At 42.3% G+C, this 72,089-nt stretch overlaps 3 protein-coding genes across 7 annotated transcripts; 1 reads left to right on the forward strand and 2 right to left on the reverse strand.

Annotated features, from left to right (window-relative positions):
* Positions 1-10,397: 10,397 nt before the first annotated feature.
* Positions 10,398-12,821, reverse strand: LOC147905702 (uncharacterized). Its single transcript, XM_087374167.1, has 6 exons — positions 12,269-12,821; positions 12,131-12,174; positions 11,865-12,028; positions 11,671-11,773; positions 11,420-11,589; positions 10,398-11,321 (listed from the first exon to the last, which is right to left on the reverse strand). Exons 1-6 carry the CDS (start codon positions 12,694-12,696, stop codon positions 10,902-10,904), a joined length of 1,329 nt encoding a protein of 442 aa, XP_087230293.1. The 5' UTR covers positions 12,697-12,821; the 3' UTR covers positions 10,398-10,901.
* Positions 12,822-22,647: 9,826 nt separating this feature from the next.
* Positions 22,648-53,728, reverse strand: LOC147905703 (F-box protein SKP2B-like). 5 transcript variants are annotated; one of them, XM_087374187.1, is made up of 6 exons: positions 53,565-53,728; positions 36,949-37,008; positions 36,612-36,858; positions 24,011-24,362; positions 23,784-23,925; positions 22,648-23,686 (listed from the first exon to the last, which is right to left on the reverse strand). In XM_087374187.1, exons 1-6 carry the CDS (start codon positions 53,578-53,580, stop codon positions 23,181-23,183), a joined length of 1,323 nt encoding a protein of 440 aa, XP_087230313.1. In that variant the 5' UTR covers positions 53,581-53,728; the 3' UTR covers positions 22,648-23,180. The 5 variants fall into 5 exon arrangements, with proteins under 5 accessions (XP_087230313.1, XP_087230304.1, XP_087230321.1 ...); XM_087374213.1 differs by having other exon boundaries at positions 22,650-23,686; positions 36,612-36,866; XM_087374204.1 differs by lacking the exon at positions 53,565-53,728 and adding an exon at positions 53,464-53,533 and having other exon boundaries at positions 22,650-23,686; positions 36,612-36,866.
* Positions 53,729-59,205: 5,477 nt separating this feature from the next.
* Positions 59,206-62,455, forward strand: LOC147905704 (pentatricopeptide repeat-containing protein At3g16610-like). The gene has a single exon (XM_087381321.1). It carries the CDS (start codon positions 59,224-59,226, stop codon positions 61,783-61,785), a length of 2,562 nt encoding a protein of 853 aa, XP_087237447.1. The 5' UTR covers positions 59,206-59,223; the 3' UTR covers positions 61,786-62,455.
* The last annotated feature ends 9,634 nt before the right edge of the window (positions 62,456-72,089 follow it).

Raw genomic sequence — 72,089 nt, forward strand, 5'->3', positions numbered from 1 at the left:
CTTCCATGACTATCTAGTTAGTCAAATTGTAAGTTCAAGTCATCCAATGCATTTTTCGTGTTCTAAAACACACTAGAGCTCACAACATTGTCAATTTCTATCACTTTCTTCCTGATCGTGCGTCTAGAACACACTAGAGCTCACAATATTGCCAGATTTGATCACTTTGTTCCTGAACATGCCTCTACAGCACACTGGAGCTCATAATATTGCCATCTTGTGTCACTTTCTTCCTGATTATGCCTCCAAAACACACTAGAGCTCACAACATTGCCACCTTGTGTCACTATGTTCCAAACCATGTCTGTTGGGAAAACAATAGTTGTAGGAGAGGAAAGAGCAGTTGTATCCTATATGAGAGGGAAACGCAAGAGGAAAAAAGCACTTGTAAGAGGGCAAAGAGTTGCTGTAGTAGAGGGAAAAGTGCCTGTAGGAGGGCAAAGAGCACATGTACCAGAAGGAGAAGCGCCTTGAAAAGGGAAAGAGCACCTGTAGGATAGGGTAGCTAAGCAAGAGTCCATAGAGCAAGAGAGGGCAGATCAAGAGAGGAAAGAGAAGGCAGAGTAGAGCATGAGGGGATAGAGCAAGAGGAGGCACAAAAACAATGAGAAGATCAGGAGAGAGAAGACCAGTTGTAGGAGGTGCTGCAACCCAAATTTTGAAAAATGGAGGGAGAGAGCAACTGAACCAAAGCAAAAGAGAAGAGAGAGGGGGGGCAGGTCTACAGTAGGCTAGAGGACAAAAGAAATTCGTCCAAAAGGTCCCACAATGGAGGGAGAGGGCTGTTGGACCAAAGCAGCAGAGGAGCAGAGAAAGAGGACACACCTGCAGTAGGCTAGAGGACAAAAGAAGTTCATTCAAAAGGTCCCACAATGGAGGGAGAGGGCAGTTGGACCAGAGCAAAGGAGCAGAGAAAGAGGGGACTGAATTGCAACACACCTAAGGAGAGGAGAAATTTGCCCACAAGGGCCCACAAAAACTTAAATGAGATTTGGGGATGATCTAGGGGGGGTGCACATGGGAGGGTGGTCAAGCATGGGTTAAGGGGGGAGAGGATGGTTTAGGTGGTCCCCAATGTAAGAGGAATAGCCAATAGGGGATCTCTGCATGCCTGCCATCCCTCCACCTCAACATACCATTGCCCCACACAAAGGAGCACTCTCATTGGTACACCTCAAATCCCTCTCTAATCCCTTGAAATTAGGAAACACTTATTGGAGGCCCTTTTGAGACCCCAATTCTCCCCTAATGGTTGTCTTTTCCAATATTCCAAAGGCCGAAGATAAATTCTTGCAATTTTGTTTGTAATATATCAAACTGATAATCCAAGTTTTTGAGCCCTTAAGATTGCCTCCACATCACTCATTGAATCCACATTGCGCATTAATTGTAATATCGTAGCAGACAATTTCCTTAGTGGTGTTGGTTTTCCTTAGTGGTGTTGGTTTTCCCATTAATTGCTTCATTTGTTTTGTTCATCATGCTTCAAAAAATTTGATGGTTTCTTCTCCTTGTCTGAGGAAGAGTAACTTTCTTCCCAAAATATTTTTGGAGGAATACAACTCCATAAGTTTTGAAAATGCTTGATAACACTCTAAAGTATCCATACAAGGGATGACCTAGTATCATTGGACATTGACCAAAGGGATCTGCTATGATCATTGATCAGACATCTGAAACATGTCTTAATTCAAGGAGATAAGGCAATAATTTTTCTATAAGTTCATCATTGCCTTGACTATGAAGGGTAAATGGCTTTGGAAACAAACAAGTTCCAAGAGGATTTACACAACCCTTACATGGACTATCACCAATCAAGATAGTGTTTGTCTGATCATATTGTCGTTTCCATGATTCCCACATGCTATAAAGTGGCTTGAATAAAAACTTCTACATTCTCCTTGTTCGGTCTAAACAATGGAGGATTTTGCCTTTTATAGCATTCCTCTTGTCCCCATACCATGAAGAAAGGCAACTTTTTATTTGTTATTTCTTCTAGTAATTCAATTCTCCGCTTCATATTTTGCCTCAAGGCACAAGACCATATGCCCACATTAAAGTGTTCTACAAGAATGTGGAGAAACTCTATGCATCCATTCCGTAGCAATATCTCCTCTCTCCCAATGTTATAACATCTATTATCAAAGAAGCTCTTATCAACCTTAGCAATAATCCATTTAAGTCTAGAATGATGGCTCATTTATGAATTCTATTAGTCTCTTTTGTATGCGATGAACCTTGTGTTTCAATTGAATACATTCACTTAGTGTGCAATGTCCTACACTATGGGATTCTTATAATGTGGAATGAGCCACAATCCTATGCCAGATTGTTAATATCTAAGTTTTCATGTACATGAACACTTCTATAAGGATCTTGTATATCTTTATCTTCTTGAATATTTTTCTTGACAATAGTTATTAGTTGAGAAGCGCATGTCAAGTACCCATATGAAAAACAATTTAAGTTGTGCCATTTATATATTTAAAAAACTTTCAAATAAATTGTGTCAATCAAAATAAAGAAATCTAGGGGTGCAAGGATTATGTGTCTTCCTTAGTGCTCTTCATATCATTGCAAATTGCATTTAGATATATTTTGAACACATAAGAAAAGTTTAACATTTGACATAAAAAGGCTATGCTAACAATAACAACTAATATCAAACTAATAAAGAGAAAATAAAGATCATTAGATGTACCAAAAATAATTGTCAAATATTTCATATATCATCATTGTCTTGTATCATTACCTCTATGCTCTTCATCATCTGAACTCCTTGGAGATGTTGGATAAGGTTTCTTCACTTTGTTGTATATTTGTTTTAGAAGCTCAACACTTGTTATTGGAGTTGCCTCGATGGATGCCTTGCCTTTAGGAATGTCTATTCCCATCCACACCTTCAAAGACTCATCAACCTCAATAAGGTGTGCACACATTGCCTCCAAATCCCCCACATTACCTTCTCATTTTGTGAGGGCTAGACATTTTCTTTTCTTCAAGAGACCTGCTCAAGTGACAACCACATCTGTGAATACATCTACAACATGGTGTTCATCATGATAGTATGAATCAATTAAACGGTCAACATATTTTGAATTCCATCTTTCTTCTACATTCTCTGTTTCTATCTAGGAGAGATTAGGTTTGCAATCTGATGGCATGAGTTGGCCACGATTATAATCATCTCCTTTGTAAAAGCAGATGCAAAGCACCATGTATTGGTCTAATGTTCAATTGGCACTTCTATCGTATGAACCCCATGCTAAGACGGTTTTCCAATTTTGTTGCTTTGCACATTCAATTAACTTACCGATGACTTCCAAGTCCTTGACAAATGTAATAAGGACAAATTGATAATGCTTATTAATAGAATCCAAGACTGAATAAGTGACAAAAATCCTCTTAACTCCACTGGTGTGATTCTTCTTCAGACACCCTGTTGAGGACAGCAAGGCCCAAAAAAATATCGCATGGCAACTTATTCAAAACATCCATGCTTTCAAAATGTGCTCCTACTGTAGATACTATCCATAGCATCTTTTTATCTAATGGTCCTTTAAATTCAATGGCGCTAATAGCGTGAGGTGATCATATTTGTCACTAGAATAAGCAATGGTGTAGGTCTCTTCATCTTGCTTAATGCATTTTTAATCCACTCTTCAGACCATCTACTTATTTTGTTAGATTTGTTTTCTGTAATTACATAAGCAGATATGACAACATCCAAAATTTGCTTGTTATTACCCCCAACAACTGTACTAAAATGTGCTGCAACTGCTCCTTGGAGAAGAACCTGGTCTACTTTGATCTTCCTTGTAGCATCTTCCATATCTATCAATTGCTCTGCCTTCTTTGACTTTCTTCATTATCTTATCTTGTAATTCTTGAATGTTGTCATCAGATAGTCCCTCCAAACAACAGAACAAGGTTCCACAAATAGGAGCTGTATGTGTGCTTGCCTGACCTTTGCAAAGTCCTCTCCCTCTTTGATCACATCTTTTTCTTTTTTGTCTTCTTTCAGTGGTTTAATTTTCCCCAATGTGTTAGGGAGTTGGCTAGCTATGTACATTTTGGATATTGTCATCCACTTTTCGAAGATATCGTCTAAGGACATGATCATGTGGATGTCATGTTCAAATGTGAACTTGTCAAGGCTCATCTTTGTCATCTCAATGAAATTCTATCATCATCACATGACAAAATTATTGAGAATTCTTGATGCATTAGATTATTTAAGATAAAAGCAAGCCATAAACATATATATCTTAACAAATTATAAATAATCACATCCCATAGATCACTATGATCACATTCTTTTGTTGGCCTGGTTGGCTTTGCGAAAGCTTCCCATTATTTCCTAGCATGTGCCAGCTGATCCAAGCACGGGGACCTTTTCATAGTTTTAGCATGTACAATGTTTGTTGTCCACTGCGAGCATTGAACTAGCTCCATATTTGAATAGTTCATTATTATTCTAGCTCATTGAAACCTATTAACATTGATTAAAAAATGAATAGTGCATTTCACAGGAACATATCGAACATTTCAACCAAGGAAATAATATTCAAAAAAATGAAAGATTATTAGTGTACATGTACAAAGCTTTTATAGCTTCAGGGACTGACTTAATGTCTTGAAGTCTTTTAACCGCTTCGGATAGAAATCTTTCCACCGCATTCAGGCTTTTGCACCTACCATGAATTCCATCTCATCCTTTCCCAAGGTCTTAGTATTTGGTGGCATCGTGTCAAGGGGCTCTATCAATGGTGGACCAAGAGGCAAGTCCTCTTTATCTTACTCTTCTTTCGCTTTGGCACTTTTCAATCTGTTTTTATCTTTTGATTCTCTATGTTTTGCTGCACAGCTTTGAACCCTGTTATTATGTCTACCATGCAATTGATTCCACAATCACCTCCCATCCAAGATTTTTCACAAGTTTTAGTTTTCAAAAGTATGGAAATAGATTTCAAACATCAATTTTAAATTGAAATTTTCATTTTTAAATTTCACTCTCATATTTCAAACTTTACTTTTACATCTTAAATCGACCTAAGGTCGATTTACAAGTTTTATATTTCAAAATTTGAATTTGGATTTCAAACTTTAATTTAAATTAATTTTCAAATTCGATTTTCATATTTCAAACCTTCTTTCATATCCCATATTTCAAATTTATGAGGGAGAGAGAGGTTCATACTTCAAACTTCACTTCCACAGTTCAAATTTCAAATGTGACTTTGACATCTCGAGAGGAACATAGAGCTTACTTGGAGGATATTGGAACACTGGTAAAACTTTAGTTTCAAGATGTCTTCAAGGTAAGCTTGCAAGCCTTCTCTTTGTCGTAGATCTTGGTAGGTTCTACACTTGCAAAAATTGGATCATACATGTTTAATCACCAAAAACTTGATGTTTATATCTATCTGATATGCACAGGGAGAGATGAAGAAGCGAATGGAAAATTGAGAAAGAAGGAGAGATCATGAAAGATGAGCACAAGTAATCCTTTTCTGACAAGAAAATGGTTTTTCTTTGTTTTGAGAGGGAAATTCTTGAATACCGTTGTTGAGAGATTTCAATCTAGCCTTAGGGAGAGAGAGAATGAAAGACTTCATTTTGAAACTTAGTCTTCATTGATTGGCTACACCGGATCATGCATTGACCCTCGTGAGGAAAAAGAAAAAAACGGATGATCATGGCTAATCAATGGCCCCAATTGTTGAAAAGATGGAGAAGCACTCTAAAGTTTTAGCAGCAAAACAAGTTTTTTGCTTTTGAAGCTTGGGATAAGCTTGGCCCAAAGGAGTTGCCAAAGGTTCAAATGTTTCAATGGTGTGACACTATCATTTTCAATCAAATTAGAAGGAAGAATATGCATTCTGAACTAAAGTCAATCAAGCTAAGTACTTGCTTAGTACAAGGACCTATATGGACTTGTATCCAAATAATAGATAGATTCCTTCACAGGGAAGCCACAAGAATGCAAGTCAAAAGAATGAGGAGGTCCCCCGGGAAGAAGTAGAGGTTATTGAGAAAAAGGCCCTAAAAGGCCAAAAAAGTGATGCCTCGAGAAAACAAGGAGAAGAAAGTGAGATTTCAAGGCAAAGGGGTAAATAACAGCAACACCTTTGAGGTTCTTAGAGACGCTCAAAAGACTCGAAAGAGGAAGACATGGAAGAGTTTATCCCCAACTCAATAGTTTTTTGAAGAGCACCTCCATAAGGCCGACAAGACTAACATGGAGAATGAAGGTCCACAAATTATTTTGGTAAAGAGCAAAAGGAGTAGTCAAGTAGAGAAGAAGGCCATTCAATAGGGTTAAAACACACCAAAGCATAGGGTGGGATTAAAGGCGGTGACCAACCTCCAGACTCGAGAAAAGAGAAGACTTTCAAAAGGTTTTGTGGTAAAAAACAAATCCTGGTTTATTTCAAGAAGAAGAGAAATAAGAACAATTATAGATATTAAGGATAATTTTTTCTTTCTTGAGCATAAATGTGCAAGGGTTATAAAATGATACTTTTGAAGAGATGGTTGAAGGGGTTAGACATCAAAACCAATTTCTTAGCCTTGCAAAAACTGGAAGTACGGGGTGAGAAATTCAGGTTTGCAATTGAAGAAGGAAGAGCACGCCACCTAGAAAGCTACATTGGCGTGCCTTAAGTACAAATGGGATAGGAATAGAGTTTCTGCATGTTGAACTATCCTGTGAGATCTTCTTGATTTATTATGGGATGCTTCCCCTTTCAAACACAAACATTCTCAATGGGGATTTTAATATGGTAGAGAATGTAGGAAAGATAGATGGCATGGACTTGGGAATGTCTTAAGAGGGAGTGAACTAACCGTGTGAACGCCCAAATTTTTCTCTCTATCGTGATTGAATAGAGAATTAGCGAATTCATTTAGAGTTGTATTGGGAGGTGAAATGTTCTAGCTCTACTAAGCCAAGCGGAGGATGTTTCAAACAGTAAGCATATGAGACCTCCAATGCGGGTAGCGAGGCAGAGAGTTTGCCACATGGAGTGCAGTCTCACCTGTGATATGAGAGCAGATAAGTGGATAGCCAAGAAGAGGGAGGAGCCACAGGCTCCTCCAGAAGCGCAGTGAGATGCTACAGAGCCCCCAATTAGCTGGGTATATGCCAACAAATTGTAGTAAGCCCATCAGCTTCCCCAGAGAGGCTTGTTTTTCTAGAGATCGTCGCTGAAGCTGGGTACAATCCCCGAAGGATTCAGGAATGGATCCTATCAAGATCGGGAAGATTGGCAAGGGCTTTCGAAATTGCCCCCACTAGTGAGTTGAAGGCGAGGGATAGGTCTTGAGGCAAAGGAACCTTCGACGTCTCCTTCGACATCATGCTCTTGGGCTCCAATCCCTTCCGTCTATCCATCTTCTACTCCAGTATCCAATCCCGCATCCGAACAGACCTGGCACGATAATACCACAATGAGCATTGTAGGAATGATGAGGGGGCAATCCCTCTATTCCCAATGCGATCTCTCTCCTGCCAAACCTTGTTGCATGGATGACCTTAGTGCAGAGGAGGAGGTAATGCGTGATGGATTCGTCATCACAGGAGCGCATGAGGCGATCACATAATTCTCCGTGCAAATTCTCTCGACTCGACCTTGCAGGGTCCATAGCAAGAGGACGAGAGGATTGCGAAATGGCCTCTTGATCAAGAGTCCAAGCGGGAATCCTTCGGAGGTACACCCTTGTGGATCGCTGCTCTGCCTCTGCCTCCAAGCAAGCGACGGATTCTTAAACCAACTAACAACACTAACAATAGCATGCCTCCAAGCAAGCGACCGATTCTTAAACGGACTAACAACACACAGTAGCAGGAGATTCACAGGAAATTACAGATTACTCTGCAAGAAGTTTCTTTAGCACGAATCACAAGCATTCCCCTGGAAAAGCTTACCCAGACAATTTGATTAAGAGGAGGTGAGTATTGGCCTTAGGAGGAGATTGACAGAAAGCCCTACACGACTCTGCTCTGCATCCCTTTCCTCACCCTCACCCTCGTACTTACTAAAAATCTTTCCTACGACCCAAATCACAATCTTGCCACCAACCACCCCATATTCAGTGTGGCGCATGCTAAGGGTCTATTTTTGCCTACAAGCAGCCTAATCCTCATTCCCTCCTGAAATGAAATCTATGCTAGTGTTCACGTTGTTGACGACATCTTCCCAATCCTTCGTCCTCACATAACCGCACCCAACATAACATTTCTGAGTATAGCTATCCAACAAAATTCGGGAAAGAACAAAAAAAGCAATGGAAAGGACAAAAAAGAGACGTACCTAGGCCTTTGGTCTTGGGATTTCTGAGACAAAGCCTTTGGTTTTGAAATTTCTAAGCATCTGGAGTTTGGAGCGACACTTTCTTGTTGCTGCACTTTCTCCCACAAATTCTTCTTACACTATTCTTCACAATGCATGAATCACAACGAGTTGCGCTCTAGCTTAAAAGTTGGAACGTTTACATAGATTTTTCATCAAAAGCACATGTATGCTTTTTGTTTTTCATATGATTTTACCCGAGAGTTTTTACGCAAAAAGCAAACGGCTCCTCATACACTCATTTAAATCAAAAAGCAAAGCTTTCCCAATCCACACCATTAGATCTTCAGAAAATCAACGTATGAAATCGATTTTACCCAAGAGTTTTTATGCAAAAAGCAAACGGCTCCTCATACACTCATTTAAATCAAAAAGCAAAGCTGTCCCAATCCACACCATTAGATCTTGAGAAAATCAAAGTACAGCTTTCCCAATCCACACCATTAGATCTTGAGAAAATCAACGTATGAAATTGAGACAAGTGGCTTCGTGAGAGCTCTTGAAAGCCAAACATCCCTTTAGGCTGCCTGCCGTAAAAAGGAAACAAATCATACAAAAAAGCATAAAGAACAAAAAGTCAATAATTCAGATGAAGCACATCAAGTTATCGCAATCAGGATACTATAACCAATTCCATACTCTAAACCAAGAGCAGGGAAATAACCAAGAGCAGGGATATAACGATCAGGACAACAAACAATTGGTAGTTGATCCTCTGAGACAGTCTACAACTCACAGCTACACCGAATATAAACAAGTGCTCCCCTACATGATAGCCTTCAAGAACCACAGCAACTAACAAGCCAACTACATTCTGGTTTATCTTGCCTGCTATTAAAGCACCAAACAACCACACCAACCCGAAGGCATTCAACCACCAATTGTAATGCAGCAAAAATACCATCCGAACACATTCAGCCTAACCAATGCCTCGATTTCTTTCTTCCCATCCAAATAACATCTTCCCAAACAAATGGAAGCACACGGACATCCTTTTCAAAACCCAAAAAGGTTCTTACTAGCTCACCCGATGAGCAGCTGGAGGATTAAAAGAGAGAGAAACCAATCACAGAAGCAGACACCCAAGATGCTTTCATAATCAAAACAAGATTAGTCGGGTCTTCAAACTTTCAAAATAAAACATGCTACAGAGAAATTTTGCTTCCCGATTTTAAATACTCATATCAGAGATATTCCAATAATGGTAACTCAATTGTTTTAAGTAACATGCAGAGAAAAGGTACTATGCTCCTCGCCCTACAAATTAGGTTGAGAACAAATTTCCACTGATACCTTTGACATGTTACCCAGATATAGATTTGGTAACTGCTGGTCAGCATTTTGTAGCTGCTCCAAAATAAAGTTTCTGCCCAACAACTCATACAAGAGTAGAATGAATTTACTTTCCCAAATTCACTTCAGTGAGGTGCCGAGATCATACAGAGATGCCAAGAGGATATGTATCTGAACCTGCTAACAATCAATATAAGGGAAACTGCATTATGCAAGGTAAAGGTCTTCATGGATTATACACTGACATCAGAGAAGAATTTAACAGTTGAAACGTATTCTAACAAGATATCAGGTCTGACACTGATTAGGGACCCACTTTTGCTTTAGACAAGGCCTGTACATACATAATTAAGGGGACCAAAGCTTCCTCAGAACAATCAATTCTTGACCTGTTTTTGATTGAAATACAGAAATGGGGACACATTCTTTCCAGAAACAAAAAATGGTAGTGCGAGGGGTGTAGAAGCTTGGAGGGATCGAAAGAGAGGAGGAAAGGGGAATTTGCGGGGGGAAGGGGGAGGGGGGGGGGGATACACAACCTGCAGCACTTTCTTCACATGGGATGCCTTAATTCATCCTCAAATTTTAAAATAGATGCTCAGAACTCAAATTGTATGCCCAGAAGAACGAAAGACTACTTGCACAAACATGCCAAAAATTTTGCATGAGTATCCTTTTCTATTCTTCTCAAACAGCCTTTTCTCTGGATAAGTTATACCTTCTTTATCTAACACGCAAGACTAGTCAAAGGGAAAAATTCGCAAGACATTTGATTCTGAGTAAGTCTCATAAAAACATTAAGATACCCAAAGAAAGAGAGAGCTAAAGACAACCACCTCCATGCACATTGTTCACATACAAAAGTAAGAAAAATAGATTACGTTCTAGAGCAGCAGAATCCGATAAATATAAGACCAAGAAAATCCAATGGTGGAAATCCTCCACGCATTGAACTTGCCCTTGTGAAGAGTCAGATTACATCCAAAGCACAGTGGGTCCATTTGCACAAATATCAGAAAGGATCCCCATGCGAAATTTGAAAACTTCCAATGGAGCTGAAACATTGTGTCAGAGCATACCTCAGGAAAACAAAGCCAATTTAAGACTAGGAGGGATAGGAAACATGTAAGAAAGCCTAAGCCTTGATTAGGGGATTCTTGCCACCCGCATGTCTAAAGAGGCTATGGCCAATTCAACTCTTCAATATCAAGTTAACATAGCTTTTGGACGACTGGCTAACTTTTAAAACAAATATCATCTACCATACGGATGGTAACGCGCATTGCTCCCACCACCATAACCACGACTGCTACCACCATAGCCCCCGCTGTAGTTATAGCCATAGCCAGATCCAGAGCCGTAGCTAGGGTAGTTGTAGCCCAATCCCCCATAACCATCATCAATATCACCATAGCCATAGGGGCCTCCATACCCACCACCATACCCATAAGTACCACCATAAGCATAACCACCTGGCCTTCCTCCACCCCTGCTATAATAACCACCTCCGCCCCCATAATAAGCATCACCACTGTTATAGGCTCCGTAGCCTCCCACATTGGCACCATACCCACCACCCCCTCTGCCTGCAGTATAGGCACCACCACCACCACCACCGTATGCAGCTGGAGGTTCTGGATTCTGTCGCTTAGGTTCTGCTTTCTTGATCTCCACCTGAAAAGAGGAAAATTTCAAAAGTTGGTAATTTCCTAACCCAAGAGGCAAAGCACAACCAAGGTTGCGGCATCTAAGTTGGAAATACAAGGTTTTACCTGCTTTCCACCAAGCTCCTGCATAGTGCCTTGTGCCAGAATATCTTCTACCACTTGCTCGCTGTCAAATGTCACAAAACCAAAACCCCGAGAACGGCCGGTGCTGTGATCTTGCATAATTTGGTACTCAACGATCTTTCCAAACTTGGAAAAATGGCTTTTTAGCTCCTCTGCACAGTGCGGTAATGGATGAGTCGATAAAAGGACCGAGTGAGAATTCAGTGACGCGTAACGAAATGAACTCATGTTACCTTCTGTGGTGGAGGTCGTGAGGCCTCCAACGAAAATCTTCTTCGTCTTTGGTCCTTTAACTGCAGCCATCTTTTCACGCGGCACAGTCCGCTTACACTCGACCTAAAAAATCCAGTACAAGATCGGTCAAAATAGAATCCTCCCAGAAACCCTAAATGCGAGAGCGCCAAAGGAGTTCACAAAAGGCGTGTACCGTTCTGCCGTCGATGACGTGGTTGTCTTTTAAGACCTTGTCACAAACAGATGGCTCTGCGAACGTGACAAACCCAAAGCCCCTAGGATGGCCCGTAGTCTTATTTTTCATGATGACAGAGTCCGTGATCTCTCCATATTTTTTGAAATGATTTAGTAGCATATCTGCACAAAGCAAGACAGAAAGCTCAGGACACTTGAAATTGAAAACCAAAAGCAAGTAAACAAGAACGAAGAAAGAGCAGTCGATGAAAGAAAGCTAAATACCGGTTGTGGTTTCCCATGTCAGGCCGCCGATGAAAATCTTACCCCTGCAACAGGAAAGAAGGAAACAGGTTCAATTCCAGCTTGGATAATTCCAACAGAAAGACACCACACAAACACAGCCTGCACCCGAGCACTAACCCTGCAGGGCTCGCGCTTTTATCCGCAGCAGCGTCCGCGGAGTCCTTAGCTGCATTGTCTTCCTGATTAGCACCTGCATCCGAGAGAGCAGCTGCCTCTGTATCGCCGTTCTGCACAGCATCTGGTCCTGTCTTTTGCCCCTCCTCGGCGGCCTCTGTGAACGCCTCATCCCCGTCTGCAGCCTCTTCTTCCTCCTCGTCCTCCTCTTCTTCTTCCTCGACCTCCTCCGCGTCGGGGTCGGCCTCTTCGTCAACTTCCTCGTCGGCGTCCTCCTCTTCGTCCTCGGCCTCGTCCTCCGGAGCTCCAGCGTCGTGCTGCACAACGACGAGGTCCTCTTTCTCGTCCTCGACTTCGATCATGACGATTTCAGGGGGGGGAGGCTGCTCTTTCTTGGAGGAGGCGGCCTTCTTACCCTTAGCGGGAGGCATGGCTGGAGGCAAAACAAAAAACAGAGATGGTGAAATTGAGAGAATAAAACTGTGCAAACAGCTTAAGCTCTCAAAAACGGCGGCCCTTCCTAGTTTTCAATCAAGAAAGGGTTAAGTTTGAACCGCCTAACAAACCCCAATCCCCCCCCCCCTCTCTATTCACATTCCCTTTGGGTCCAGCTTCCTCCTGGCTTCAATGTTTTTTACTCTCAGGCTCGATTCCCATTCGCCGTTCCACCCGTTCCTTGGCCACCACTTTTCGTGGTTCCTTCGCGTGGCGGATCCTGTCTGCTTTATACACCGCCAAAGAGTGCCCACGTACAACCTTACATGTGGGTGAGTGCCCCACGTACAGCCCTACATGCGGGTGCCACTAGCTGCCCATCATGGGCTTTAAAAACTAGATTTGCGAAAGGCAGTCTTTCCATCATGGAGCAACTAACTACTAACTCGAAATTGACGCTGAATGCTTCTATTTTATCAATTGTTTAAGGAAAAAAGAGAATGAGTAAAAAAGTAGACATGAGACGTGACACAGGGTCCGTTAGGACCTGATCCTCCCTGCAAATGTCAGGGGTGGTGATTTATTATTGAATTTGTGATGTCCGTATTTTGGAAGCTAAAGTCCAACAAATACATGAATAAGGTGATACAATAACTGATCCTCGTTGCAATTTTTACAATATTGTCACATGGACTACAACCATATGAATAAAGGTGTAGTCATCCTTCAATCTTGCATCCATCTTGGATTTCCTTGCTCCCTCGCATCAATAACATGCATTAAACGAGAGGAATGTTGTAAGAATTCAGATTAAAAACATGAAATTTTGAATGGACCAGTAATTAAAAATACTTATATTATAATATATAGTATATAATTATTATAACCACACATAGTGTGGGCGGGGAGGTGGTGCGCTTCCTTCCCCAAGGAGTTATAATCCGAGGGAGCGGGCCCTTCCCTGGGTGCCAAGATAACGTCGAGAATATAACCGTCGAGAGTATTAGCACCGAGGATAAGTCTCGCGAATGGATAAGAAACTGGCATATTACCTGAATGTCAATAGTCATAATCGTAGTCGAACGCTGAGAGGATATATCCGAAAAACTTGCCAATGTGACCTTGAGAGGATGTACGTGTGTCCTTGAGCAGGATGATTCCAACATTCTCAGATCGTTCAATAGACTCTGGACAGCACAAAAAGACAACTATCATTAGAGGAAGTTTGATGAAGAGCACATAACATTCTCACTCTCCACTTCGTCAATGTTACGTGCCTCTTGAACCAACCTCATGAAATTGGGAGTTTGATCATTGTAGTAAGTCGAGCTTTTACACTTGTGAGAGGAGAGCATAAGGACATCGCGAGGCTCTCCAAAGCTTCACATGCCAATAAGCCCAAACTTGCAAATCAAGTAGACCGTCTCTTCAAATCGAATAGGTTTGAAACATTTACATAGTCTTTTTATTGTGAAAAGCACCTACATGCTGCTTTAGTCAAAAGCTTAGCTTTTACATCAAACTAAATCAAGGGCATAAGATGAAACCAGATCAACAAACTAAATCAAGGGCATAAGATGAAACCAGATCAAGGGCTTAGATCCATGACACATGGCTCAAGGGGGTGTGAGAAAACCCAAACATCTCCCTAGGCTGCATGCCGTAAAAATTGGGTGCCCACCCATGACACCCCCCTTTGCACACCACCCAACGATGGTTTTGTAATTTGCAGGACCCTAAACACATATGTGCTTCGTAGATATGTGTTTAGCTTATCAAACTAAATCAAGGGCATAAGATGAAACGAGATCAACAAACTAAATCAAGGGCATAAGATGAAACTAGATCAAGGGCTTAGATCCATGACACATGGCTCAAGGGGGTGTGAGAAAACCCAAACATCTTCCTAGGCTGCCTTCCATAAAAATTGGGTGCCCACCCACGACACCCCCCTTTACACACCACCCAACGATGGTTTTGTAATTTGCGGGACCGTGAACACATATGTGCTTGGCAGATTTGAAGGGTACCCATCATTGGGCAACCAACCTTTGTTACCCACGGAAGGGCTTGGGCATGGAGTCCACATAGTACTAGAAGGTTTGGTCATGAGCAATGTGCATGTAACGAATGCCCACCCATCGTTAAAAAGCTCGCCTCCTATTGGTTCAATTGACCACCCAGCATGGGCGCCTCTCAATGTGTGAACAACCTCACACTCCCAACGGACAAAAGTGATTAGAGCCTACTGGCAAACAATGTGTGCACAACTAATCTATTTTTCTTGAGCGACTTGGACTGTCAAACAATAAAAATTAGAAGATGGGCACCTACAAGTTGCCACCTAAGCCAGACATCCGCTTGTGTATGGAAGGCAAAGAAGCCACCCACCAATCCAAGCTGGCAGATAGCTATTGGACCAACAAACAAATTTGTGAAAATAGGAAGATGTTTGTGAATCCTATTTGAGTCAAAATCTATCTCCTCAACCCACAAGCAACACCTTTATGGAAGGGAAGGCATCTTTATGTGAGATAAGGGATGGTAGGGGTGGCATGGTCATATCCTTATTTGAGTCGAAATCTATCACCATTGTGTACTATATGGGGGGGATAGCATCATGTCATAAGGGGGGTGGGTAGGGGCAACATGGTCATCAGCCTTGGCCTTGTGGACAATGATGGGGTTATGAACCTACTCTCACCCCATCAATGTGTGGTAAGCCTAATATACAGTGTCCCAAGATGTAAATCTTCCTAAGGGCTTTTGTTTTTAACATAACAAGCCACCTATTTAACACTCATCACCTTGCCCTAAAGCTATTTGAGCTCACCTAGAGCTAAAGGGCATGCACAAAGCCTATGTTATAGCCTAGCTCACTATGCATCTCTCTCTCTCTCTCTCTCTCTCTCTCTCTCTCTCTCTCTCTCTCTCTCTCTCTCTCTCTCTCTCCCCCCTTGTATTAGATAAACATGGTAGATCTCTACAAAGAGCATATGGAAATGTGTGGGAGCACCGAGCTAGTTATTGCTAATGACATGCATTAGTGCGAGGCAAAAGGACAACATACATGCCATGCAAACAATGGCCAAATGTGGGTGGACTATCTACTCATCTCACATACAAGTTGGAAATCTTCAAGTCTCCACTGTACAGTGTCAAACGATATTTTGATGGTATGGGGACCCCAATTCAGCAAGATGCCATCTAATTAGGAGGAAAATATAGGTGTCATATATTATATTTGATCTATTCAAAGGATGCATCTTATGCCCAACTCGTAGACCAATTGAGCTCCTCTCCAAGAAAGGTGGCAGACTTTTATAGACACTTTGAGAAAGTGTACCAAATAATGCTTCACCACCACAAGGCAAGGCATAAAATCATGGGGTGAGGCTTTCCTATGTAACAAATAACTTAACGAGGAGTGGAAGGAAGAAGGTTCAAGAAGGCAAAAGGTCAAGGATGCAATAGCAGACCTAGGTGAAGTTTAGTTGGCAAAGCAAAGTATGCACTGGAGGAAAAGAACGCAACTACGAGGTGACATCAAGAGTGAAATAGACCATTCACCTTTCTAGTGCTAGGGGGGTTCTAGAAATCGAATAAGAGGCAGTCCCATGGAGATATAAGAGATATTAGCTTGGGTCAAATGTGTGCACATACAAGGGCACTTTATGAGATATTAGCATGGGTCAATACAAGGGTAAACAATGAGGTCAAATGTGTGCACATGCAAATGCAACTGTCACTCCCCCAATTGGTTCCTAAATTTAAAGACTGCAACGCCCTTCAAAGTGGTTTTGCCCTTCCTGAGAAAGGCAAGAGAGAAATGAACAATAAAAAAGAAGTGCTACATCGGGAAAAAAATATTGCAATGCCCTTCAAAAATGATCCAAAACATCCTAAGTAGAAGGATGCCTTCTAAATTACCCTTCAAAATGAAATTCTAGGCTAACCCTTCAAATTTCAGGCATGCTGCCAACTGCTCCTATAGCCTTCTGATCTCAAGGTCCTATAGCCAGTTGCCCCCTGGTTAGCCACCATCTCTGTTGTGCCTATAGCCACCATGACTTTGCTCACTGCCCTTTGTCGACTACAGAGGCACCAACAGATGTATCAGACGTGGTGCTGAATACAAGCTTAGCAAAGGTGGCTTGAAGCATGAAATCCAGAGAGCATGTCACAGGTGAAGACTTCGATAAGTTACACGATAGCTAGAGGACTAATCAATTATTAGCCGATTCTTTAGATTCGACAATGACCTCATTCTGACATTAGATTAAGAGAATCCTAAAGAAAATTAAAGTGTGGTGCCTACGTTCTACAAACAGATCTACTACGACATCTAACTTCTTTGTTGAACATGTCCCTGTAGACAAGTTTTGGGGGGAAATTCAATTAATTAGCTTGCCCGCCCCTTTACACATTAAGCTAAGTTATGAGAATGCCATTCAAACGATGGGCTTCGGTAAAAAATTGTATAATACATCACCCTTAATGTCAGAATACTTTATCTAAGTAGATTCTCCAGCACACGTTATCACATTTGAGGGGAAAGCCAAAAAGCAAAAGCAAACTACAAAGGAATGCATGAACTTTACAATCCGAATGATCACAAGTCCAAGTAACTCGTGAAAGAAACAATAGCTATCATACATGGCTTTAGAACCTGGAAAAGGAAACTTCCTTTTTCAATCTCTTTTTGGTGCACCTTGCATCCGATCCAACTCCCCTCAAGGAAACGCCTGCAAATTCCCTCCTGAACACTTCTCCCTATTTCTTTTTGCAAAAAAATACTTCTCCCTAGTTTGAAGTATCCATCATGAGGAAAACTATTTTGCCTTAAGGGAGCTTGGTCTCCTCCATGGTGGCACTTGCAAACCTTTAACATCCAAAGATTTCTAACATTACTACATGATCACTTTGTTGTAGTAGGCACACAATGGAGGTCAAACCCACAAGGGCTGAAAAAGAGGGGGGGAAAAGGGGGGGGGGGGAGGTGTGGCGGCTTTTGGGGTCACTCTTCATAGACCCAAATATCATATGCAAGCAAGAATGTATTAAAAATGCCCCTATTGTTGAATTTTTACATTTTCTAAAGCCCATACAGCACGTGCAAGCAAACATGTATTAAAAGTACCCCTATTCTTGCAATTTCCCCATGTAATTGATTAACCCTTGCTTGCATGTACACATTTTTCAATAGAGACACCTCCATAAATCTTATGTATGTAATGGCATGTAAGTATAAGAAAAATACACCTCCGTGCACTAATGTACTATGTTACATGTTTATGAGTGACCCACTCGAGGTCAAAATCAACAATGGGCTAAAGAGAATAAAAAAGAGCTAAGATCCAAGGTGGTTTCCACAAGGCCCACACTATCACAAACAACTTGTATGGAAGAGAGCCAACTAAGGATCTCTCTCTCTCTCTCAAGTGAACTATGATAGGCAACACATTGTAAATAGAAAATTGACAAGATTAGCTATACCACAAATTCGAAACATAGAAACCATGTACCAACGAATCAAGGAGACTAGGGAAAAACAGGAAAGAGAGTGACGCAGCATGGGGTCCAATCTACCCCCTCTAAATGGTGGCTCTTGCTTCCCATCTAGAGTATTTATAATTTTGTAATCCAAAAAGAAAAGAGCCAAAAACCGTACATCTACAAATATCCCTTGTCCACAATTGGAGGATTTCTCAACATAGCTCCACAAGCTCAAAATATCCAAGCTTAATATGCCCTCATCCACAATTGATGAATTGAACTATTCATTTTTGCAACATTGGCACATGGACTTTGTCAACCATTCAGCACTTCAATCAATCCAAATCATCTTCACCATCTCCATTCCTCGTTAGCCAACTTCATATGTACTCAAGTCACCAATTGCTTTGGTTACAACAACCAATTAAGCAATCATCACACCACCTAATCCCAACACAATTACGTTTGATATACAAACATCAAAATGCATAGCGATCCAGTTGCAACAACACCAGTAACACTAGCGACCTTAGTATTAACATGGAATCACCCATAATACAAACCATCTAGCTTGGCAAAACAGATGTCCAGTTAGGCATTCCTCACTAAATTGCACAAAGCTTCCACTAGGATCCCCGCCACATCTGGTGGGCTCCTCTTGAATACTTTGCCAAAGTCAACATGACTATAATATCAAATGATATCCCTATCAAGTGATGCAAGAAATATAATGTCCATAGCGCGCACGCACACACACACACACACAGAGGAGGAAGGAGTCGCTAGCCATTACTAGTTAGCTATTATAAGATGTGCACATTTACTAGTATTTAGAATAAACATCACACAAAATAAAATGAACTCTAGCAGTGGGTTGCCGTAAGTCCATAATTACTATTCATACATGACCTAGTCCCTTAGGGCTCCCTATAAGTCCTAACTACTACCCCATGTATACAACATATGCACACACATATTTATATCGTGTAGAGCATAACAATGACAATTTGAAATTTTCAAACATCTCGGAAGGTAGGGCTTTCTTGCAATGTCCATAGCCTGATCCTTGGTGGAGAAAAAATGAACTGGCTTAATACTCATCTACCAATCATTCACAAGAATATAAGAATGCTCACTTCTACCCTTGCTGCTTTGAGCTCTCATGCCCCTTTATCAATCGCACTTGGCCATGTTAATGGAAGAAAAGGGGTTTACCAAGAGTACCTCTCCCTTGGCAAAAGCGTGCCCCCTCTAAGTAGCTTTCTCCTTAGGTCCCATACTCCTCACCTTGTAGGGACAATTTTTGCTCCTCCTTTGGCTATGTCTCTTTGTTAGCTATGACATGATGAATGTCAATAAACTAAAATTTTGAGGATAATTATTGTGACGCACATATATATAGCTTATTTTTCTTGAAAATATACATGGTTCGATAGTTTGGAGAACTCTTTAGTCCACAAAGTATGGATTCTTGATAGAGTGCCTTTTCTTAAATATAGGAGATATTAGGAGTACAGTACACTCATCTTGAGTTTTGGAGACCAAGTTTGGTTCAATTTATCCTTGTGTCATGATGGTAGTGAATAAAAGAGTAGAACATCATCTTGTATCTCCAAGTAAATGCTTGTAATATGGTGACCTTGTTGTGAGAGATCCTCTTTCTAGATAAATAGACTAATGAATTCATCACATGATGTGTCTCTAGCAAGTATTGTTATGTGGAGGCCTTTAAATAAGGGGAGTAATCTCTGGGGCCCTTTCCAAAATTATGTGTCCCCCACTTTAAAGCTATTATCCACTTATCTCTCATCTCAACTTGGAAAACTACGACTTGAGATTGAGATCGGTTGTATTGCCTTCACAAATTAATTGAACGTTGGATGCTTTGGCAAATGCATCAATCGCATATTTTTTACTCATGCTATGAATATGTTGATTGCCTTGATTGGAATTCATATTATCACGTTCATCATTCTCTTCTTGTGATGGTGAAGCGATAGAAGTTATTGCTAAAGTAGAGAGAGGTCCATATTTTTGGGCAAGTTTCTTGGCTTCATCTCATTGTTTTTGTAAGGGCACTTGGAATAGAACCCATTACGTAAGGCATTATATAAATGAGAGAGAGAGAGAGAGAGAGAGAGAGAGAGAGAGAGAGAGAGAGAGAGAGAGAGAAGGGGGGGGAGGACAAGGAAGTGCAATAGGGGGAGAGGTACCATACACATATGAGTACATGGTCAAGGCATTATGTAACTAAATTTTGGGGGACACCATCCCCCACAAGGAGTCCCAAGAGGAAAGTACATGCAAGTGTGCATGTACATCTATGTGCGTGCGTGCGTGTATGTGTGTTGGGGAAGGGGGTTCAAGGAGCCGGTCATCAAAACAAGCTATTGCATTTGATGTCTTGTAAATCTATTGCAGCTCTATTTGCAAGTATTCTTTTTAGCAGTCTACTGACTATTGTCTTGCTCAGCCGCAATAAAGGGTAGTGGAAGCGGCATGTTTGCTCATCATTTCTCTTGCAAGTTTGAGTGTTTTGTGTTTGAATGTCATTGCTGGAAAAGTCTAGGATGCTTTGTTATTGTTACCTCAACGTTGGCTATGTTGTAGCCAATCATATTCCTTATTGAAAGGAGCAAGTGCTCATGAAGGCTACCTCAGTTTTGGACCTCTATTGTAGAGGAGGGTTTTCATGTTCGTTAAGAGTGCTTGAGTTGAGTGGTTATAATAGTGTGCACATGTCGTTGGGAGCTTGGGGACGACAAGCTATTGGATCACATTTCCCCTTCCACAGTCCCAGATTTATTCACAAATTAGGTTCAATGGGTTTGCAAGTGCTTCTTGAGTCTTTGACGAGTCACTTCATGTTATCTCATTTTTTGTTAACTTTATGGTTATCTAGTTTACCTGACCTCTCTAGATGTTCATTTCGTCTCTCTCCCATCATGAAATTGTATCTAACATAAATACAAAGTACTCTTTTTGCTCCCAAAAAGAAAAGAACAAGCAATTAGAACATCCTACATCCTTTGTGATGATTGAGTTGATAGATAAGCACAAAAGCTTGGCTCAAGCCACACACATGTTTTTACATGAGCTAAGGCTCTTATATTCTAGGTTGAAGTTGACGAAGCTTGCGTTATGTGCTTGAAAGTAGTTCCAAAGTGACTATGCCTTTATACTAATACTACCCTCCGTAAAATTTTCTTGAAAACAAAATACCAATAAATACAACACAAATTACATTTAAAAACCATCAGTGAAAGAGAAATATATGATTTCAAAATAATATACAATTTTTATATAATAATTTTTTTAAAAGTCACTCCTACAAAGCAACCAAACCACTACTTAGATTTGCTCCAAAAAACTATCGCTTACCTATCACTATCCAACCAAAAAAAAGAAGACAATTGTCATAGGTCATAACTACTTGTTATCAAGTTAGGATGGAACACGAAGGTGAGGAACAATAAAGCTTTAAAATAAGGGTTGAAAAAAAAGCATATTCGGATAGACTATTATGCATGTCTAGCTATCGATTGACAGCATGGTTTATCTAGTGCCCTTATAATAGTCATAACATTTTCATGTGGAAGTATCGCAATATTACAAATATTAACCAAGAAACAAAATGTAATTGTAAATATAGTGACAAGATTGTACATAAGCATATTTTCTTCAAACACTTGAAAACACAATCAAAGTATCATAATATCACAAATATTGACCAAGAAACAAAATACGATTGTAAATATAGCGATAGGATTTGAAAAATGGAAAATGAGACAATAGGTGGTAACTCCATTGTGAGGTAGTAGAGAATCTCCATTTTCTAGATGTAACATCAAGTACATACAACCATTTAAGCACAGTAAACAATCACCAAAGATGCACATGAAAGGAAAAGCCATTGCCTTGGCAAACCCCAAAAAGAGATTCAATGGTACAGAGATCCAACGTAATTCAAGTAAAAAATAACCAACATCTCTCTATTGGATGTTGTCCACATTTTATTAAGCTATTATCTCTTTTCTTGTGAACTAAGTAGTAATGGATTACGGCATTTCTTTTTGCTGCATAGCTTGCCACCATTTTTAGATGCTATGGTTCAAATATTTTAATGTAAAGGTATGCAATTATTGAGGAGTACTCTAAATTCAGCTTGATGGTTCAAGTAGAGAGGTCTACTTGGACTGATACTCGTCTCAAAGAAATGGTTGTTGTCTATGGCTGTATGCTCAATATATATAATTTGCAAAAAAATTGTGTGTTCTGTTTGGGGCATGAATCAAATCGTTGTACATATGAAATTTCATTAAGAGCATAAATGGGGTGACTGATTGATGTGATTGGAACTATGTAAATCAAGAATTGGCAACACAGACTGGTAACTGAATCCATAAGTAAACCAAAATTATCCTTGACCACCATGCCTTTATTTATGCAACACTCAAGCTGTACATTGTCTAAAAGGAGGCATACTTTCACATTGACACCAAGGTGACATCTAATTTCTTCAAAGGACGGAAGGGCAGTCCTTCAAAGCTCTTTGCATAGAATAAACTCTCAGGCACTCAAAAAGGCTACTTTCAAAGGCTAATTAGTCCACTTCGCTGGCCTCAGGGTCAACCAGAGCTCAAATGTGGACAATGCTGACTTCTTTAAAAAAACAATCAAGCACCTGTCTTTATTATACTTTTTGCAGAATACAGTCTGCAGGATAACAAAAACTTTACTTCCAGGTAAATAAATATATACATGTATATGAATCTCTCCTTCTCAACCAGTCTATACTTTGCATGATTTCCAAGGCTAAAGCATCACTGCCTCAAATAGGTCAAGAAACAAAGATCCCTGCTTCCTTGAGATTCAACACTCTGAGAAGATCTACTCATCATCTAAGGAGAAACACTTGCACTTTACAAGAGAGGTACTACCAGTAAAACATATACAAATAGATGGAAACCTCTGTTTGAGGAACTCATACGAATTTTCTCTCCTTCACACACACACAATGAACTGAAATGAGATTTAGGCACCCACTTATGTTCAATGAGTGCCTTTCTGAACAGGTATGCAAACCAGGGAAGGCATTGCACACGGCCTGCACTGCTGGAGCTGACAAATATGTACACATACCAAGGTTTAAAGAGATTAGACCATATCCCTCTTGTTCATTGAAGAGAGACTCGAAATAATCACGACTAGTCACAGTATTGCCATCAATATTGCTGCTGCAGCTACTGCTGCTGCTGCTATTAGTGCTGCTGCTACTACAGCTTCCGGTACTACTCCTGGTTACAGCAATATGAGTCGCAACATTCAAAGTGTTGCGTATGCTGTCCCTCTTCAGGATGGCCTTACAATTTCTGTACTTGCTACTATTTGCCAATGCATACATTGCAGTATCCGTGATATTTACACAGCTGTAAAGACCCAAGACTCTCAAATGATGGCACTTGTCAGCCAAGGCAATCACACTCTGATCTGAAAAAACAAGGTCAAGAAATTCAATTAAAACCAGGCATACAACCAGTCCTGGACCATCCACAATTTTCTCTCTTTAAAAATCAAGAAAGATTACCTGTAATTAATAAGCAACCACACAAGTCAACAATCCTGAGTTCTGAGCACCACAAAGCTAACCCAGTCAGTCCTACATCCGTGATCCTGTCGCACCAGCCCAGATTTAGGGACTGCAGGGCAATACAGTTTCGTGCCAGAGCCTGCATTGACAAAATACCTGTATCAAGGTCTTGCCTGATGATAAATGCAAAAGGCAAGGAAGAGCCATACTGGCATACGACTTACCAGAAGAGCTTGGTCAGACCCTGCATCACTACAGCCACAAAGATTGAGATGCATGAGATTGCTGCAATTCTCAGACAGAACAGTGAGCCCAAACTCTGAAGTTCCAACACAGCCACTTAAGTTCAATTTCTCAAGCATCCGACATCCACGAGCCAATGCAAAAAGCGAAGCATCTGTAATCAAGGTGCCATTTGAAAGGTCCAAGGCCCGAAGGTCATGACAATGATTCGCAAGTGCTTGAACTGCTTGGTCATTCAAATAGAGTCGATTGTTGAACCGCAAGTTACAAACCTGCAGCCGAGTGAACTTTGGGGCCACTGACTGCACCAGCTTACTTGTATTCCGCTTACCCCTATTATCATCCAATTCATTAAATGGTAAGTAAATAACATTTTTTGTAACATGCAACGGTAATCTGATCGTGTAATTCACAGCAAGACCTTCTTTAAACCTTTAGCAAGGAATGAGCGTTGTTTACCATAGAGAGAGAAGGGAGATGAGGGTAGAGAGAGAGTAGAGTCGACAACCGATTGGGTCCCTGTACCCACTGAGGGCCCCCTCCCCCAATCAAGGGAGAATTTGCTTTACACTTGGAGAACTGAGAGATACAAAGAACACTCTTAAGAGAGCACGGAACGCACTTCTGAAGAGCTCACTGTGCACACGTATAGCAGACCCAAAGACCTAAGAGGCAACGCTGACCAATACCGAGACCTTGATGCTGTCCACACTGACGATGTAGGATGCTTCTGCAAGGCAAGGGAGACGCTTGTGCTGTCTACCGGAAATGCAGGGTTACTGCGTGAGTGAGAGAGTGATAGCTGAGAGTAATAGATGCTAAGAGAGAGCTGAGATATGACTGAGAAACTAGAGCTAAGAAGTAGGCTGTGTAGCCTATAAAGAAAACTGAGAAAAGCTGAGGAGACAATGTCCAAACCTCTCTCTGTTTGCTGGTCCAAATGTCCGACTGTTGTGCTGCGTGGACACCTTCAGATCAGGCTGAACTGATGGCCAAGGGACTGAGGCTAGAGCAGGGCCAGAACTGAGGATCTCAAGGGCTGCACAAGGAGGCTGGAGTGGAGCTTGTAGGAGAGCTGAAGGCAGGAGCACTGAATGAGGAAAGAGGGCAGCCAAGGGGCCCTTTTATAGGGCTGGACTGAGCCAACCCAATCTGTAAACAGCCGACTGAGTCGGTCTGTTTTACAGACTGGTTGGCCTACAACCAGCCTATAAAAAGCCCTCCCTGGCTCATTTGCCAAGGGAGTTTTTGGGCAGCCTTTGCAGGCTGCCTTCCCTGCTTACCTGTCCAGCCTTTGGGGACCCTAAAGGGACTCCTAACCTAGGCTAAGACCTAAACTATAAGATGGAGAAACTTAACCTACTGTTCTCCAATGGGTACTAGTGAACAAGAACGAACTTACTGACTTGACCTAAGGCTGAGAGACTCACCTACGTAGCTTGTGCCTGATTGTCCCTGGACAAGGGCTCACAAAGGGGTCACATCATACGACAAAATCTCCTGGGAACTATAATGCACTTGTCGATGTAGCCAGTGTGTCACCTTGCACCCAAGTGCAGGGGTGCATGTGACATTCCCTCCTTAACTTGGCGGTAGGTTCATTGCTTCCAAGTAGTCCACCAATATCTGGGGAAACTCCTGGAAAAAATCTTCGTCTAACCACACTTCTTCATGGGTACCTCGATCATGCAACTTGGTGTAAAACTCACGGATCCTGCGTCCTGACCCATGCTTGAATTTATGAAGAAAGATCTGTTCTGGCTGCAAAACTTCGGCTTCATCAAGAACTTTAGGTTGTTGCTCGTCAGAAATCTCTGAAAGAGAAGGTCCAAAATATGGCTTCAACCAAGCTACATGGAACATGTTGTGCATAGTCCAACTGTCTGGTAGGCGTAACTTCATTGAGACATCGTTGATCTTTTGAATAATAGGGAATGGTCCAAAGCTCCTGAAGGACAGCTTAGGGCATCGCTTGCCCACCTACTTCAATCGTTGCTTGATAATGCGTAAATACACCCATTGACCCTCTTTATACTGGACATCTCGTCTGGATTTATTAGCTTGGCGTGTATACGATGCTTGAGCTTTGGCAATGCGGCTTTTCACGAACTCCGTAATCTCTGCCATGGATTCAGTGGTTTTGTTGGCTTCAAGAGATGGAGACACCCATTGACCCTCTTTATACTGGACATCTCGTCTGGATTTATTAGCTTGGCGTGTATACAATGCTTGAGCTTTGGCGATGCGGCTTTTCACGAACTCCGTAATCTCTGCCATGGATTCGGTGGTTTTGTTGGCTTCAAGAGATGGAGACACCATCCGGGTGAGGAGTGAGGTAAATCGCCGTCCAAACGCCGCTTCATAAGGTGTGCGACCAATACTCGAAGAATAGGTATCGTTTAGAATGGCCTGCACAAGCGGAAGAAACTACTCTCACTTTTCCTGAGCATCATGACAATATGATTTCAAAATATCAAATGCCATACCATTGTACTTTTCCGTCTCGCCGTTCAATTGCGGATGGAAAGCGCTGGACATCTATAGCTTAGTACCAAAATTATCAAACAAGGCTCACCAAAAGTTAGACGTAAACTTGGAGTCCCTGTCGGATGTGATGGTCTTTGGTAACCCTCCGATGGGATACCAATACTTGATAAACAAACGAGCTACATCTTTAGCGCTGGCCGTTTGTTTGCAGGGAATGAGCATACAATATTTACTAAAGCGACAAACAATAGTAAGACATTGAGTATTACGCGTACCTACGGATGCTGGAAGTGGCTCCACGAAATCCATACATATGTCCTGGAAAGGACCGTCAGGGATTGACAATGGCATAAGTAAGCCTGCCGCTTTCTTGTGGGAAGCCTTGACCTTCTGGCATATTTGACAATTCTGCACATACCCGTATACGTCCTTCCGCATCTTTGGCCAATAGAAATAGCGCTCTAACTTCTCCAAAGTCCCGTTGATACCTCTGTGACCACTGGTAAGGGCATCACGGGCATCATGAAGAAGCAACTGCGGTTTGTCTTTGAGTACACATAACCTTTTCTTATAGAAAAGCCAACCGTCCTCTAATGAGTAATGGCCTGGAGCAAGCGTCGTAGCTAACTAGAACTGCGTGCCAAACTCTGTTGACTCTGCGTACTGTGCCTTCATGCTATCAAGATCATTTCCTTTAATTTCGAGCACAGTGGCCTACTCAATGGTTTGGATGGAACCTTCTCGATCATTCCCCCATGGATCATCCCAAGAGGCAATCTTCATAACTGGTGCTGTCGTGGCCAACCATTGCAAGTCGTGGAAGGCCTGCAAAGCTTTGCCTGTGACTTGAACTTTTTGTCTGCGTGTCTTTACCCCCTTGAGTAAATCTGTAAGAGGGACTGCGTATGTTGAGAAACCCTCCGCTCGATCCACATCTGGGAAGCGCAGGCGTCATCACAATCCGGTGGCCGCATGGGGGACTGAGCCCCCAAGATGTGATTGACATGCATTGAGATCGTGGGCACTTCCGTTGAGCTACGGGTGGTGGCAGAAGACGCCATGCTGAGCAGCAGCACCACCAGGACGTGCAGAAACCCGAAGGAGGAGTGGAATTGTAGGAGGAGAAACATGGTGATGATAGTCGTCGGTGTGCTGCTGGGCGTTTGTCAATCTGCTTGCTGGTAATCAAAGACGCTAGCAATGTCACCATAGGGGCAATTTTACAGCAAGAGAATAGGCTCGTGGCATACTACAGCAGAAAGCTTAATGATGCCGAAAAGAACTATTCAGTGTATGATAGAGAGCTTCTCGGTGTCATTCAGGCATTAAAACATTGAAAGCCTTTCCTAAACGGACGGACTTTCACGGTGAAGACAGATCACCAAGCCCTTTCACGGTGAAGACAGATCACCAAGCCCTTAGTGGCTTCAGACAATGCCTAGTACGCAATGGATTAACCTCAAGAGTGGCTACCATCAAGTCCGGAATTTTAAAGCTGACATCCCAAAGACAACTTTTCGAACTGAGCGAGCTTATTACGAGTTCGTCGTCATGCCCTTTGGTCTTAAGAATGCAGCACCAACATTCAACAAGATGATGTCCTGGGTATTCGCAGAGTATATTAGGAAGTGCCTGTTCATCTTTCTCGATGATATCCTTATCTTTTCCACGACAACCGAGCAGCATCTTAAGGATGTGCGATGTGCCCTACAGTTATTACGTGATAACCAGCTATATCTCAACGCAAAGAAAAGTGAATTCGGATTGTTGGAAATTCAGTATTTAGGCTACATCATTAGTGCTCAAGGGATTCGATTAGACCCTGAGAAGATCCAAGCCATCACAAGTTGGGTTATCCCCACGATGGCCCAGGAGATCAGATCCTTTGTGCGTTTGTGTCAAGCATACAGCTCACACATGCAGAACACCCCCATCGTGACCCGTCCGTAAGGTATGTAATCGTCCAAGCTGGCTTTGCTAGGCTGGGGTCTTGCTGCTGGAGGTGCCTCTTTGAAAAAAATCTTGCACCATTGAGTCTTCCAAGATGTACTCGATGCGGGGCATAGGAAACTTGTTGCTTACCGTAAGCTTGTTGAGTGCTCTGTACTCGACACATAGTCGTGCGGACTTATCCTTCTTTGCCACAAATAGAATGGGTGCAGCAAAAGGCGAAGAAGAAGGTCTAATAAACCCTGCGCGCACTAATTGAGATGTGTTCTAACTCCCCCTCCATAGACATTGAAAGTGGGAACTTACTTGGAGGTGTCGAGTCCGGAAGTAGATCAATGCGATGGTCTTCCAATCCGTTGGGAGGCAGCTGGGGTGGCAGATCGTCCCGGAGCATGATATTTTTGAACTCTTAGAGTAGATCCACCATTGCCTGCCCCATCGGAGGAGCGGCTTGAACTGCAATGATTTGGCATTGGACATAGACAAGTGCACACATGGCACCCTTGCGGGCGGCGCGACCTGCTTGAATATGAGAGATTAATGAAATCCCTAGTATGCTCCGATCACCGCGTATCACGGCGGGCTTAGGTAAACCTTCCACAATCGTGAAGGTGTCCTGCCGCCAGTCAGGCGTCGGAACATGCTCACAGAACCACTGAATCCTGAGGATCATGTCACACCCCATCAAAGGAGTCAATATAAAATCCCGCGTAAACATGGCCTTCTGAACTGAAAAAGTGAACTAGATGGTCTTATGCATGATGTGTGTGCGCAAGCCGGGCATAAACCCGTCCACTGCAAGCTCGTGAGGCACCAAGGTACACCCCACTGTCTTGACAAGCTGAGGGGAAATGGCATCTTCTGAACTCCCCATATCGAACAGGATAATAAACTGATGCCCGTTAGCTGTGCCGTACGCTCGAATGAGCGCCTTCTTTTGATCTGAGAAGGCAGCAAAATGGAACATGTTTTAAGCAATTTACGACTTTTGCATCTTGGGAAATCCAGTATTGTGCGAGTTTACACATAGTTCGAAGTGAACAATGCTGTAGCAGTTCCCCATACGATAATTTCAGCAAAGCCACATTAGGATTTTTCACTTTTTTGCACATATTTGAGTAAGGGATAGGCCTTTTCTTCGCAAACAGCATGCCCTATGTTTAAAAAAAGTTCAATGGCACTATCAATTATCTAGTCATCATTGCTCTTGATTGGCCAGGAAGATAATGGACGCCACAACTCCTCCATGATGTCAAGAAAGTAGAGATGTCTGCAGTAAATTAGCTTTGAAAGGTGAGATGGCATCCTAATTATTCCCACTTAGGAGCATGTCATCAACATAGAAAGGAGCACAAGTAGAACACCATGATCCTCTTTAACATAGTGGGTGCTCTCAGTTGGACTGTTTCTAAATTTTTGGCTGACCTAGGCATGTATCTTTTCATACCAAGCTCATGTATCTTTTCATACCAAGCTTTGGGAGCTTGTTTGAGACCATAAAGCGCTTTTCTCAGCTTACACACCTTGGTTTTCAGACGAGACAAATAAGCTGATTCACAAAAACTTCTTCCTACAAATCCCCATTTAAGAAGGCTGTTTTTATATCAAACTGATGCACATTCCATCTGTGCTGGGCAGCCAATGCAGATACACATCTGATGGTGGACAGCCGAAAGAAGGAGCAGAAGTCTCTACAAAATGTATGCCCTTCTATTGAGCATAGCCTTTAGCCACACGTCTGGCCTTCTACTTGTCATTGGTACCATCAGACTTTCCCTTGAGTTTGTATACCGCCAATGGGCTCCTTGCAATGTGGCAGATCCACTAGATCCCATGTGCCATTTTTATAAAATTGCATTCATTTCCAATTGCATGGCTTCTTGCCAATGTTCATCTTCTCGAGTTTCTTCAAATGAAACTGGTCCATTTGTACATAGATAGTGCTCATACAGGCCACTGCTGCATGGTCTCTAGCATTTCTTGCACCATCCCATGTTCTATTGGGTAGACGAGCTGAGAATATGGAACTGTTCTAGCTTGTGCATGGCTGCTCTCTCTTCATGTACTGCTTCCTCCACTTCATGGCTACTATGGGAGTAGACCTTCAAACATATCTTGTGGGTTACTTGTTATCTGTGTACTGAATTAGCAAGTGGCCGAGGCGAATTCTCTACCAAAAAAACATCTATGCTGTCAAAGATCCTCTGCTTACATGGATCAAAGAGACGGCACCCCTTACTGCCACTATTGTAACCCCAAATATGCATTTGATAGTCTTGTCATCTAATTTGCCAAGGCTAAAATAATCCTGAGATAGTCAACCTGGTCAAAATAAAATATTTTCTCTCTACTTCTAGAAATAAATATAACTTTGTGACATCCCCTCGTCTTTATTTAGTTGTCCCCAATTGAAAGGCTTCTTTACACATTTGCAGGACCTGTGGGTATTCTAAGAAATAATCTTCATCTAGTGCCGAATAAATCTTAGACTTAACAAGATACCTGCGAAAAACTTTGCCTTTGGGACCTCTCTTTTTCGTGTGATAGACAATCCGCTTTAGTCGAGGCATCTCCTCAAACTCATCCACCTCTAGTGGTTCTTCTAGAATCAGTTCAGTTGGCTCAAGCCCTTTGTACTTTTTCAAAAGACTCACATGGAATGCATCATGAATCTTCCGATGCTCGGGTAGATCAAGCCTATAAGCTACCTCCTTTATCTCCCTTGTGATCTGAAACTTTCCATAATACCTGGTGAATAGCTTTGGATACACATATTCCTTACCCTTCATCTTTCGGTGCCTAGTCCTTTCAAACTTGAGGAGCACCCAGTCACCAATCTGAAGGTCTAGCTGCCGCCGATGTTTATCTACAACTTTCTTACTTGAGATCTTGCAATTGCTTTCTTGACCTGTTCAAGGGCTATTTCCAGATCTCACACATATTGATCAGCAGCAAAAATTTCATCTTTTGTCCTTAGGATGGGTGGAAGAATTACCTTACCATAGACTACTACGAAATGTGCCTTTCCTGTGGAGTTGTGGATGGTGTCGTCATTTGCAAACTCCACCAGAGGAAGATATCTTTCCCACTCAGCCCTCTGGTCAGGCACATAACATTTCAGCAAACCCGAACAATGGAATTAGCTATTTCACTTTGCCAATCAAATTGGGAATGAAATGAAGAAGAAAGTCAAGCTTGGTTCCCTTATTATCAAATAAAGCTCTCCAGAAAAGACTCATCATTCTGGGATCTCAATCACTGACTATGGACTTAGGCATATTGTGCCAAAAACAGTTTAGCCATATGATCAGCCTCAATGGTCTTCCGTACAAGTATGAAATGAGCTTGCTTACCGAATTCATCAATGATCATTCAAATTCTATCATTACCCTGTCTCGACCTCAAAAGATAAAAAATCAAAACCATGGCTATGTTCTCTCAAGGTGTGTGAGGCACAGGAAGAGGAGGTGTCTTATGCCAGTCATATTTCACCTTTTGATCACCTTTTGACAAACAAGGCATTCGGAAACAAATTGATGAATATCTTTGTGCATACCTGGCCAGAAGAAATACCTCTCTAGACCCTGTGTAGTGGAAGTGATCCCTCTATGACCTAGGTGCATAAGGTGGCACATGACACTTTTTCATAGTTTTCAGCCTTAGATTTCTAGAAACACGCAAGCAATCATTTTTCATAAGATAGCCATATTTCAAAGAATAATGGCAGGTTGGTTCACCCAGTTGCAATCTTTGCATAATTTTTCCAAAATTTGGATCTTGTGCATACTGTGCCTGCATCTGTTTTATGTCCTCGTGATAAGCTTTAGTAACATTATTCACCTAAGGCCTCCGAGATAGGGCATATGCCACTCTGTTCTGCACGCCTGGTGTATGAACAATTTGAAAGTGGAACATGGACAAGAAATTATATGCTTCTTGGAAAGCTTGCTCTGGGCCAAGAAATACTTAAGACAAGTGAGGCTCCCAGACAACCCCTAAGAGGAGAAGGAGATAGGCCATGCCATGATGTAGATTTTGAAAGTTGGGGAGACTGAGCCATAGAATGGGTGGGCCCTTTGGACACCCAATGCCATTCAACACAGCAGTGCAGAGCTTCAAATATAGGCATTGAGACATAGGCAGGCCCTCTATGAGCGAGAGAAATCACTCATGAGACGGTGTTGGCTCTATAGAAAGACTTCAGGGGTAGGAAAGCCAACGATCGATAGCAAAAACTGGATAGCAGATGGCATGCCAGTTTTCCCTAACCATGGGCCCTAGATCAGCAGGGACCCACAGTAGGACCCACCTCTAACAGTCAAGAGATGAGGATCCACTCTGCAGGAGGTTTTGGTTTCCTTTATAGATAGCTTTTCCACTTAGAAGTGACCACCCCATTAAAAATCAATTGCTCAATGAGCATGGATTTTCTTGATCATAAATGAAGAAAGATATGACTCCATTCTTCTGGTCATCAACCTCTAAACCAACATGCAATCTCCCTGCTGTTTTTTTTCTGCTACCTTCCTTTACTCTCTCTCTCTCTCTCTTTCTTTAGCTCTCTCTTTCACTCTCTCACTCTACACAGTACTAGGGCCCAAGACAACAGTCCAGCTGGACCCCCCCGAAGAATTTTATTACTTGAGAGAAGAAGGAATACATAGTTCAGCGTAGAGCTGTGTCTTACAAATTCAAACGTGAATTCATTTTACAAGAGCTTCAAGCTCATTCCAAAATGGCAACATGCCACTCGTCTAAAAACTAGACTAAGCCCTATTACATGCCTCTAAGGGCAATTTCTGAGATCTTCATAGCACTTGGTCACGCGGGTGGCCTCCGAAAATACTTGCTACGCTCCAAATTGCTTGGGTCTTTAGCCCCTCATAGTTACCTACAACAATTAATTAAAGCGCACCACCATGGCACCCATTAATTGTTAGCGCTTTGCATGCAAATAAGAAACTGTGGACTAATCCTAATCACAGGTGGGCGTCCCCACTGAACAAACATGTGAACAAAACATAGAACACAATTCTTGGTCGACCGAAGTCAACCCTCTTGGTCGTAATTAAGGAGCTTTGACCAATGGTGGTGGTGTTAAGCCAGGCAATCTCCAATTCTCCAGGACAAGATAAACAGGTACAAACACCACTGGTGCCTCTCCAAATCCTGTCAAAGAAACCCCGAATCGGAGGCAAAAACCACAACCAAAGAAATGTCAAAAGCCCCGGTTCAGAGGATAAACCAAATAAAAAAATTATTTAAAAAAATGTTTTTTTTCTGGTCTGACCAGATCTGGCCGACCAGATTGACCTGGTCGGTCAAATCTGGCCAGGTCGGTCAACCTGTTGGTTGACCGACTTAAAGCTCCTTCCTATTTGAAGGGGGGGGGGCTAGGTATTCAAATATAATCTCTCTTCCAGCTCCAGAGGTTCCTGCACACCCTGAGCCACTTCTGCCTCCTGGCTGCCTCCTCTGCTGCCTCAACTTCTGCCTCCTCTGCTGTCCTCTTTTCTGCTCCAGATATGCCCTCTTTTCTGCCCCAGATCTGCCCCTCCTTTCTGCTCAGATCTGTCCTCCTTTCTGCTCCAGATCTGTCCCCTTTTTCAGCTCCAGATCTGCCCTCTTTTCTGCTCCAGAACAGCCTTCCTTTCTGCTTCAGTTCTGCTCTCCTTTCTGCATCAGATCAGCTCCAATTTCTGCTCCAGATCTGCCTTCTTTTAGCTTCAGATTTGTCACAACTTCTGCTCCAAGATCTGCCCTCAACTTCTGCTCCAGATCTACCTCCAACTTCCGCTCCAGATTCTGTTCTTTCTATTCCAAATCTGCAGCAACCCCTGCATCAGTTTGCTGTCTCAGATTTGGTTCAGTTCCAACTTGTGGAGCTAGTGCAGAAGTCCACTACAGTTGTCAGGACTGACGTTTGTTTCCTCCAGAGCTTCTCTCATATCTTCACTTGTACTGAGTTCCGTTTGTGATATATATATCTTCTTCAGCCATTGATTGTCTTCAGTATTGTTTTATTTGTCTCCAAGTATTTTCTTTATAGGTGGCGCCTTAATTATGGCCAAGTCTCTCCAACCAAAGCTGGAGCATCTCTCCAACCGAAGTTGGCACAACTTGGTTAACTGAAGTTAACCCTCTTGGCGCATGCCAAGTCTCGTTGACCGAAGTCAACACTCTCTGACCGTAGTCAGCTCTGTGGTTCTCTGGTTAACCGTAGCTAACCTTCTTGGTAATAAACCAAGTCTCCCCGACCGAAGTCAGTCTTACTTGACCAGAGTCAAGTATCTTTGACCGTAGGAATTCTTTGACCATTAAAAGAACTCTTTGACCATAATTAACACATATGAAAACTCTTTAATTATGATCAGATAAATGGTCAACTGTACTTTGACTAAGGATATTTACATTGTGGTGACACAACATGCAAATGGTTGGTGTTCTATCAGTGGCAAACTAGATTGTGAATTTTGGCTACTTGGATTACCAAGATTCATGGTCTTCAACAAAGATATGAGATGTATGAAATTTGGACTACGATATTTGGTCAAAAAAGAGTTGACCTCATAATGAGAAGTGGGAATAATCTTAAAAAATGGATGATCAAATGGAAACCAAACCCTCAAATGCATGGTTACCGTTGTTGAAGTTGGCCTATGATGGAAAAAATAGTCATCCACAAAAAAAGACTCCATTTTAGCTAAACTACAATGGATATACTCCACAAAGTTGTGTAGCATTAGATTGCATATTCGAGATCCATGTTGTTTTAGCATAGCAAGATCTATAATCCACAAGTCCATGGAGAGGTATGTGGCTAAGAGATTATCTTTTGGGGAATTTCAGAAAGGATCCTCATAGCAGAGTCATTGATCATAGGCCAAATGTGCTAAGTTGTCACCCTAATATTGTGAGCCCTAACGAATTGTCAAGAAGGTAGGCAAGACAGTCAATATATTGGAATTATCATAGGGTTGCAAGGGTTCATCAATATGTCATGTTTCTCGATTACAATGGCCTTACAACTAAGTAATTCACTTATTGAAGGGAGTTTCATACACCTGGATCTATTTAGAGAAATTTTTAGAGATAACATAGAGTCGTTTATTGTAAACTGACAGAGTACATAATTATGAATATGGTGCGGAGTGTGTCCGTAAATTTATACTCACAATGTCCTGGGTTATAATGTTGACCCAATGATCAAAGATTGTTTCTGATAGTCCTTGATGCCAGATGTAAGAGGAGTGAGTGTCCACAAGTTTAAATAACATGGATCCATAAGGACTAAGGAATTGAGCCTAAGGCGTGCGTCACGAGAGGTATGGTGACCTTGTAGGAGCCATGGATGCCAAGTGGTATGAAGTCTATAGAGTACACTTCGTGAGGCACGTGACATCTTTAACTCCCTCATGTTCGCGATTGACAATGTATCTCAGATTCCTCATAAGGTGGGAGAAATGTCAGAAATAGCCAGATCTCATGCACCCATTAGTTCGATCAACAATTTTCTTAACTAGCAGTTACATCAGATATAAAAGCCAGATAATGCCCACAAAAATAGTGATAAAACCAGTGGATCCACACTGCATTTTGATTAGCACAGGTCCCAATCTTCCAAGAACATCTCAGGTCACAATAACTTAAGCCAGTTCAAACAATAGACTTTTGATAGAGACTCTGCAATACCCAGTACACAAGTAGAAAGCAATCCAAACCACTGCATACTCACCGAGAAGCTTGCTTGTTCTGAATTGTAATATTGTGTACAGACAATGCCAATTCTCATGAGTCAAACGGGGACTATGTTTTTGTCCTCAACAACACACATTAATTTCGGGAACACACGTGTGCAAATGTACGCGCACACCCAAAAACTTTAAAAGTATGTTACGAAAGATATTAGTTAACTTACCTTACCAATTAAATAACTACGCTAACAAAGTCCAAGATGTTAGAGTTTAATCCCTGGCAACATTTAATTTGTGGAAATTAAAACCAATTAATGCGATGAACAACTGCTCTCATGACGTTATGAAACTGATTTTTTAAGAATCTGGACGTATGGCACACATAAGTGAACACAAACATTCAAATTACTAGGTGCACACATGTGCATAGGGGCATTAGTAACAGGAATACCATGCAAATGACAGCTCTAAAACGCCAAAGCATATTGCATCTCTCCATCCAGTACAGACACCACATGCCACAACAACTGTCCGATGATCCACCAAAGCTAGAATTCGCACAAGCAACTCCATTGGCAGGTCTTGCCACTTGGACTCCACATTGTTGCTGCTGCTTAGATCTTCATTGAAGGTGCAGTCAAAGATATCTTTTTGAGGATTCGATTTCCATTCGTATTTCAAAGTCCCCGATGTTGAATCTATTTCACTTGCCATTGCCACCCAAAACAAATTAGAAGCTTCCGATGAGTCTTGAGATCTACTTCTGGATTTTACTTTATCTTTCGTACATTGAGACACTCCTAACAAGTCATCGCCAAAGTCGGCCCCAGAGAGCTCCTCCAATTGACCTGCATGCATGGAAAGAGGTTATAAGCAAGTAACAAGCAAAGTAAATAAAAATGCACTATGGTGATACACGAATAACAAAAAACTGTGAGGGGACAAAACATCTAGAATTCCTCTTCTCAGATTCAAGTAAAGGCAACCTACCCAAGCTTCACATAATACTCCAAACTCAACAAGCCCAAGAATTTAAAAACAATATAATGGATGAATCACATCCATCCTTAGGAAAAATAAGTGCAAGTACACGAATACAAGAAATTTCAAGCAATGGATTCCCTTGATGTCTATATCCTGTGAACTAAGATCCCAGCCTCAATAAGCTGGTCCATCACTCGCTCTTCATTTCTTCATTGTACTATTTAAGGCTCTCCTTTCAATAATATACAAGAGACTAAATGAAAATATTTAGCCATGAGCAAAGCAAACTCAACTAAAAATTGACTCCATTTTGTCAAGCTATCATGTCATGGTTATCCTTTCAACAAGATTGCTTAGACTTTGGCACTCGGATGATATCCCTCCAAAAGATTATCTTTTATCCCAACTTTGTGCCACAATTTGACACACAAATCCTCTGTCTCTCTTATATCTTACTGCATGTGTAAACTACTCGGTGCTTTCTATCAATTCAAACAACGGATTTTGCAGAGGCATTTGAATGAGATGATTGCGAGTTGCCAAACACATATACTTGAACTTAAGAGTTTGCAATTAAGCTGGAATTAAGACTTATACAGCTTAAACACAAAGTGACATCATTGGAGAATGCAATATGATTGAGGGGCCAAGACGGGCCCCCCCCCTTATCCAGGCTCACTTTATTCTTGAAAATGGAGATACAAGACCAAGGTGCAATGCACCTTCCAAACTAATGAACCCAGTGAAAACCTAGGACCTAGATACAAGACTCAGGAGCATATGTACAAGGTAGACAACAAAAAGGAGGACTCCAAGCTCAGGTTTCAGCTCTTGGCTTGCCCAATCCACAAGGAAGAAGCCTGCAACAATCACCACTTACATCCAACATTAGAGATAAACACTAGTTTCTAGAAAGATAGTAGAAACAACATGAAATAGTGCTGTAAATGAGATAAACTTGACAATACAGGCTCCCTTCGTGACTTGGCCCTTTTGTAGATGAAGTCCTTGATGCCTCTGAAGCTACCTTGGGTGAGGAGAGTGTGGAAATGGGGCTGGAATGAGAACAGCTTAGAAAAACAGCCTGTAGGCTAGAGAGAGAAAGCTTTTATGGAGTGATAGCTGTAGAGAGAGTGTGCCTATGCTGATCCCAAGGGAGGAGATGTAAGAGAGGAGCTGCTGCTGTTCCAGAGGTGCACAGAAAGGCAGATTTCTGCAAGGGAAATGGGCTGGAACAGTAGAGAGAGAAATTCTGCAGTAGAGAGAGAAAGACTGCAGCAGGAGAGAGAAAGGGGCTGTGGCTGCTCCAGGCTAGGTGAAGGAGAGAGGATGCTGCTGCTGTTCCAGAAGAGCTGAGAGGGGGCAGATTTCTGGAGAGGAGGGGCTGGAACTGTAGAGAGAGAATGTGCTGTTGTAGAGAGAGAAAGTGCTGCTGAGGTGAGAGAATGGCTTGGGGAGAAGCTGGCTGCACCCAAGGAGCTGGAGAGGTTCTGCTGCATCATCTAAAAGGAGGGAGAAGAAAAGTGACGAAATTTTCATGTGTGGAATGAAGGGGAGAGGCCTTCTTTTATAGGCTCAGCCCCCCTCCTAGGCCTAGAGTGGAAGGTGGACACTTGTCCCAGATTTTTTTGGTGGGCTGCAGTCCCAAAGAGGACAGCCCACAACCTGCCCCAAATCTACCAGATTTGGGGCCAAACACTTGGCCTGCATGCCCTGCCACTTGCCATGCATGCTGCCACATGTGTGGGACAGGTGGACTGACCTGCCAGCTCAGATTCCAAGTGGCAGTCTGCCACGTGTCAGCTGCCACGTCACTCCCAAAAACCCTAAAATTTCAAAGTTGTCAGAATTTAATTCTGATCGCACACACGGGTTCCTAACAGCTTAGACTATCTATTGACGTACTCTAAGGTCATAATTGAGCCATACTGAGCTCATTTGTTTGTCGTCTTATCTTGTATCTCCATTACTCTTGGCATGCTGCCAGGCCCACACCCAAAGCTCAGGGAACATTCTCTTGAATGGTTCCTAGGTCGGTATGCAATCTGTGCATTTGATTGGTCCCATGTTTGGGTACTCAGGTGGGGTGTGGTTTCTAGATGTCCCTCTCAAAGAGAGGCCATCACTCTTGTGGATCACTAATGCCCATAACCCCAAGCAAGGGGGTCCACCCTCAAATGCTAGACCTAGTCCCCATTGTCCGTAACTGAACAGAAGGAAAACATTTCATTTCTTAATAAGCATACTATTGAAAAACAAAAAGAAATAGTACCAAGCAAGTGGATACATGTTGAAGCAGGATGACATTCCCTCCGTCTTTCATTCGGTTGTCCGCAACTGAAATGCTTCCTCATAAGCATCCAGGATTTCAGGACACTCCTGAAATGTAGCTCTGTCCACCCATTGGGCATCGGTGGATGGGAGCCCTCTGAACTTCCAAAGGTACATTTTGCGAGTCGTGCCTCGACGTCCCGTAGTGAAGTTATGCAAAATAATTTGCTCTGGGATCAACAAGATCTCAGTGTCCTCTACTTCAGGTGCATCGTCCAGTGTGGGCTCTTGAGGTGGTTCCCCAATGAAGGGTTTCACCAAGCTTACGTGGAAGACATTGTGGATCTTCCAATGCTCTGGAAGTCTCAATCGGACCGAGACATCATTTATTACCTGCAACACCTGAAAAGGACCATAATATCGAAAGGATAGCTTGAAGTAGATGCGCTTTTTGCCCACTTTGGTTTTTAACCGGGCTTTCTCAAATTTCAATAAGACCCATTGGCCTTCTTTCACTGCAAACGCCCTCCGTCTTTTATTTGCAGCTGCTCTTTGTTTCTCCTGTGCCTTTTGAATGGCTGCTCGAACCGTGGCATAAGCAGAGTCATAATCCTTGCATGACCATCCTGGGTAAGAGAAGCCCCAAGGCAATCGCCACTGGCATCAGCTGCTACTAGGAATGGTTTCCTTAAGTCAGGAATGATAAGTACAGGAGCTGTAGTCAGGGCATGCTTTAGAGCATTAAAAGAGTCCTTTTCTTTTTGGGTCCATCTGAACTTTAGATTTTTCTTAGTGAGATCATGTAGAGGAGCTGCAAGTTCAGCAAAATGCCAAATAAACCTTCGGTAATATGAGCATAGGCCTAGAAAAGACCTTACCTCATGGGCATTCTTCAAGTCAGGCCACTCTACAATTGTCTGTATCTTGGCTAGGTCCATACGGACACCTTCTCGTGAGATAATGTGACCAAGATAGTGAATCTTAGGAAGAAAGAACTCACTTTTCTTCTCATTGATGTAAAGAGCATTTTCAGCTAAAATTTGAAATACAATCTTTAGATGTTCCTTATGCTCTTCCTCATTCTTGCTAAAAATGAGGATGTCATCAAAGAAGACGGCAGTGAACTGTCTATAGTTCCTGAACAACCGTTCCATCAGTCGATTGAACGTGGCTGGGGCATTAGTAAGGCCAAATGGCATTACCATATATTCATACAGCCCAAATGTGGTTCGGAAGGCTGTTTTATGAATGTCCTTGGTACAACTCATACCTGATGGTAGCCACTCTTAAGATCTATGCGGCTGAAAATTTCAAATCCTCCTAAACGATCAAAGATATCGTCTATACGAGGAATTGGGAAACGATTCTTAACCGTCTGTTTGTTTAAGGCTCTATAGTCTATGCACATCCTGAAGGTTTTATCCTTCTTTTGGACTAGTAAGACAGGAGAGCAAAAAGAAGAACTACTGGGTTGGATCAATCCCTTGTCCAAGAGTTCTTGGACTTGCTTGAAGATTTCATCTTGTTGAGATTGACTAACTCTATATGGGGGTCTATTTGGAGGTGAAGACCCTGGAACTATGTCAATTTTGTGATCCTCTGGTCTCTCAGAGGTGACTAGGAAGTTCTTGAGAGAAGCAATTAGAGAATTCCTCAAGGAAATCTAATCTTTCTTTTGTGAGAGGATCTGACTTTTCTTCACTTGGTTGCTTATCGCGTACAAACACTAGAAAAGAACATACTCCTTTCTTAAGCAAATTGGGAGATCGTGCATGACTTACCATAGGAATGGTGTTTCCTGAAACTCCCGCTGTAATGCTCACATCTCTACCCTTATGTTGGAGGGTTAGAATATTCTTCACATAATCGATTCGGGGGTTGACTTGCTTATGCCAGGGCATGCCAAGAATTACATCTGATCCTTGAAGTGGTGCCACCATGAAGGGTAGATGATCCAAGTACCCCTGGATGTGTACCCGAAGCTTGCCGATGATGGGGTACACCTTCTCTTCTTGGTTCTTGAAGGCTGCAGTTGCCTCCAAGGCTTCTCCTTTATCCTCTGGGGCTATCCCCAAGTTCTGTGCCATCTCATGAGAAATAAAGTTGTGAGTAGCTCCACTATCGAACAAAAACAAAGCGGATTGATCCTTTACCTGACCCCATGTTTTCAACAAACTATGGGTGTCATTTACAGCTCCCTTTTCCGGAGATGCTTCCACCTTGTTGACTACCAAAACTGGCTTTTTGAGGGCTGCTTCTTTGTTGCTGTTATTTTTGGCAGCTTGAGGGCATTCGTAGAAGTTGTGGCCTCGATCGCCACACTTGAAACACCGCCCTTCAGAGTAATACTTTTGCTTCTGTTGTGGAGACAATGAGCTGAAAGTGCGGGCTGCTTTCTTCGAAGGAGGCTGGCTGGCTGACTTTTGCTCTTTTGGTGCATCCTTTGCTGTCTCCTTACCCTTTTGTTCCTTGGAAGAGGTTCCCTGGGACTTACGCTTGTTGTTGCTGCCATTCCGCTTGTTGGAGAAAGATTGTTTCTTCTCCACCTTCAAGGCGATGTTGATGGTGTCTTCGAGAGAAGTAGGAGTGGCAATGTCCACCTCATGCTGAACGATATACCGTAGGCCAGCAAAGAACTTCCTTTGCTGCTCTTTTTTATCCTTCCTACTGAATGCTTGAACTTTTAACAAAGTATCCCAAAAACGATCAACATACTCACTGACTTTCTCTTCTTGGCGTTGGCGGAGGATGTCCCACTGCACCATTGTATCTCTCTTAAACTCCTTAGGCAGGAAGTGCCTCATCAAGTTCTTCTTGAAGTGCTTCCAGGTGTGGGCTTGCTGTCCAGTGTTGACCATAGCTGCCCACCAGAGTGAAGCACGGTCTTGCATGTGCAGGACGGCAAACCGGATCTTCGCCTTGTCTTCGTACTCGTCCCCATCAAAGAAATACTCGAGGTCTCGGATCCAGGCCAGCAAGACCTCGGGCTTGTCCTCTCCCTTGTACTTGGTAAACTTGAAGAGCTTATCTCCAAGAGGTACCTTATGCTTTGCATACCTTCGTCTCCGTGGACGTCTCGAAGGAGATGGACTCCGATGACGCCGTCTATCTCGAGGAGGGAAAGAAGAGGATGATCTTCCCTCCTTGTTGGAATTGGTGTTGTCCGCACGGCCTCTTCCTTGGGATTGGGGCCCTATGTCATGAGTTCCTGCTTGGCTGCTTTCCAGCACTTGAACCTGTTGAGCAATGTTTGCCAAGACAACACTCAACTCATGCAGGTTAGGAGGAGGGTCAGGTCCATTGGCTGCCATGATGACAAGATAACTCAATGAAGGAGAGACTCAACAAGAGAAAGCACAGAGTACAGGACCACTGCCTAAGCTCTGATACCAATGTAAACTACTCGGTGCTTTCTATCAATTCAAACAACGGACTTTTGCAGAGGCATTTGAATGAGATGATTGCGAGTTGCCAAACACATATACTTGAACTTAAGAGTTTGCAATTAAGCTGGAATTAAGACTTATACAGCTTAAACACAAAGTGACATCATTGGAGAATGCAATATGATTGAGGGGCCAAGACGGGCCCCCCCCCTTATCCAGGCTCACTTTATTCTTGAAAATGGAGATACAAGACCAAGGTGCAATGCACCTTCCAAACTGATGAACTCAGTGAAAACCTAGGACCTAGATACAAGACTCAGGAGCATATGTACAAGGTAGACAACAAAAAGGAGGACTCCAAGCTCAGGTTTCAGCTCTTGGCTTGCCCAATCCACAAGGAAGAAGCCTGCAACAATCACCACTTACATCCAACATTAGAGATAAACACTAGTTTCTAGGAAACAACATGAAATAGTGCTGTAAATGAGATAAACTTGACAATACAGGCTCCCTTCGTGACTTGGCCCTTTTGTAGATGAAGTCCTTGATGCCTCTGAAGCTACCTTGGGTGAGGAGAGTGTGGAAATGGGGCTGGAATGAGAACAGCTTAGAAAAACAGCCTGTAGGCTAGAGAGAGAAAGCTTTTATGGAGTGATAGCTGTAGAGAGAGAGTGCCTATGCTGATCCCAAGGGAGGAGATGTAAGAGAGGAGCTGCTGCTGTTCCAGAGGTGCACAGAAAGGCAGATTTCTGCAAGGGAAATGGGCTGGAACAGTAGAGAGAGAAATTCTGCAGTAGAGAGAGAAAGACTGCAGCAGGAGAGAGAAAGGGGCTGTGGCTGCTCCAGGCTAGGTGAAGGAGAGAGGATGCTGCTGCTGTTCCAGAAGAGCTGAGAGGGGGCAGATTTCTGGAGAGGAGGGGCTGGAACTGTAGAGAGAGAATGTGCTGTTGTAGAGAGAGAAAGTGCTGCTGAGGTGAGAGAATGGCCTGGGGAGAAGCTGGCTGCACCCAAGGAGCTGGAGAGGTTCTGCTGCATCATCTAAAAGGAGGGAGAAGAAAAGTGACGAAATTTTCATGTGTGGAATGAAGGGGAGAGGCCTTCTTTTATAGGCTCAGCCCCCCTCCTAGGCCTAGAGTGGAAGGTGGACACTTGTCCCAGATTTTTTTGGTGGGCTGCAGTCCCAAAGAGGACAGCCCACAACCTGCCCCAAATCTACCAGATTTGGGGCCAAACACTTGGCCTGCATGCCCTGCCACTTGCCATGCATGCTGCCACATGTGTGGGACAGGTGGACTGACCTGCCAGCTCAGATTCCAAGTGGCAGTCTGCCACGTGTCAGCTGCCACGTCACTCCCAAAAACCCTAAAATTTCAAAGTTGTCAGAATTTAATTCTGATCGCACACACGGGTTCCTAACAGCTTAGACTATCTATTGACGTACTCTAAGGTCATAATTGAACCATACTGAGCTCATTTGTTTGTCGTCTTATCTTGTATCTCCATTACTCTTGGCATGCTGCCAGGCCCACACCCAAAGCTCAGGGAACATTCTCTTGAATGGTTCCTCGGTCGGTATGCAATCTGTGCATTTGATTGGTCCCATGTTTGGGTACTCAGGTGGGGTGTGGTTTCTAGATGTCCCTCTCAAAGAGAGGCCATCACTCTTGTGGATCACTAATGCCCATAACCCCAAGCAAGGGGGTCCACCCTCAAATGCTAGACCTAGTCCCCATTGTCCGTAACTGAACAGAAGGAAAACATTTCATTTCTTAATAAGCATACTATTGAAAAACAAAAAGAAATAGTACCAAGCAAGTGGATACATGTTGAAGCAGGATGACAGCATGGATCAAACCCAAGGCTGAGACACGAAAGATGGGAATCAAACCCAATTGATGAATCCACGATACTCTGAGGTTCTCCTTTGAACTTGCTCCCAAGTCAAGCAAAACGTTAAAAAATGTCCAGCCAAACACTCACTAAGCTACTGTAGGGCGGGTTTGCAGTCCATCCATTGCTAGGCTGCAACGTGCAACCCTTGTGTGCCAGGCAGTGACACTAGCCACCGTCTCCCGGACGTCATCCTTGGAGCACTGTGTGGTGATAAATGAGACTTGGGTAATATCCCGTGTCCCTACTCACGATGTGTGCTGGGGAACCTCCCTCTACCTCAAACTAGAAGGCTTGGGTGCCCTTTGTGAGCTAGGCTACTATGCCCCATGCAAGCACCCAAGTGCCTGTTGAAGTCAAGCAATGATCTTGAGTGTGCTTCTCTAGATAAGCTAAGCTGCCGGTCATCACCATAAGTAGTTCTGTATAGACTCTTTAGAAGCTCCTATCCAGCGATCACAAGTAAGATCTCTCCACATCTGCTCTAATCAAGGGCCAACAGGGAGTCCTCAATGTGCCTATAGCCAAAAGGAGTAGCAGATCTTCTATGGCTGACAAAATGACCAAAGGCGGATCCAAAATTTGGGGAGATCGGTCGAAACTTTTGCTGCTATAGCCAATGCCTCGCACACAACTGTTGCCAAGGTGAGTAAGGCTAACTAAACGTTGGCAAGACGCGGCGAAGTATCGTGATGAACTAGAAAGGTTGGGGCAAAGACTAAGAAATGACCTTAGCTGCTACAGTGATACTACCACTCAGGTCTGCCCTCGTATTGACGCGCTTACATTGGCGGAAAGATAATATTTGTCTCGAGATCCGCCTCTAATTTTAATTCCGTATTGCAGACGTCTACAATGCGGATAAGATATGACAAAAAGGGTACTGGATCTGGCTACATGGCCTGCGTAGCCAAAAACAATTCCTCAGGATCTTGTTGCACCTCCCGAATAGATGACCCTCCCATAACCAAAGTCTCAATTGTGACTAATGCCTAAGACCACTCGCATCCAGGTAAATAACCCAACGCTTCCCCTAGCAACCAATCAAGATGACCCTCTACCAAGGTATCTCCTCCAAATAAGAATAGGCTTTACAAGTTGCTACTAAAGGGGGGCTCTAGCTGAGGTACTCCACCATCTACCATCCCAAACAAATGATTGCCTCGTACCCTCAAGGAAAACCCTATCCATAAAAACGGTCCTTGCTGGAACTCATCGCCAGTGTGGCCCAAACTCTCCCTCCGAGCCTCTGGAATGGTGGCATCACACTTTGCTATCCATCAATCAACTTGTCTCACATGTGAAGCTGCCGACTCTCTCATCTTGGTGTGCGATCTGCTCCAACGCACACACACACACACCCGTGTACATACATACAATAATACACATACATACATATGTACGCATGTATGTATGAATGTATGCACATACATATGTTCTATATATGTATGTTTAAGATTATGTATATATATATATACACATACATATAGATGTGTGTGTGTGTGTGTGTGTGTGTAACACTTTTTTTTTTAACGTGAAATCCATGTATGTTGATCTTACAAGCAGCAGTCCCTAAAGAGAGGACATGCACTTACAATGTCGGCCAATTTCGGTGTAAGACAAGTGAACACAGTAATCTATTTGACGAGCACACAGACAACCAGTGACACCAGGAGAAGAACTGATCATACTTTGGGATGGTAGCATGTCTTCCAAGCAACCAAATGCCTTCCAAGCAACCAAAACTGCTTGCCCATTGAAGTGGAGGGAAAACAAGCTCGAAGCCCTGCCATCAATCTGAAAAGGAAATCACGGGCCCACACACACACAAACACACACATATATGTGCGTACGTACATATGTATGTATGTCTATGTCTTTAAATATACATATGTGTGTACCTGTATGTGTATACACACACATATATATGTAGACAGCTCATACATGTGTGTGTGTGTGCGCGCGCACATACACACACACACACACATATAGAGAGAGAGAGGGAGAGAAAAAGAGAGATATACACATATATGTATGCATGTATGTACATCTCTCTCTCTCTCTCTCTTTCTCTCTCTCTCTCTCTCATGGACAGTACTTCATAGACACAGTTTCACTTACAAGAGCAGCCAGTGGAGATAGTGCAGTCCTGCACTTTAACTAGCGATAGTCTTCACAAGACCAGTGTCCACGATGATCCATGCAGCCATGGCACAACTTACATGAGGTCAGGGGGCTTTGACTCGACAAGAACCACCTTGCTTCTGGGCCTACTTCCAGGACCCGCTGACAAAGGGGTGGCAGGTTGATACACTAGTGAGGCCGACAACCATGTATGCAGCACCCTTCTAGAGGAGTGATCTCTGGGCGTGGGGTTGTGCAATGGCATTGATTGGAGATCTGAGAGGCTACAGGTGATTATGGGCTCTCGGATGATTTTGAGGAAGCCCTCAGTCCCTCATCAGATAGTACAAGCAGAGTTAATCATGACGCCACTCCAGATTGATGCTATATTTCACAGGGTTTGGGCCCTACCTAGCTAGAGATTACCAAGATTGGCACTAGAGCCATCTAGAAAACAGCAGATAGAGTGGTTAGCACAGCCTAGTATGCATGTATATTTCAGATGGTTTGCCAGTCGGGTTGTTTAGATGGATCAATGCCCCCCCTTTTCAGTATAGTTAGGATGCCTCGTCTCCTCTCGTCCCTCAAGATGAGATCAACTGTATTATACGGTTGGATCTACTCCAGCTCTATATGTCATGAACTTGGGGGGGCCAGAATAGGAGTTCCCAACCAAGATCTAGTTCTATCACGATCAGTTCTTGAAAGTATCAGAGGATGGAGTGATTATCAGACAGTAGTACCTAGAGGACAGCCGAGTCTCACATGCATTGAGGATTGCATTGCAAAGATGCGAGTGTCACCCCACCAGCTGAGGCTTGAGTCAAGGAGAGCCGTAGGTACACCTAGAGAGGAGGGGATATGCAGGCTATGCACTCTGGAGGGGCAGAGGAGCATTTCCTATGTACTTGATCAGTCTATTCTGAGATCCGTGGACGATACCATTGCCTTTTTCAGGAGGGGCACGGTTTTGGGTCACTCTCTTGACTGATCCACTTTCATGATCAGGTCTGCATTGGTTTCTATTTGATTGGGATGCGGTGACACAAAGAAACCCTACTGAGACAAATCAGACAGCAGGAGATGATAGTGCCACAAGAGACAGAAATTGACCGAACATAGCGGCATGTCACAGATTTATACACATTCAAGTAGTCCCAAGGCATAGTGGAGTCGAAGAGATGGAGCTAGCTGATATGAGAGTGGAGTGGATCAGCGGGAAGAGACAACGTAGGAGTGTGGTGCCCGAGACATGAAGACCACGCACGGTGCAGAGGTTGACCAAAACACACAGGATGGAGGTCCAACCTATCTCAGCTCTAAGCAAAGGGGACTGTCAGGGTCGAGGTGTCACCCTTGATATGGCCCACCTGATGCAGAGATCATGGGGGCCACCGCCCTATCACAGCAAGAGATGACCCGGCAGAATCAGATATGAGATATCTTCACATCCCACCGGAGGGGGCTGCCATGGCACCAAGATCATAGATGATAGTCGGTCACATCTACCAGAGACATGAAGACCACACACCATGCAGAGGCTGACCAAAGTACACACGATGGATGTCCAACCTATCTCAGCTCTAAGCATAGGACTGTCAAAGTTGAGGTGTCACTCGATATGGCCCACCTGATACAGAGATCATGGAAGCCACTGTCCCACCACAGAGAGAGATGACCCAGCAGAGATAGATATGAGGTATCTTCACATCCCACCAGAGGGGGCTGCCATGCCACCAAGATCACAGATGATAGTCGGTCACATCACCTACCATCTCAGAATTTTTGAAATTTGGGTCTTGAGTACTACTTCTTGAATTTCTTCGTATAGCACTGAGTAAAGGCCCTAGCAAGCCCTTTGCCTCAGCCCATAGTGGCTTATACAAGTTACTTTTTTTATTGAACCTTGTCTCATATGCCCGTGAGGCCTTCTGGGGAGAGAGAGAGGGAGAGAGAGAGAGAGAGAGAGAGAGAGAGAGAGAGAAACTCATGGAAGACCAAAAGATATATGAGACCAATAAATAGCTTATTACATCAAATCCCCAAAATGTAAATGCATGAAGTATCTCCATAGGAGTGCATGAAGCAACTCCAAAATTATTATAAAAATATAACTATTTGTAATGCTCCTTCCCATGCTCTAGTATGGCAGACCTGACGTTGATAAACTAACTAACTAAACTAAAAACTTATTCGTGAACTGATGAAACTAAGGACCGTAATGACTGATGACTGACTTGGTGACTAAATGGATAACAAAAAGCAGCAAACAAAATAATGACAAACAGACTTGACCTGACTAACCTAATAATGACGGATTGGCTGGGTTGGGCTAGCAGAGGAGGAGCGGAAGCAGAATAGAGGTAGAACAGATGCAGGAGAGAGAGAGAGAGAGAGAGAGAGAGAGAGAGAGATGATTAAAGTCCTCAAGGCCCTTCACGATCTATGAGACTAGTGGACCACTATTACGATAAATAGTGGTTTACTACATCCAGTAAAACAAATCTCTACAAAGCTTTCTATGTCATGAGTATTTGCTGAGCTAATTTGTGTGCTAGCCCAAGGACTTTGTTGTGGTGCTCCAAGATTTCTTTTAGGTAGCTTCCAAACTTGTAGGTTGGCTGTTCCAGTAGATTTTTCAGGTTGCCCCTGCTGCCACTATGCTTTTCTCTGATGTGTGCATATGCTCGGCATTTCGGGTGCACATATTGATCATCTTCTACCTCCACAGTAGGGCAGATTTTGCATATCCTTTCCACTCTTGGGATCTTGGGCCATGCCCATCTGCCCCTCTCCACCTCTAGATCATGTGAGCTGGTCTTATTTTGCAGATTAGAAGCCGAGGGGATGTCACCAAATGTGTAATATCCAAGCAAGTGACAAAGAAAATATTACTTTCTTTTTTAACTTCCAGCCAAGAGCATGGCATTGACCCCAGTCAAACAACCTTGGCCACGGTCAAGAAGGGTTCACCATGATCAACCAACGAATCAAATAACCGGCTTCGGTCAGAGAGTTGACTTCGGTCAAAGTGACTAGGCCTTGGTCAAAATGGCTTGACCCCAGTCAAGAAGGATTGACTGTGGTCAACAGGTTGCTACGGTCACCAAGATATTTGATTTTTCATTGGCTTGGCAGGGGCACCCGCATAGTCTAGGATTAGTAAGTATTTCATTTGCATGCGAAAGTCTAACAATTAATGGGTGCCATGTTTGTGTACTATCAACTAATTGTTGCAAGTTTCAAGAGTGGTTTATTGTCCCTGTTTTACGGGGTCTGTGCCATCTCTCAAGAGGCGTTCACCTTGCGTGTGACCAAAGGCTTGGAAGGTCCCAGAAGCCCCCACTCTTGTACAGAGTTCTTTGGTTTTCTGTCATTCTTGCTTCGGCTGGAAGCTTGTACTTGTTGGAACCGTCACACTACACTGAACTCCTTGTGCCTCTGCCCATCTGCTGATTTTTCGCTCAAGGATGATTCCATATAATTTGGCCATTAGGCTGCTCACCGTGATGGTCCTGTAGTTTTTAGCCACCTTGCTGTCCCCTCCTTTGTGGATAGACACACTCCTGCTAACTTGCCATTTTGGAGGGAAACCCTCCTCTGAAGCCTTATTCATGATCTCGGAAATCAGCCCCTTTGTCTTTTCACCACACCCTTTTTAGCATTTCACTAAACCTCGTCTGTTTGGGGCCGTTCCGTTCGCTAGCTTTTTCAGCCCTCTTTCCACACCCTTGTCTGTTATGGCATCATTTGTCGATTTGGATAGAGAATCAAGGGGGTTATGGGTAACGGAGAAAGATTTAACGTTTGTGAAAGACCGAAGGGTATATGAGACTAGAAAAAACCAAATACAATGAAAACTAAAGCGTAGGGCCACTAAACAGGCACACCCGAGCCCAAGGCTGATGTTTGATACGAGAGTAAATAAATATGAGAGAAAGAAACCCAAGGCAAGGATAGAGAGGAAGATCCCTGGCCATCACCCCCCTGTTTAACTATCAATCAATCCGAGTGGCGGGACATGTGTGTTCTATCCATCAATCTGAGAAAGCTCAGGCAGAGAGGGTGATGAAGAGAGAGATTTATTTGCATCTAAAAACTAAAGACCTATGAAACCAAAATCTAAGATACATCATGCTCTTACCTCCCATGTAGGGAAACTAGAGGTGTGTAGTACCCCTTCAATGAAAATAAAACTGTGAAACAAATATTGGTGCACCCAAAAGAGGTGGCCATGTGTCACGATTGTGAAGTGCAGGGTGCAGGGGTCTCAATCCCTACCCCATAGCCATGCATGCATAATGAGGGGTTGTTACCATTTCAATATATCCAAGGCCCATCAAGTTACCAAATTGCATATGGGACTCTTTGTCCCTTTATATCCATGTGTCGCAAGCATGCAAGGGGACGGCCATTACCCCTCTCAATTTCATGGCCACACGAGGGATTGGCACATGTTCCAACAAACCCCCATGGGCCAAGCACCAAGTACGAGGTCTGACCACCCATACAGGGCCAGGTCAGCCATTAAATGTTAATTACCCAAAGAGGGCAGAAATCTAACCACCCACATAAGGCCAGGCCAGTCAATCAAGGTGACCACCCACAAAGGGCCAAGTGGACCAGTAAGCGTGACCACACAAGGGCCAGGTTGGAAATCAATGGCGCAGAACAGGTCACACAGCTGCCAATCACAGAACAGTCACCGCAAGCATACAGTTGTCTCTGTCCTTGCTATACACAGCAGCCGCCGCCTCCAACAGATACTGAAGAATCCAGGGAGACTGCCTTGTATTAAGGCACTTTTAAGCAGTTGTCCAAAAAAGTATCTGTAGTTGGCTTGCATACCTCAGAGCCAAACTGGCAGAAGCTCAGCTGATGGCTGCCCTACATCCTATCCTTGGATCCGGACGAACCCAGGTGATGTGGGGCTACCTTCTCGCCTGCAAGCACTAGACCCCATTGACCATGTTGTGCCGACTAATTCAAGCTCCTCTATCCATGCTTTACACCTGTTCCTGCATTATTACCATGACGAAGCTACTTCATAGTCATCCTTCTTCAAAATTCAACTGCTAACCCTATTCAGCAGTTGCAGACTGGTCACAGCTGGAAACTGTATTGCTGCCTTGCTTAAGGTCTTGTAAGATGCACAAGCTCCTGTTTGTGGAGAAATTTCTCCAGCTACCCTCTCTTCTCAGCAAGTGCAAACTCTCTATGATTATTTCCGGGAGTCACGCAATGGCCTAAATCGTTGTTCTTTCAATAGTTACCTCTTGCTCCCCTTTTTCACTAAAATCCCCTGTCAGACTTTCAGGTTGAGAATTGCACATACGCAGGTTGCCTGTCTGTGTCTCCATTTCACCAGCAACCTCCTACAGTCTTCTTGTTGATAAGGTAATGCTCAGAGATCATGTGAAGCAAAAATTGAAGAGTACAGGTTAGAAAATTAGCCAGAAACCCCTCTGAAAGCATTCAGATAATGTTAAGACCCCTCGAGGTCGCTTGAATGAATGTTCCCATCCCTCTGCCAGCAGAAATTTTGGCCAAAATCCGTTGAGAGTGATCGAGAGAAGCACTTGTACATTAAAATTTGACCAATATCTTTGGGGAAGGACGGGTTCCCTTATTTGGCGTCATGTGTCTCATTTTCCTTCCTCACGTAAAAGCTGGATTACCTATCAAGCTTCTCTACCTGATTCAACACCGTAGGGCCATGAAAAGAGTAATCTTGAGTGAACGTGTTGCCACTTAAGCTTAACGTACAAATCTATAATATGGACTCGTATCAACCTGCAGAGATATCTAGTTACAAGCGGAGAGGAAGAATATAAAATAAGCTCCGACTTCAGTGTTAATATTTAAGAAACGGCGCAAAAGACGTTAAGCCTATGGCAGCCCTCTACTACCATCGTGGAGTTTTATGCATTGACCCATGATCTTGTCAGTAAATTGGCTGCTTGACCTTTAAGACTATAGATTCCAGTAAGTTTGACTCACTCTGAATCAATGTCATACTCTTCTCAAAAAGCCAATTTTTGAGAGAAACAACAAATCGCCCAACGCTGGCCGGGGGTCATTAGGGGGAAGTTGACTAGGAAAGAAAGGCCTTTTTGCTCATCAGCCTTATGTGCGGAAACATAGAGCATGACACAACATATACGGCATCCAATTAAACATGCTTTGCTTCCGTAAAGCAAAAGCTGATTCCACCCGTGGTCGCTTTTCTTCAAGATCAAATCGCTTTTCTATTGCTTACAATTTCGATCTCTTCGCTCATCACAGCTGACCGCAAGGTCAGACTTGGCATATGGTCTGATTGCTCTTCAAATCAGCATCGCATGATTCGACCCACAGAGAGAATTGAAACATGGACCATAAGACTTTCGATAATGAAGAATGCAGACCATTTAAGCAAATACATCGGGAAATCCCCACTCTCTATGTAGACGGTCGTACTGGAAACGACACAGCTAATAAGCGTTATCTTCCACCACACAGTACTTTTCAATGATATCCTGAATTTTGGGCGAGAAAATGGGACGGCTGGCAGACGAAAGACGGGCGCTTGACATCAAAGGGAGAGAGAGTATCGAGCAATATTTACGGCGTTAAGAAGGACAATCACGCTCAGAATGAGAGCCATACTTGCAGCGCGAAAGCGCAATCAAGAATTGGGTGATGGGGGTGCGCGATTGCCATCGAAAGTCGCAAACTTGAGAGGGGAAAAGGATGTGGGGGAGATTTACCTTCAACAGAATTCATGGGGATGCGATGAGTGATGAGAGAAGAGGAAAGGGGAGGTGGTGATGCAAAGGAAGGGGAGGGCGGCAGCAGGCGATGGATAAATTGGACCCAAATGCAGAAATCCAACAAAAAACGGCGAAGAAGACGAGAAAGCAAGAGACGAGAGACGTGTTTCTTTCTTCTGAAATGCCGACTCTCCTCAGACTCTTCTTCATTCATTCATTTCATTCACATCATCATCATCATCATCATCATCATCATCACCACCATCATCATCACCATCATCATCATGTCCAAAAGCTTGGCCCCCTCATGCCCTTGTCTTGCCTCGCGAGTCGGTGTTCACGAGACCAGGTTTTCCGCCTGTCATAATACAGAAACGCATGACGCTTTTTCAACGTTTTTTAGCCCACAATATAACTTAACCATGAAACGCTTTGTGGATTTATGGATCTGAGAAAGAGAGAAAGAGAGAGAGAGAGAGAGAGAGAGAGAGATGCATCTATATATCATCATAAGTACTTTGGGTTTAACAATTTTCTAACTTGATATGGAAGGGAAATCAATTGGGAGGCAATGGATGAGGAGGAGGAGAAGAAGAGGAGGTCACAAAGCTTAGGGGTCAATTCCTCCCAACTTTTTTTTAAGATTAAATTCCCAAACTTCGTACAAGGTACAGGTAGGGTAGCGAGATTTCTAGTTCTTTAACCCCCTTTCTAAAATTTTCTATGTTTTCTTTCTAGTTCTTTCCTAGAATTTCTATGATTTTTATCCTTTTAAAACCCTTTTCTAACCTATTTGTGTAAAGAACTCAAAGAAAAAAGCAAACGAGAAGATTCCCATGTGCCTTGATTATATCATGTCGTATCTTGAAGGCACCTTTGTGGCCAAGTGGTTAGACTAATAGCATTGCACTAATGGATTTTTACTTTAAAATTGAGGGTGTCATTATAATGTGGGCCATTGCAACGTGCTAGAAGCCATGGCTCCTCAATGAACATACAAACTTTGAGGTTTTCAAAATCCTTTTGGATAGATTGTGCAAAGAAACGTAGGGGTTGCTAGGTTTGATGATTCATTAATCACTCAAACTCAATCAACTAATCAAAAGGTTATCTCTTAAGGATAATGAGAAACAAAGTGATGAGAACTTCTCTCCTTGAGTCCATGCCAAGTAGCTTCATCAACCAAGATGCTATGGGTCTCTAGAGTGTATTCATTGGGAGTCAAGGAGCATCTATGGTATATCAAGAAAAAGGATTTCTTATACTTCTACAATGAATAGAATAAACAAGTGAAAGAAATGAATGACTTTTGTCATTCATAAGGCCTGCCCAAAATGTAAAACAAAGGAGGTAGTGAATGGAGAGAGAGAGACGGAATGACAATAAAAACGAGGGGCCCTGAGTCTTGAATGGTCACTGCCAAACTCGTCTCAAACCCATTAGTGCACTTAACTCCCACTTGATGGCAACCAATCAAAGCATCACACCTATTTTAGAAGCAAATTAATCCTAAAAATTCCAAATTTTTACTTTACAAAATGAGAACGATTGCTAAGGCTACCAATAACCCTCCTTGTTACTTCAAGAAAAAACAAGTTTACCAATAGTTTGTTTGAAGATGAAGGGTGTTATGTTCAGAAACACATGTTCATGGGGCCAAAGGTTAAACTTCTTTTGCAAATAGAATCTTAGGGGACATGGCAAGTTTGAAGCATCATCTGAACCATTGTGTGATACTTGCACCCTTGCATAGTTCAAGTTTTGGTAGTTGCACTAATGTGTGAGTTTATCCTCTTGATGTTTTATTGTCAAAATTCCATCCCATATAGACACCATTGTCACAAGGGATAGGGTACACTTGCATAAATTATTTATGTTATACAGTTTTAAACCATGTGATAAGTCTTTAGAATCTTGAACTTCTTCTTACAAGGGCCAGTAATATCATGATGGCAAGCTAATAATATTTGTGACCAAAATATTTTTCCCATTTTTAAAGTGATTAGTTTTCATATATCACCCTTTAGATATGTATTCTCAAATTATGATTTGTTACTATATTTCCAAAACTAGAACGCATATGAAAAATCATGTCTTATTTCTACATGTACAGCCTCTTTCTTTATGTCTTCGCATGTATGCCCTCTTTCTTTATTTCTTTACACTAAGCGATGTAGTCCCCATACTTGCTTTTAGGAATTTATCAATGTTTTCTTTAATAACTTGAATTGCTTGGAATTTGTTGTAGTCCCCACTATTATTTCTAGCAATTATGGATGTTTCCTTTTATACATTGAATAAATTAGTATTAGGTACAACACAAAGCTAGCTAGCATAAAAAATGAATGCCCAAACTATGTAAAAGTTCAAATGTATATCCACCTTTAAACCCCTAAAACACTATTGGGGATGAAGTGAGAATTAGTGACTAGAAATGAGAACTAAATCTAATATTCCTTCATATTGTTTCAAATTGTCATTTTTAGATCATTTTTCAAAACATGGCTTCTTATCATAAGTCCCAAAAAAAGCATTGAAAAAATGAAAGTTTGTTATTTTATCAAATTCTCAAAAATATATAAAAATCAATACCTTCTCTATTGAACCATGGTATGCACATGGGAAAAAGTTAAGATTATCGATTTTTTGAACACCATTATATCAAAATGAAAGAAGCAAATACCCATTGTTTAGAATACATCTTGTTCAATTACAAATACAAACCAAAGGAAGAGGCCCTTCCCATGCTATCATAATATGATGAAGGATGGTGATTGTGAGATTGGCACTTTTTTAGACATTTGAATATGTTAGAAATAATTTTGAGAAAAGATGGCATTTATACATAAGACATATCACAAGATGCATTTGCCAAAAAGAATCCTCCTTAAATCCTTAAGTACCCTAAAAGAATGTGGGATTTGTTCTTTTTTTGGTCCATGCCATCAATATCAATCCCCAAGTATTTGTATGGATTCATACTTCTTCCTATGCTTTGTAAGCTTTGCTCACTCCAAAGCTTATTCTTCTCTATGGACCTTTAAAGCTTCATTTACTTGATCTGAAAGCAAATTTTGGCATTGAGAAGAAGCACTTACTTAACACAAGACAAATGAGCAACAGATGAAATATTGAACATCTAGAAGTACCTCTTTCATTCTTTGATTTTGCATTTTGCCTCTTGCTCTTCGAGTTCTCACATATGGCACAGATCCCCATTCCAACCTTCCTTGGGATGGTCATGTTGTTGAAGTAATTCTTCCAAGCCTTATGAAATGGAATAGGTAGTGTGTTGCTCATTGTTGTTTAACATCTCATCTTTGTAGATTGATAATACCTCAAACTCTGTATAGTTGTTTACCAAGCAAACTTTCCATGGGATTGACATTACCTTTGCATGTGCCCTAAAATAACTTTCATCCATGACATGACAAAACCTCCACAAGGATCAATCAACTTTTCATAGCACTATTGCTCCATAGACCATCCTTCAAATACCTTGTATGAAGATGTTGCAATCTATTGAGGGTATGCTTGAATGCTCCCCTACAAACAATGCACACAACTTAATGCACAAAAGAGGTGAAGGAGCAAGTGAAAGGACTTAAAGGTTGCATTGTATGAAGAGACCTTAAGAAGAACTAATCCTAAAACCTAATTTTAGAAGCTTTAAGATCCAAAATTTTAAATTAATAATGCAATGCAAATCTAGAGATTATATAATAGAGATCCCATAAACACATTCCTTATTCTTTGTGCTAGTACCCATACCAAGCTAGAAACAAACTTTTGGACCAAATTTGAGGAGCCAATTTGACTATAGGCCTAAACAGCTTGAGAAGAAGACAATGACCCATAATATAATTTTTATCCAACACGAGAGATTCCATACAAAGTAAAAATATTCCTTTTTTTAAAATCATATAATCCAAAGATGTTCTTATTCATGTCTTTTTTCTAATCAATTGAAAGCAATTTACATACTATTAAACAAGTTACACACAAAAATATGGCACAACTCGATAATGTTATCAAGTTGTGTTATAAGGTTTGACATAACTTGATAGCAGCATTGAGTTGTGCCATAACTTATGATACAACTTGCTAACATCATCGATTTATGTCATGAGTTATGACACAATTCAATGCCATTATCAAATAATGTTGTAACTTATGACACAACTTGATAACATCATCAAATTGTATCATGGGTATGAAAAATTTCTTGTTGAGACTACTTATGATGATGCATTCAATGCCTAGATTACCCATGATGCTAAGCAACTCCAAGCTAGTCTCCTACATCTTCTTTCATGGTGGTAGCTTATTGAATTATGTTGCATGTTTGCAAAAGCCTCAACCAGCAAGGACATCTAAAGGTATTACTATAAGTATGCCCAAGTGATCCACCAGGCCCTCAATGTTCTCTACCATGTCTAGGAGAATTTAATCCCTTTGAATCAGCAAAGCTCAAGGCCAAAATGACCATCAAAGAGAATGAAAGGCTCAAGGCCACCTATGATCCATTCCAAGAGTACCAAAGCAATGGCAGTTGGAAATGGGGGTGCTTAACTTCCTGCAACAATAAACCTTCTAGGAAATTAAGAAGTAGAAACACAACATCAAGCCCCAAAAGCACCTAGTAGAAGCAGCAACAATGGATAGTGATTAGGTGGAAAAGGAGAATATAGAATTGAAGACCTGAGTTGAGATCCTTCAAGCTTTGGACAACGTCCTTATGTCAAGATCCAAGTTGACTGAAGTCGAGGTATAAATCACAAGCAAAAAAACCACCATCTTCAAGGATGGTCCTCTGCCATCCTGTGTGAAAATGAGGGGTAGAGGTGCTTATGGGTGCATGCATCTTTGCGTGACCACTCCTTTAGAAATTCTTCTTATTGGTGGAGGTCCCATCAAACCAGCTTCCAAAGGGGGAGTGGCATTTAATCCATAGCTAATGATTTGTGGCCTCTTCCCCTGCTCCTCCTCCTTCCGAAGATGGTATAGGGGCCACTTCAAGGTCAGTCATAAATGTCATCGTCATTGCTTGTGATTTGCGGCCTTGCCCCTATTGCTCCTCCTTTCGAAGATGGTTTGGGAGTCACTTCAAGGTTAATCATCTATGTCGTCATCAATGCTGCCCTCACCTCCACCACAAATTTCTCTAGCACAGCCTATACATAGATTTCCTACCCTCACCTCCAACACACAGATATCCTAGCACAGTCTACCCGTTAAGTACATAGTCTCCACAAACGGTCTGCTGGTTTGCAGGCAGAGGGGTTCAAGCACGATATGGGGACAGAGAGCAACACTTTCAAGCTATTCGATAGCACGCTACACAAGAGGGTGTGCACGCTGGCAATGGGGGGTATGGGGGCGGCCTCTTAGAAAGTCTTGTTTGCATTGCAACACTTTGATTGAGGTGGTAAGGATGGTGGTGATGTGTATACATACTACTGCATCATCATGCTCACTACATACGACTGCATCATCACACTTAGTATACTACGACTACCACACCATCATGCTCGCTAAATACTAGTCCATCATCACACGTTGGTATACATACTACTGCATCATACTAAAGGATCATGGAAGGCCAAAGATGCATTCAATGCACCATGGGTGGCTTTCTAGTCTCTAAACACCCTCAATGTCTGTGGAAGGTGATTCACTACTCTCTTGCATGGTCTTCATCACGCACAGACCTTTCTTGTTGGGTTTCTTATTCCAAGCCAAGCTTTCGAATCCCATCTCTCTGACTCATCATCGCCAACGATTCATTGCGACGATAGCAGCCAATAAATTGCTTTATGCCAGGAACCCACCTTTCACATCTCAGCCCCAGACATGTCTGCAGAGAGGAACTGCACTCAAAGGACTAGCTTTCTCATCTGAAAGCTCGCCTGGGCTTTTCCCATGGGAAGACGCGCTGAATGGGCTGCGTCGAACCGATATAGAGGTTGATTTTGCTGCATATGCTTCCCTATTGCGACGGTGTAGGAATGCGAAGGCCTTGGCTATCGGCAAGCGAGTCCACGACCACATTGTTAGACGTAGCTTAGAGCAAAATACATTTTTGGGGAACCTTCTCTTGCACATGTACTGCGACTGCGGAGCTGTAGCTGACGCTCGTGGGGTGTTTGGCGATATACATAAACGGAATGTTTTCTCCTGGAATGTCATGCTGGCGGCGTTCATGCAGCAAGGGCAAAGCAAAGATACCCTTCTATTTTTCGAGCGAATGCAGCGTGAAGGGGTTTTTCCAGACAGGTTCACCTTTATCACTATTGTTAGTGCATGTAGCAGTGGGACATCTCTAGCAGAAGGCAAGTTGGTCCATTGTCTCATATTCAGATACAACTTGGAGTCTGATGTCTTTGTGGGAAATGCCCTCGTCAGCATGTATGGCAAGTGTAGCAGCACAGAGGATGCACGAAGGACATTTGACAAAATGCCTATTCGAGACCTTGTTTCGTGGAATGCCATGATTGCCGCATATGCTGGACATGAGCAGGGCAATGAGGCCCTTAAACTCTTTGACCACATGCAGCAGGAAAGGGTTATGCCCGACAAGGTCACGTTTATTAGCGTTCTTTCTGCATGTGCTGGCCAAGCAGCTCTTGTAGAAGGAAAGCAGATTCACAATCTTATCCTGCGTGAAGGATTTGAATCAGACATAGTAGTTGTCAATGCGCTTCTAAACATGTATGGCAAATGTGGCAGTTTGGAAGGTGCACGGAGAACATTCGATAGCATGCCTGAGCAAAACACCATTTCCTGGACTGCCATAATTAGAGTATACTCCCAGCATGGGGAGGCCCAGGAGGCCTTTAGACTTTTTAAGCAAATGCAGCAGGAAGCTGTTATTCCAAACAATGTAACCTTCATCACCATTGTTGATGCATGTGCAAGCTTTTCGGCCCTCACTGCAGGCAAGCAGATCCATGCCCACATTGTGGGCAGTAGAAGTAAGTTAGTAGTTGTGGAGACTGCTCTTGTCAAAATGTATGGCAAGTGTGGTAGCATCGAGTATGCACGTGATATGTTCGACAGCATGTGCGAGAGGAACATGGTTTCATGGAGTATCATGATGGCTGTGTATGCACAACATGAGCAAGCCAAGGAGGCATTGCTCCTGTTTGAGCAAATGCAGCAGCAAGGAGAGGTGGCAGACAAGGTCACCTTTGTCAGTATTCTGGATGCTTGTGCTAGTCAGGCGGCCCTGAGAGAAGGTGAGCAGATGCATATGCGCATTTTAGCCAGTGGTTTCAGCTCAGATGTGATTGTGGCAACTGCCCTTGCCAACATGTATTCAAAGTGTGGTCATTTGGAACATGCTTGGGGGATTTTTAACAATATGCCTGAGCGAAATGCTGTCACATGGAATGCAATGATTGCAGGCTGCACCCAGCATGACGAGGGCAAGTTGGCCCTCCAATTTTTCGAGCAAATGCAGCAAGAAGCTTTGATGCCAGACAAGGTCACTTTTGTTAGCATCTTTTCTGCTTGTGCAAGTGAGACAGATCTAGCTGCAGGTAAGCGCATGCACAGCCTAATTATGAGCAGAGGATTCCAATCAGACATTGTTGTGTGGAATGCCATCATCAACATGTATGGTAAGTGTGGCAGCCTAGAGGATGCACGAAAGGTATTTGACACAATCCTGAAAAGAAATACTTCTTCTTGGAACGCCATGATTGCAGCATATGCTCAGAATGGTCATGGTGAAGAGTCTCTATGGTTTTGTCATCACATGGAACAGCAAGGAGTAAGGCCAGACAAAGCTACCTTTGTGGTGATTCTTTCTGCATGTAGCCATTCAGGTCTCATTGATGAAGCTGTTCGCTGCTTTGCCTCAATGCACGGCTATGGCATCATACCTGTGGTTGAGCATTACAACTGTATGATTGATTTATTTGGAAAGGCTGGACGGTTGGATGAGGCAGAGGACTTACTCAAAAGGATGCCCTTCAAACCAACTGTTATCACACTAATGACCTTGCTGGGTGCCTGCAGATTCCAAAACGATGTGAGACGAGGGGAGCATGTTGCCATGCGTATGTTTGAAATGTATCCACAAAATGCTGCACTCTATGTTTTGTTGTCAAGTATGTATGCTGCAGCTGACAGGTTCGAGGATGCTTTCAAGTTGTTGGCCCAAATGAGGAATTGGGATCTGATGAAGGATGTGACCTCAGTTCTATTCGTGTGAGGGCTATGTGCATCAACTTGTTGTAAGGCTTCAACCTATTGAAGGGGAGCCCTGTTTGAAGAAGCAGCAGGCAGTTGGACTGCGTAGCACCAGTAGAAATTACAGACTAGAAGCTGAAAGCGAGCGATTTTGTTGAAGCATGGTGCTGTCAACACTTCGTTAGCATACTCCTGCCATAGCCCACGGCATAGCTTGCTAGATCTGAGTCAAAGCAATTTGACTGAAACTTGAATTCAAACTAAGAGATAATTCGAAGATAGAAAATTACTTCACATGAACTGTATATATTTTTCTCGTAACATAAGGTCGGGGCGCCCTTATACCTTGGAGAACCTTGGAATCATGAAATTTCACTTCCATCACATTTTTGTACAGAAAAAACTCCCATTTCGAAATCTTTCAAAGAAATTCAAAATCAATGGAATAAGTTAAATTCCTGCAGGAGCTCATTGCAACTTGGAGGGTGTGCTCAAACCAGATTGAATGAACTCTTATCAATCAGAACTGCATGAGCTTGCCTTCCTTCCTACTTGGGAGGCTACAATAAATTACATGTTTGTGTAATCCCTGACTAAAGCTCAGCAGCCCATCTTGAAGAGGTGTCCTGCATCCAAACTTGAAGAGGAAAGACAGCATGAGCGATTGAGAAGATGAGATGATGGCTATATATACAAAGGAAAAGCTGGATGATCTGAGATGTACAGCACACAGTTGCTTGATAATGCAATTGCTTGACATGAGCTCATCTAGGTGGTATTTTTGAATAATGTGTCTTTGCCTTTGACGTTAAGAACTCCCGTCTTATATAACCTGGTCCAGCTCTGAAGGTCATTAAGAATGTGCTACTTCTTCACTAAAATAAGGTGAACTAAGTGGTGGGCTAGTGTTCCATGGTTTGACACAAAACATCAACACGTATCTGGTCTCCATTGGCTTTTTGTAGAAGGCATGCTTGCTTAAGATAATTGGGCGGTAGTCACCCAAACAAAAGCAAAATGGGTTGAATATAAACTAGCATTCAACTAATGGTATTGGTGGCTAAAGAGAAAACAAAAGAAAGATGATGGGAAAACAAAATGGGATATGATCAAAGATTTCAAGGAATCTAGGATCAGTGGGGTGGCTATGGGTTTGGGAGGGGAGGGACCAATGAAATTAGCTCTCAATTGGTAGTAGGTTTCACCGGTTTTTGGCCCATTTCAAACTATCATTGCACTAGATTTTTGTCCATCAATGGGTAGGAAGAGGAGGTGCCATGTTACTTTCCAAAAAGTTTTGACTAGGCCATCTACTACTATTATTAATTTGACCCATTGATGTAGACTAGGTAATCACTTTTTAATGGTGAGGATCAAATCTCTTGTGACCCTAGCCATGTGACTATGGCAACTCCACCAACTTTCTTAAAGGAGAAGTTGGCAATTAGATAACTCTTACCTCCACTCTAAGTGGATGTGCAAAACGTGTCAGCACAATGAAACTATACAAAATTAACCATACGTCAAACCAAGCCATGATTTAGATCATTCCGACTAAGATGAAGATTGATTGTCCATAGAGGATCCAATGATGCTAATTGAAGATCCCACATGAAAATAATCAAGTGAGTATAAAATATCTTTGGGAAATTAAGTGTGAAGTTTACTGGTTGGCTCCAGCTTGCTCTTCTAAATGGCCCAACAATGCCCTTAGGTTGATGCTCCACTATTCAAGACAACCAAAAGTCCCACTCAATTTTTGGATATATGAAATGCACCACAAAGCCAACACTAGTATCATCTACATGTATTGGAGTTTTCCATTCAAGAAACTCCACTATGATCTACAAATTAAATAGCTTATCTCACAAATTGATGTTTGTGTGTACTAAAATCTCAAGACATGCAAGATGGAAATTCTTGTAAGTCATATTTATAGTTTCTCCAAAACTCTCCATGTTTATAGGTTTTTCTTCTGAAGTAGCTTGTTCAATGCTTCACATTTTTTAATGCATAGTTGTTGTACTCTATGGATGTTAATAGAGTATTTTTGCAGCAAGAAATGATGCCAGAGTTTCCTTTTTGAAGCGAGAGCTTTCCCATATGCATACGAATGAGGGAGATTCCATGAATTCTCACCTCACAAAGCTTCAGGACTTGAGGGAACAATTGCTAAATATTGATGAAGTCATTCCGAATTTAGAGATGATTACCACCACTTTGAATTCTCTTCCCAAGTCCTATCTCGGATTTCACACCTCACTAAACTTGTCATTGAGGGGGGGCAGCAATCCTCTCTCCTTACACGAGTTGGTAGGACTTTAGTTGCAGGAGGAGCAGAGACGAAGAAATTTGGCAAGCTGGGTTGGCATATGTGGAAACTAGAATTTGTTCTTGTCCACGAGTTCCATGTCCTTTTGAGATTGATCACATAATATGCCTCCTTGAGCTTCACATCTATTGATTTACATTGAAGTACCATGAATGACTCTTGTGTGTATTACAAGGAAACACCAATTGAAGCTAAAACCTTAAAGTTGGCATAAGTAACTATGTAGGCTTGTCATAAGGGAACAAGACATCTAGCTTCAATCGTGGCACAACTCCTCTAGCCCTAGTGCCTCCATCTCCCTTCTCCTAGACTATTGCTCTACAAATGGATACCCAAGCAACTCCATCATAGTAGATTTTGGCAGACTTTGTCTGTCCATTTGACCAAAAAATAGTGCACCCTCTTCTAGATGAAGTGCACTTGAAATAGCTCTAATAAAGGTTTCATCTTTCCCTCCTTGGCAATTTCTTGCTATACAATAAGAGCTCAAAGTTGGGGCCAAAAACTTCCAGGATTGGTGTTTCTCAGCTCCAAACTCAAGTTTTTTGGCTCCATTTTTGCACTTTGAATTGTCTCTTTTCCACACCTTATCTGTTCGAAGTCCCCTTGCATCTGCCAGTCCACTAGCCTAGCCTCTTCCATACCTTAGCTATTCGACATCCCCCTACATCTGCCAATCCACTAGACCCACCTCTTCTCTCCTAACCTCTCCTTCTACCTTACCTCAAACTCTCCCTCAGCTCCTCCCCCTCTCTCTTAGCCCTCCTATCTCTTCTATCTCCCTTAGCCTTCTCTTACCCCTTAGCATCTCCCCTCTCTTCCCTCAAAGCCTCCCTCTTAGCTCTCCTATCTCTCCTATCACCCTTTAGACCCTCATCCTCTCAATTTCTCTTCCCCTTCCCTTCTCTTGGGATTTCGTGCACTACCCTTCTCCACTCTTTGCAAACGATGTTAGATGGAGCTTTCATCATTTGAATTGGCCTTCCACCCTTGATAGCTAAATAACAATGCATTCAATGAATCCTCATCCACTTCCATTAGCTGCGAGAACATGTCTTTTCTCCTCTCTTACTCAAGAGAGTGTACCTTTGGCACTGCCATGTCATCTGGCACCACTACACATCCTATATCTACTGCCTCATGTTGCATTCTAGTTAGAGTGAGAGTGGCTCCTCCACCTCTTTTAGATCAGGAGGTGCCCTCATCCACCCTAGACGTGGTCCTATCTGACCTTCTCACATTTGTAATCTGACCAAGAATGGTGATGCCCCTCAGACCTCTTAGGTTGTGGACAGTGTGACACTATTTCCAACCTTGGATAGGACCACTACAATTAGGGATTTGGACATCCCTTTTCTTATAGCAACTAGTGAGGCTGCAAACTCTTCTTGAGGTACAATTTGTAGAGAAATCTCATGCATGCTCATGGAAGCTACTTATGTGTTTGTGTAAATGTCTTAGTCATTGGGTGACGATGATCAACATACAACACATGTGGATTCAAGAAGATCAAGCAACCTTGCATAGTTATCTACATTAATCAATCATCACTTTATGGATGTACTGAGTTGTGTCAAGTTAGTGCACATGTCTTTGATAATATATGAAACCTTGTGTTAAGCTTGTAACTGATAAAAGCTTCTCCCTTTTTTTCTCAATTGATGGTTGTGCAATACTCTACCCATTTTGTATTGATAGGGAGTGTTGAGAGTCGTACATTAAGGTGACTAGAGGCGTTACATGTACATCCAAGTGATTGGTGGATGGGTAGGATTTGGACTAGGTGATGGACTTAGTTCCCTACATAATGAGTGGTCACCTCCCTTGTATCCAGCCTTCCCTTTGATAAAGGTGATAGCTAGTCCCATTTGATTGGCTCCATCTTGTGTGGTCCTCCATCTCTCTCCTCCCTCGTGAGCTTTTTATTGCCTTGAGTAGTCTATTGCATTTGTTAAAAAAAGTTGTAACTGTTCACTCATTGCAGTAGCACCATTTATAATGTGAAAGTCATGTTGGAAAACCTCCCAATAATCTCACCCCAATCATGCAACCCATCATGCACCATGACCTCATCACAAATCCCAATCTTTATTTTAGGCACTGCAAAACTGTCTACATTGCAAATGATATCGAGGACACCTAATTGAGCATGTTCTTTGGGTCTCACATATTTCGTGGATGATATGAGACGATTATAGAGGATCATAGAGGAGTTCTTATGATTTCATGAATGCATCAAATCAAGCAAGCGGTCTTAGATAAGGGTGTCTTGAAAGATTAGCATCACCAACCTCTTGCTAAGAAAGACTATGTCGTGCATAGAGAGCTTCCATGCTGGAGCACCTAGAGTTTAGTAGGAAGGGGATGCTCAAGCACATACAGAGTATGATAACTCATTGTAAATTAGAGATTTGAGATGCGATGAGAGGAGCAGCTTGCAAGCTGCATCTCTGGCCCCTCACCAAGGATGAGGTGAGGAGACACCTTGAAAAGTGGAAGCAACAGCAAGAGGAGGCATGAGTTCAATGATAAAAGGAAGGACCCTCTCACCTTAGGAGTGATGGCAAGGGTTGCTTCACATCCTATTTGGTAGGTATCTTTACGAGTTACTATCTTGTTTGAAATGCATTTGGTTTGATCTTCTTTTTCCTTAAATGACATGTAATCCTCTTTTTTCATGGACAACTCTTGTTGATGTAGACTCATGTGGTTGGCTATTTGCCGACCAAAGATGAATACGAGTATGCTCATAAGCATAATACTCAGGCTCTCTTTGATAAGGTTGATCTAGAGGGAGTATATCTCAATCGGTCCATAGCAATAGAGGTAAGCCTTGGGACATTTTTACTTAATAAACATTTTCATTCATGATGCATGTAGCCTATCACATCTCGTAGCTCTAGAGAGGGAGAGGGCAAGGGAACAAGTAGAGCTCGAGGCTAGTATGAGGACCCGAGCAAGATGAGACGGGTTCTTTTGAGGGTGATAATTGAGGAAATGATATTATAATGTTTAGTTCTTCAGACTTGGTGTGTTTCTTGGATAGTAGTCTCACTTTTTGGCCCATAGGATGATTTTGTATGCCCTTCTTTGGGGTTTCTTGTAATACATCTGACCTTGTACAATGATTTCCTTTCGAGGGCCACATTTTATTATGTTGAGTTATAGTGGGCCAAAATAGGGCTCTGTGAACCCCATTCTACCCTATAGAACTTTTTAAAGCATCCACATCCATGTCCAAGGCTTATAACATCATTCTCACAAACATCGAAATACTAGTCGATCACCGAGATATATTGAGGACTGTACCAACATTTTTTTAATCATCTTACTATGGACATTGACGAATATATCGAGACCCATTTTGGTCAATATACGGAGGCTTTCGCAAGTAGAAAAAAATTCATTTCTTCAAATATTCCGTCGAATTTTTTGCCAAAAATTTGTGAGAAATAGTCTAATAACTTGTAGTGCCATCACGATTTATTAGCATCTCAACGAGTTGCATTATGATACCATGACGTTAAAGAGCCGTGACGGATGCCTTACTACGTATCTTCTTATTTGGATTTAATATGAGCCTTAACAAATTTAATACTATTAAAAAAGTTTGGAAATCACCAGTAAGAGAAGCTGTAAAGTCGTGCGCCCTTCCACCTTCCAAGCAACTGAAAAGGTAGGCAGTTTCGGATCTATTTAGAGCCAGCATTTCATCCCTACAATCCTGCGCACGTAAACTGCAGCAATCATTCGGTGATAGCGAGCTCCATGGTCTACTGAAGCTGAAGCGGCTGGAAGGTATACCCACCTTAATAGCTGAGCGGAAAGCGCCGCTGGACGAAAAGTGGTTACGCGCATAACTCAATTCCTCATCTCAGGAGCGATGGAGATTTATGTGAAGACAGTGACAGGCAAGACGATGAGCTTGGAGGTGGAGAGCTCGGATACGATTCAGAATGTGAAGGCGAAAATCGAGAAGAAGACGGGGATCCCGAAGGAGGACCAGAGGTTGGTTCGGGGGGGGAAGCAGTTAGAGGACGACTATACGTTGAAGGACTACACCATTCAGACCAAATCCACCATACACCTTGTCGTTAGAGTGCGAGGAGGGCACTTATAGCCGTCTCAGCTCAATGCATCTAAGATTTCAGCACCATTTGCTCACCACCGCCCATAGATCGTGAACCCACAAGTTTGCCCGCCCGCATCCTCCGATTACATATGTGATGCTTCCTCTCAAAACACACAATTCTTAAACTCCCTTTTGCATGACGACATTTCTATTTTGTAGGCTTTGGGCTTGAAGCAAGGTCTTTACTTGGGGCTAACCACCCCCTATTAATAAAATCAACTTGTTTATATTAAAAAAAGATGACCATATTTGCTTTGCAAAAGAAAAAGGGCGCAAGGGCTACCTTAGAGTGTATATTAACCTACTCGTAATGAAAGAAAACTGGACTAGAGTTAAAATTAATAGAGGAAGGAAGTACACTATGTATTAAGGTAACACATTATTTTTTGAAGGGTTTTTCGTTTGTTGCACCGAAGTCAAATAAGCATGCCGCATCTATATCCCCCCAACACCCCCCCTTCTCTCTCTCTCTCTCTCTCTCTCTCTCTAAGATTAAATACCCATCGAATAGGTACTATACTTGTACTACTTATGCATTTTTCATATGGAAGATGCACAATAAAATACCTGAACTTGTATGCAAGCATTCTTTTATTTTGAATTGCAAGAGACATCATCCCCCTCTATGCTAAAGTTCCCCTTATGCTAATTTTAGACAAGGGATTTTTAAAAGGGTATATGGAAGCATCCTTATGTTGATTCTCAAAAGACATCATCCCCATCTATCTTGAAGGTTCCCGTTATGCTAATTTTACACAAGTGATTTTTTAAAGGGTGGTGAATGTAGTCGCTTTGGTTTGGAACTCCTCTCTTCTCACTAGCATGCAAGCATTTATTACTCACACATAGTAGTAAGTTAGGACACTATCGCCTTAACAAGTAAGTTAGGACACTATCACCTTAACATTTAATTCTAAGAACCATATAGCATAATTACTAACATGCATAATCTTATTAACATTATTCACTAAAACTAGTGTTTTAACATGAAAGAAGTACAACATTAATTTGTCCTACACATCATGCTTTACTCATTTTTGCAAACTAAAATCTTCCTATAATTCTTCACCCCTCAATTCCCAATCAATAGAATTCTTACCTACCTCCCAATAATGTGCACATGTGTGTTGCCTAACTATTATAGTAATTCTACTAATAGTGGCAAATCCCTTCATGGTCTCTTGACAAGTCACCAAAATCACACCAAGAACTACATCATCAACCCCATGCCAATATGGACTTATATCTCATAAAAAATACTTTCAATAGGTTTCATTCCAATACAAGTTAATGTTTCTAATCATTTTAATGCCCAAAAATTCACATAAACCAAATGGGACATAGTAAGATGTCCTATTTCATGTGAGTTATGCTGTCAAACAAAATTCATCCTACCAAGTTTCATTTGGAAGAACGTGAGAAGTTCCATTATATCATTATATACACCAAATAGTCAAAAAGGATGGATAAAAGAGTTTCAACTATAGTACTTCATAGTGTTCATTGTATAATAACGACTTATCAAGGGGAGGGTTTTATAACCCCAAGTGTCTTAGTGCAACAAATCATCATCCATTGCTCGATGCACGTCATCTTGATCCTGAAGGTAGGTCCAATCACCTGCCACCATCCCAAGTAGACACAAGAGTTATAACGGTATGTGATGCACTGGGAAAGCAAGCTTCCTAGAAGACCTATAGTTCTTATCATGTCACCAAAATTAAGACAACTTGCACCGCCAAGGAATTTTGAAATTATTAGTAAGAAGTACAAATTGAAAGTCAAATACTTGAAACACAATTGTTATACTAGAAGACCTACAATTGTTATCCATGTCACCAGCTCACTTGCAGTCATCAGAATAAAGGAAACCTACATGACTAAGGATTTGGCAAATTAGCAGTGAAATTTGAAAGTTAAACATTCACAATACAATGCTGATTCAAATGGAGCTTTTGTCATTATTGATTAACACCCTCCATACATAGCTAGCCTAAGAGAGTTGCATATGTCTATAAGTAGTTAAGTAAACACACATAAACAAGGAACCCAAAACCATACCTTGGTAAATTTTGATAGCTAACAATACAATCGCACAATATCAAAATGTGCCATATCACTTCCTTTGATGAGAGACCATGTGTGTCCATAGAAGGTTCTCTCTAAAAGACAAAGATAAATATGAAGAGCAAATATCCTTGTTAATAGAGATGATTTTCGAGGCCATGGGAATCCAATCATAGTGGCAATGGGTTCAATTCTTGAGGTAACACCCATTCTAGATGCAATACTATGCTACACTTTGCTGGCTTGGATCCTAGCTACCTACCTGCCTTGGTGATTCAAAGAGAGAGAAGGCATTCAATTGGCCCATCACCAGAGCACCAAAATTACACTCTTAAATGGTCATTTAAATAGCTACAATAAGCTCTAGAATGCCACATTCACTTCTATATCAAAAGGTTCTTGATCTAGCAATGTATGAGTTGGTGCAACACTACATGTTGTTTCTTGCATTTTTCAAATGCCACTCAACATTACTATTGACCCTAAAAGTAGGCAACTTGATTTCAAACTAAATGTTAAAATTTCAAGATCTATGTAAGAAAATAATACAACATCTGTGCTCAACAGATAACAGGATCTAGTACGCAAGAGAGAAAACCAGATAGTATGGAGAATCAAAAATTTGATTACTGTAGAACTGATACAATAGATGGCGCTGCCTCCCAACCGTGCGCTCCTGTGAAGAAGCTTTGATGGCGAGCTGGAAACAGTAGAGGAAGAAGGCTGGATGCTAAGGAATCAGGGTTGCTATAGCCAGTGATGAAATGGGCTTCATGGGCTTGCTCTTATATAGCCACTAGTCATAGTCGGTTGGACCCAACAGCCATCCGGGATCATCTGGGACTCCAAACGGGCCCCGCAACCCGAGAGTGGGCTGCCCTGGGAAATGCTCTGTCTACCCTCAGTGCGGTCAGTCATGGGATGCCTTCCCGCACTTAAATGTAGCCTAGTTGGCGGTGTGCCAACTCTATCTGAAGTCGTCCAGCCATCAGGCCACACATGGCCCCCATCTGGTGTCCAAACCAAGACCTACTGGATAACCAAGCTACTCAAATGCCTTCTCCTCATATGGGAGTTAGCTGGTTCCCGCGTAGTTACAAGAGAGTGGAGCATTGATATCTAACAATCTACATACTGAAGAATTTGCCTCGAGGCACAAAACCTCCGAGTAGTATCACTTTTGTAGTTTGAAGAAATGATGGAAACCAAATTCACCGATCCCAAGCCTACAAGCAGTATGACATGATTAGATAGTATTCCACATGTAAGCCCATTGATGGTTGGGTTTTTTTTTGCATTAAAGAATCCAAGGGATTGGATCTCAACCTATACGAGGGTATAGCTAACATGGTAAGCACCACAACTAGAAGCAAGTTTGGGATTTGAGCGTGGAACCCCAAGCTTGTTCCAGGATATGTGTTGTATATATTAGACTATAGAATTAAGAGGCTTCATCAATTTTTGACTTGTTTGCAATTTTTTTAGAGCAGACATACATCATAATGGACCATTGATACAAAGCATGTGTGCCGGTGAATATTAAGATTCAAGGTGGAATTCCTAAAAGAATGTTTGTTTTTAAAGATGCATAAAAACAATGTAGTCTAAACCATGGGAGTGAGTCTTTGATAACAAGCAATCTAGAAACCAGTGGATGGAAGCAATGCATACCTTGAGTTGGCTTAATGTGCTACTACCATCATCATTGGTTCAAGATAATTCAATGGGTGCCATAATGTATCGCACAATGGTGATAAGATGTTCTTGTATAAATAACTGAAAGGTAACACTCTCC

Source organism: Dipteris shenzhenensis, chromosome 1 (genome assembly GCF_047967505.1).
Source record: "Dipteris shenzhenensis isolate YYH24624 ecotype China chromosome 1, Dip_SZ_1.0, whole genome shotgun sequence".
Taxonomy (NCBI): Eukaryota; Viridiplantae; Streptophyta; class Polypodiopsida; order Gleicheniales; family Dipteridaceae; genus Dipteris; species Dipteris shenzhenensis.

What these genes read in the sequence shown, in the direction of transcription:
- LOC147905704 (XM_087381321.1), top strand. Translation starts at nt 59,224, where the DNA reads ATGTCTGTGGAAGGTGATTCACTACTCTCTTGCATGGTCTTCATCACG.
- LOC147905702 (XM_087374167.1), bottom strand. Translation starts at nt 12,696, where the DNA reads ATGCCTCCCGCTAAGGGTAAGAAGGCCGCCTCCTCCAAGAAAGAGCAG. An exon ending in ACGTCATCGACGGCAGAACG is followed by an intron (nt 11,774 to 11,864) that starts GTACACGCCTTT and finishes TGGATTTTTTAG; the next exon opens with GTCGAGTGTAAGCGGACTGT. An exon ending in CACGACCTCCACCACAGAAG is followed by an intron (nt 11,590 to 11,670) that starts GTAACATGAGTT and finishes CGCACTGTGCAG; the next exon opens with AGGAGCTAAAAAGCCATTTT.
- LOC147905703 (XM_087374178.1), bottom strand. An exon ending in TTAGAGCTGTCATTTGCATG is followed by an intron (nt 24,363 to 36,611) that starts GTATTCCTGTTA and finishes GGATGATAATAG; the next exon opens with GGGTAAGCGGAATACAAGTA. An exon ending in TGGTTGCTTATTAATTACAG is followed by an intron (nt 23,687 to 23,783) that starts GTAATCTTTCTT and finishes TTGTTTTTTCAG; the next exon opens with ATCAGAGTGTGATTGCCTTG.